Here is a 55052-nt window from a genome sequence, read left to right on the forward strand (position 1 = left end):
AGGATAGGGAAACCTGCCATGTGGAAGCCCCATTTCTGCCTGGCCTCGATGTCTTAAATTTGCATATAAGCTGGTTTTGTATAGTAATTTTTAAAAACTCAGTTAAGGGGGTCATCTTAACATTTTGAGTTGTGTTCCATTCAGGTAAGTATACCAGTAATCATTATGACTACGATCTCACACAAACTAAATAATGCACTTTCAATCCACATTCAATGCATTTTCCAACTAGATTTTGCCAGTTCACACAGTAAAATCCAGTTGGAAAATGCATTGAAAGTGCATTAATTAGTGTGTGTAATTGCAACCTCAGTGATTTGAGAGGTATTTTAAAACAGGGCAGAAGCTGCACATTCTAAAGTGACCTTATGCTGAGTCAGACTATTGATCCATCAGGGTTGATATTGTCTAGTCTAGGGTTCCCTGACCATTTTGAGCTTGAAGGCACCTGAGGAATTTTGACACAGTTGTGGTGGGTGCACCCACAAAATGGCTGCTGTAGAAGGGAAGCCAGCCACAGAAAGATTGCTGCAGCTTGCCTTCAGTCACAGTAAAGATCCTTGTGCTGTGGTGGGCAGCTGCTGCCAAAGCAATGTTTTAAAAAGTTTACACAACCAATCAAATCTCCGGGAGTCAATCAAAAGCCTTACTGGGCAAAGGCCCTACCTTGCCCAACACACTTCCTAAAACACTTGGCGGCTACCAGAAGAGGTGTTGGTGGCACCTTAGCACCCATCAACACATTTTGGGGACCCTGGTCTGCTCTGACTGGTAGAAACACTCTAGGGTCTTAGGGTCTAAGTGGTCTTTACTCTTTAGCACCACTTTCCACCATTATCCTTTTAAGTGTAGATGCCAGGGGTTAAGCTTATGACTTTAAGCATGCAAAGCAGGTGCTCTGTCACTGAGCCTTCACCTACAGAAGTCTATAACTTCTAGTAAGTAAAGCATTTGACCCCTAGTAAGTAAGCATTTGACCCCATGCTTTCCTTCTAGGTGCCTTTTTCTGCAGTTGTTGGATTTATTTCCCAGAGACCAAACAGATGCCTGCTGCTTCTTGTGGCACAAGAACAAGCAGTGCTTTGACTAGCTTTAAAGAGACCACAAAGGTTTTGGAAGATAGATGTATTTAGGTGTTTTAGTGCACCCTGTTATGTTGCCATGCTGTTATTTTCTGTGCTCCATTATTTTTCTAAAACACTGCTTTTTAAAAAAACTATTAAGTTCAGAGCTTCATTAGGAGGTTGTTTTATTCTGCAGCAAATACATGTTCAACATGGCAGGTATTCTTGTGCATGCGTGACACAACACATGAGTACACAAGGAAGATTAGACACAGCAATGCCACTGCTGTGAAGAAGAGAAGAAGTCCAGCAAACAGAGAGGGATTCACGGGCAACCAGACCCGATCACTCTCGGCTGGTATCATGTTGGTGAGGCTAAGCATGTAGCCCAGGGACCAGGCGATGCTGCTGTTCCCCACCTAAAATATAGAGAAGGACATAGCATCAGACTTGATCACTAGGAACATTTATAGTTCTTCCAGCAGATAATAAAACTACCAACTTAAAGTCATGCTTCCACTTGGCTTTTTTTAGCAGGAATGCACAGGAATGCAGTTCCAGCTGGCTTGGCATCAGGGGGTGTGACCTAATATGCAAATGAGTACCTGCTGTTCTTTTTCTACCAACAAAGCCCTGCTTCCACTCCTTAGTAGCCCAGTCTTCTGTATCTTCATAATAGATGGGCAGCCTTGGTACAAGGAGGGTAGCTTAGTTGATAAGCTGTTGGTGGTGAAAAGCGCTGTCAAGTCGCAACCAACATGGCAACCCCATAAAATTTTTGAGATGAACAGAGTTCATTTGCCATTGCCTGCCTCTGCATAGTGAACCTTAACTTCCTTGATGGTCACCCATCCAAGTACTAACCAGGGCTGACCCTGGTTAACTTCCAAGATCTGACAAGATCGGGCTCGCCTGGAACATCCAGGTCAGGGCGGTTAGAAGTTAGTAATTTTTGCCTCTGCAAAAATTGCCTCAGAACACACCTTTTATTTTCCTGGGCTTTGTTCTTTGAAAAGAACCACTCAAAACCTACAGTCACGGTGGAATCAGTGTGGAGCATGATTCCTTTGAGCTCCTTTAAGCCCTTGACAGTGCCAACTCCTACTCCCTGGGTGCACCTGATCTCCCAGTTGTTGTGAGGGCACAAAGAAAAGCTGCTCCATGAAGATATACTGGTTAGGGATTAGTCAGTGGGCTGTTCTGTGGCCCTGCCAGCTGTCTGGATATAGTGACTCCTGATGCCAGTCATAGGAGGTGCACTGTGGATTCCTCCCATCTGGTCTGAAGGTTCTCATTATCTTTGTAGAATAAGAAGGCTGAACTTTAGTGGCTCTCCCAAAATGATGTGAGAAAGGGCACATTGACACTTTCACACCTAAATCAACGTTTCTGTGCTTATTGTTTTTAAATGACTCAAAGAGGGAGGCTGAAAGCGGGGACATTCTGAGAACCAGCTACCTCAGTTGACTGCTTCATAATCAAGGCCAACCTGATGATTTGGTTCCTCAGACTAAAAATCCAAATACCGCCCTCCTTACCCACTCACTGGTTAGTATGTGGCACAATCCTTCAAGACGTTCTCTGGCAGACAACCCGCCCCCCCCCCCTCCGCAAAGGAATGAATAGGAGCTGCAGAACGTTTCCACTGCTCGATGTTGCTGAATGTTTAAGCTACCTCTGTTCATAGTTGGGGCAGCCTGGAAGCTATTTGTTTCTGCGACTGTAAGAAAATTGCTATAGGAGTGGTTTTAAATCTGACCTTATTCAAGACCTTCCAGCATACATTTGTCTGGAGAGGGAGTTTAAAACTTACTTCCTTCTGAAAGTGGATCTGAGGCCAAGTGTCTTCATTAAATTTATACCCATGTACAAGCAAGTAATAGATGTAGTTTGCTGAAAAGCAGTATGACCTCGCATACGTTTCCTCGAACTTAGGCAGCATAAAGGGAAGCTGAAAAATCAAAATGAACATTCACAATGAAGTCTGTCAATATATAACACCAGAGTATATTCCATACATTTAAAAAAATCCTATTAATTTCAGTTAGGAAGCTAAACATCTAACTTTAGCTGATCATGTCTAGGGTTACAAACATTAAGTACATGAACATCAGAGGACTTTGGTTATGATTTTTTTGCACTGAACTGAAATGTTATGAAAAGAGTTAGGAAAAAATGCATGACATTAAATCCATGCATATGAATTTAGATAAATTGGTATAGTTGTGAGTACTTTCTATAGTTGATGTCACATGCAGGATGCTGATACAGACCTGGACCCAGTTCTGTGCGCAGAAAGACCAGAGGCTTGAGTTGAAGTCATCCAGTGAAAATTGTCCAGATAAATTCAGAGCATTGGCTGTATAATAGAATCCTGAAAAGGCCTATGAATAAAGCCAGACGAAAGATGTTTTACAGTTAACGGTTCAAACTGGGGAAAATAAACAGCTGCAAAGATATTAATGTCTGCAAACTCACCACAAACTTCCCTTTCACTTTTGGCTGGTAGACTCCATTAAATGAACAGTCCTCTCTGTCTTTGCAAGCTGTCGAATCAAACAATGCAGACACGGCCTCCATACAGAGAAGTGGATCACCTGTTCCCACAACTGTCACAGGATGGATTGGATTGTAATTTTCTGGTCTTAGAAATTCTGTGCATCGGCTTCCATATAAGTGCTTCATTGTTAAAACGGTTTCATAATTTCGAGGATAACACGGATTCTCGATCCTGGATTTACTGACTGAATTCTGAAGGTTAACAAAAAAAATAATGAAACAAGTTCAGTAGGAATTATTCACCTTCCTACACTAAGCCTAGAAAGGAAAAACTGTTACTGCAACATGCAGATAGATAATTGGATGTTTTGGCATGGCCAAGACAGCTCTAATTTGAACAGGGATCTAAGTATGTTTGTGATAGCAATCATGCCTGCAATAGATAGTCAAATGCAATCTACCTTCAGTTAGATTCCAACAGAACTTGCTTGAGCGTACCTGTAACATTGATGCTAACATTTGTTTCTCTGCTTCATCTCGCCCATAACATTGGTAGCTGTGGGTATATATGCTATAATCATAACCATATAGCTGAAAATTTAGTGTGCTGTTGGAATTCTCAGCTGTTCCTTCAGGGATGAATGATATTTGAGTGGAGGCCCCTCCTAAATCGAGGGCTCCTGTCGTTTCTGCTCCGTCAGGACGGACCCAAGCGCGCCAAATGTTCTTCTAGAAATAAAGAGGGGAGAGTTGACGTATCATACGCTGTGAGGTTGTGCTGTTCTCCCTCCAACTCCCTCTGCTCTGCTCTCTGAACGTCATGAAAGATTAATGCAGGGACACTCTTCCCCAGATTGTCTGTGGGTGTCTTGCAGACTAGAACATTCTTTCCAAGACGAAAGTGCAGTTTAAGAAGTACAGAGACATTACAACAACAGAAAAGGGGGGAATAAATTGACTTCCATAGAATCCGTCAGAGCAGGAGAATCCCCACTGAGCTGTGCAGTGCCTTTGCAATACACCAAACAATGCCCACCACTGCTTTGGAGTAATGCGGGCCTACAGGGCCCAGCAGCAGCATACTGGTTCTTCTGTGGATGACCCGCAGTTAAAACCCTGTATTAAATCATAAAGTCCACTGGGCAATTTTATCCAAACTACCATCTCTCTTCCCAGCCTACCACATGTACAATGAGTAAGAGTCCAGCAGAGTAACAAAATTTGTGGCAGGGTATGAACTTGAAGTGAGCAGTGACTCACGAAAGCTCAAACCCTGCCACAAATTTTGTGAGCCTTTAGGGTGCTACTGGACTCTTGCTCTTTTCTACTGCTACAGACTAACATGACTACCCATCTTGATCAGTCTACAAGTAAAATGAGATACATTTTAGATCCTAAAAAGAGTTACGGGAATTCTTAATAATGGCTACTTTCACACAGGGATTTTTTCCCTGAGCATTCCCATTCGCCTCCACTTTTGGGGGAGGAACTTCCACATGAAATCATTTTCTTTCTGAAGGGGACACAACAGGGCTCCTGGGGTTTTCCCCTTTAAGCCAGAGCAGAGGGAAATCCTCCTTTGCTCCAATTTACAGAGGGAATGCAGGGTGGCTGTGGGCACAGCACACAAGCCAATCCAGGGAGGGAGGTGGAGCTGAGCTCAGCCTTCAAAATGGAGGAGCTAACTTCCATTTTTCTGCCTCCCCTCCCAGCCCCTTACCTAGTCTCCCCCCCCCCCCCACCCCCTGCTGAGCCAGCTCTGCTCTGATGGGATTGAGAAGTGTTGTTGGGCTGGGGGAAGCCAGATTCTTGTCTGAGTGTTTGTGCACTGGCCAACACAGGGTCAGTGGGGTAGCAGTGCAAGGAAAGAACATATGGACAGCATTCCCATTCGCCTCCATTTTGCTCGCTGCTGCTTCCACAGTGGGGGTGGATTTTCTTCTCCCATGTGGAAACAGGTCATAATTACAGTTCAAAACCTGTTTAATCTTTACTCCCAGAGGGAATCTGTTCCAGATTATGCTCCACAGTTTAAGTAATATATTAAGGAAGGGACAGATGGTGGGATTGGTGAAGATTTCACCCTCACAACACCCCTGCACTAGGGGTGAATGCGTGGATTCTGTATTGTTATGCAACCGTTACAGACATGGATTTACAGCTTGTGCTCTTTTGATTTCACTGTGTAAAGGCACTGCACAGAGATCGACAGGTGCCCCCTTGCTCTGCATGGAGATGCAGTGAGGGACTGCAGAACCATGGCTGTCGAGTGACCTCTGGCAACAGAAACAGTGGTTTCCCTAGTGTGTAAGATCCATCTGTCCCCAATCACACCTGTCACACCAAACAAGATGTGCTATAATACAGGAGAAACTCCTTGCTTCTTTGGTCAGCCACATTATATACCCTCTAATGGGGTCCTTGATACCACCACTGCCATCTGCAGTGGAGAATGGCAAGGGACCACAAGAATTAGACCATGGGAATGCACCTATGAAAGCATATTAGTTGTTAATATGACTAGTTTATTCTGGAATGGAGATTACCTATATTTAGAATGTCTGCAAAGTTAAGGGGGTTTACTTATAATCTAACCAGATGAATGAAATGTTATGTATGGATTTCAAATTTTAGAGATCTTAAGCTGTTGGCAATAGGATGGGCCAATTTTATTTCTTAACGATTTTTCTGCATAGTTTTTGCTTTTTACTTGTACTGGTCATTAGCCAAATAAATAAACTGATTGATTGAACCAAATGAATTGCATATGCTCCTCAGGTTTTTTTTAAATGTATGGTATCATTAACACTTTACAGGATTATTTGACATCTGTAATGCATAAGTTCGATTTGCAAGGTCAACCAGAAATCTTGTTAACAAAGGCCTAGTCTACAAAGGCAGCAGAATGAAGGGGTAGGATTTAAAAGTGGCAGAATGGACTGTACCACTTCAGACTGCAGGTGGGAAACTCACATTTTTAGTGGTTCCCCATATAATCTCCCCTGCAAATTAAAACCCCCAGCACATCAGCATTCTAGCCTCCACACGTGCTGTGCTAGTTTGCTATTTCCAGATAAATTATTAATGTATTAGTATTGAAAATGGGAGCTTCCATTTGCAGTTTGTAGCGGTACAGTACATTTTAGAACAGGGGTGTCAAACATGCGGCCCACTGGCCGGATTGAGTCCCCAGAGGGCTCCTATCAGGCCTGCGAGCAACTCACTGTTGTCCACTTCCTTCTCCATCTCTTGCTTCCTTTCTGCATCACGGCTTGCTTTGCCAGGCTCAGTCAAGCTACAGAGCAAAGCCTCTGTTTTTTCCATTTGCTGACCAGTGCATGAAGCAACTTATGTACAAAAGCTTGCAATGCCCAGCCATTTCATATTTTCTTCTGGGTCTCAGGCTCAAAGCATTGACCATGAAATTTCTGTAATGAATGTCAGTAAACCAAAAGTAAGTTTGCAACTTATAGACACACACCTGAACAACACCTGAATAGCATACTCAAGATTGCTACAGCACAGACATTGTCTCCAGATTTTGACGCAATAATTTAGAGCAAGAAGTGTCAGTTACCAGAAGCTGTTAAATAAACAAACTATTGCAGGAGTGCAAATCTTTTAACCATGTTTTAACTTTTTTTTAAAAATCTTTAATTATGTTTGTCTGTGTCATTTATAAAGTTTATATCTCTGCTACCTGGCATTACATTTTATGACACACACGGCCCAGCCCAACATGATCTCATTTATGTCAGATCCGGCCCTAATAATAAATGAGTTTGATACCTCATCCTCCTGCCCCCTTCATACCTGCTGCATGTATAAACCAGGTCTTAGGACCTTTGCAATCCAGAGATTCCGAAAACTACTGTCATTCATTTGGCATTGAAGGACACACTAATAGTACAGCACTAACAAAACTCTAATCATCTCTTACATAATAGGTGCAGTTATACAAGTCTCAGCACATATATCCATTTGAACACTTGTGATTTATCAAACAATAGTAATGTAATAAAACATGCAGATTGTTCCACACACCTCCAAGAAATTGCCCATTAAATAGTTGGCTGTAATCCATCCATATACCCCTTCCTCTTGCCCAGTTATGATTTGAGCACCCCTAAAGTCAAAGGGCTGGGATGCGAAGTAGTTTTGAATGCTCTCAAGGACTTCATTGGCTGCTGTTTCATTTTGCAACCTAAGCAATTCACAGAACACAAAACGCTGAGTGCCTGAAAGGAGAAGCTCACCCTTCATCATTTGCCAAATCTAGCGATTAGAGGGGAAAGTTTGTGACTTCCCCCTCTATTTTGATGTGTAGGGGCAGCCTTTGAATAAGACCGGTTCATACATGCATGCACATTGCTCAGTTACTCAACAGTTATTGGCTTTGTCAAAAGTATCAGTGGTCTCCATTGAAAAATACATGCTGGAGAAAACACTAGGTGATAGGAAAGTAGTTAACCTGTTATGGCTCATATCTAAGTTATCACAAACACCAAGTGATGAATCTGTGTGGGGGGGTGCTTGAACATGCTGCAGGATACAGAGCCAGATGGGATTAATCAATCATCCTGGAGGTCTTACAAGAATATACTTCAACCAACCATGGATGTTCCTTCTCAATTAAAAATATGTTTAGTGACTGGATTACCCATGGACATAATCTAAAAGTCACAGATTTGCTACCATCCCCAGCTTTTCTAAATAACAAATATAGCACATACAGTGCACCCAAATGCTATTTCACTACGGATAGCCAATGATTTGCATGCCAAAAACGCAATGAAAATGGTTAGGGATTGTTTCTCTAGACATTAGCCACAATTTCTATCAATTCAATTCTCAGTTCCAGAGTAGCAATATGGTACGCTTTCTATATATTAGAGCAAGCCAGATGTATACTTAACTTCACAAGCTTTTCTAGTCCATGGAGTAAAATGTAAGCCACCCAAGCCCACCCACTACCAATCCTTGGGGGCCCTATTTGGGTGAAAAGGTGGCATAGAACTGTTTGCAATAAATCCTGTGGCTGGCAATATGTTGCAATATACTGCTTCCACACAGCAGTACTCGAAGGTTCTGTTTGCATTCTGCACCCAAAACCTGTACCTGCACAAATGTTTATACAACCACAGGTGTATGCAGAGCATCAAATGCAGATGCCCCACACGCAACATGGGCCGAGCCCACTCTTCTTGGTTCATGGCATGCAGCAGTGGCAACTTGCAGTCCAAGGGGCCTGGTCTGTGCAGTCCCAATAAATACATATTCCACATTTATTATGAAACTCTCAGGAACACTAAGACCTCAGATCACTTTAAGGCTAATCAATAATCACAAATTGGCCTGAAGTTGTAAGATGATTTTATCAATCACAATCCCAGGGAAGGTCAGGCTTCCTTTTCAACAGACAGGGCTTAGTCAAACATGCCTATTCATATATCTGCACAGACTGATAAGTCTTAAGGCAAGGAAAGAACTTGGTAATGAACTATTACACTGCTCTATTGACACCCTGTTGCATGCAACAGTTATCTTACTCGTAGGTATTGGTGATATGTTTTTACAATACCTCAGTAATCTCATTCCAGCAGTGGCTCCCAGGTAGACAGGTGTATGCCTTTGCAAGTGAAATGGAATTTTTCCCTTGACTTTATCCATACAGTCATCAATAGGCTTAGCAATTTCTTGAGGGTTACTCCCATAGCTGGATATCCCAGGACCTAAGACAGTGTAATTAAAGGAGTTAGCTTTGTTGTGCCAAGTGTGCTTTAAAACTAATCAGAAAGGTATGTTTAATTATTACTTTGTTCCTTTAAGCAAATGTTGTTTAGAAAATAATTCTCTCTCTCTCTCTTGTAAGCAAGTAAAAAAGACTGCTATCACAAGTGCTGCCTTTCATGCAAGCTCTATTTCTGGAGCCCTGCATTATCTATACTTTCAGCTTGCCAATAATGCTGCATTAACGTTCTACAGGCATTGGAGAGAAGGATATCTCCTGGAAAGAGAGCATTTCAGCTATCATCACAACCCATTTATTTACAGGCCGCCTTTCTTGCCAAGACTCAAGGTGGATTATAAACTGTTAAAACAATGCAATTGAACAACAGTACGACATTCAAGACACAATGCAATATGACTGGGATTATAAAACTGAAAAACAGTGCAAACAAAAACAGTCTAGGATATGGCGTACTATAAATAATGCAGAGAATGGATTTTACACAGTAGAAGAATGTAGTAGGAGCAAGACAATGCATACAATGAACGGTGCAAAACACTACAATCTTATTTCCTTTATAAAAACACCCCTTTGAGCCATTCCTTTATATTACAAGCAAGCAAAAATGATACATCTTCACACAACTGTGACAATGCCTAAGGTATACATTGCTAAGTATTAAATGCAGATGGGCCAGTAGTTGAGGTAATAACCTTTAAAAAATTGCAGAGGCCCTTTCAGACAGATTTTTTGTTCCACCTGAGGCTCCCAACTACAGCAGATTATTTTTGAGCTTCCACCCATCTTTGTTGCCCATCTGTTTCCCTTGCACGGTTTCCCTGTGCTTTCCTCATGTGTCCTTAAGTCCACGTTTGCTCTGATGTTTCCTCCTGGTGAGATGCTGAAGTGCATCTGCCTGTAAGCTGGAAGGTATGCTCCCTTCCAAAAGGCACCACCCTCATTTCATTCCCACTGTGTGGGAGATTTAAGGAGCTGGGCTTCATTTTAGTGTCTCAGGATGCAAGTTTGGACCAGACCTTGGCATGCCTTTCAATCTTGCAGTTTCTGTTAAGATTGTAAACCTAATTTAAGGAAACCATGGACAGCCAAGGCAATGAGAGGACTCATGATGAAGTTTACAACACTGGAGAGGTGTTTATTTTATTAATTTATATCCATTTTTTCTCTTGTGGGGTCACATCACATCACAAGTACCAAGGCTTTTTTTGAACAGGAACACACAGGAATGCAGTTCCAGCTGGCTTGGTGTTAGGAGGTGTGGCCTAATATGCAAATTAGTTCCCGCCAGGCTTCATCCACAAAAAATCCTGTGTGAAACAATGGTGATATCGGGTAATATGCAAATGAGTTACTGCTGGGCTTTTTCTACCAAAAAAGCCCTGACAAGTATACATGAAACTGCCTTACACTGAGCCAAACCACTGACATATCAAGCTCAGTATAGGCTAACTCTGAGTAGCAACTGTTCCCCAGGGCCTTTTTTGCATCTTCTCCCACCAGAGATCCTTTTGACCTAGGGAGCCAGGACCTGAACCTGGAACCTTCTGCATGCAAAGCAGATGTTCTGTCACTGAGCCTCAGCCTGTGGCTCCAAATCATTCTTTCCTCCCTCACTTTATCCTCACAACAACCACTTTGCAAGTACAAGGTCACTCTGTGAGTTTCCATGACAGAACATGTATTGTTCCACTCTGACCAATATGGTATCAAGAAGATGATCAGACATACAGTGCCAAATGAGTTTGATAGTGTATGAAGCCGTCTATAAGCAGCACAAATATTTATTAATTTACCCATCCATTTGTCGCTTTAGAAAATAATACCACAACTATTTTAGAAAACAGCACCAAAATTGCTCCAGAGTGATGTGTGTTGGTGGTACTGTAGGTACTAGCCTTTAGGCACCTTCCATAACCAACTTTTCCCCAGTTCCTTGCTGGAAACTTTTAGGACCAGGTTTTCAGAGTTTACCCCAGGACAGAGAAAGGTACATTTGTATTGATTGCAGTAAGGGTGCTTTTCAAACTGCCCTCAATGCACTAAACAGTTAGATGTGTCCTTTATTCAGTTTAGCAATTCATATCCTGAGGTCTCATGAAATGAAATAAAAACCAATGGTCAACCTCAGCATGGGGAAAATTCAAAAGTGTGGTCCTCTGAGTTAAAAATTCCCCACCACATGAGGGAATCGGGGTGAGAACTTCACTTTAGATTATAGTGGTCCATGCGCTCCCTTTCATTAGTCACCAGAAGAGGCCCATCAAACCAATAATTTTCAGACAGGATTCTATTTATGAACTCCAGATCTTACTTTTTAAAAACTGTTCTTATAATTCAACATGCTTAAAAAGAACATCAAATACTCCCACAGAAGCAGCCCTGCCTAATTGTGTGCATGAGAGGAGATGTTCATGGGTTTATACCCATCAATTGAAAATCTCACTTTACTGTCTAGCATCCTTTGATTACAGAGCACACGTCTTCAAAAACAGCCTGGCCTGCCCTCCTCCAAGCAGAGACAGCACAATGCAGCACTTCAGACAAAAGGCCCTCTTTAACTGGATCTAAGGAGATTTTCTTCCCTTGATTTGTACAAAATCATGACAGAGATGGAATGTTTAATCAAGTCACAGCCGGCTCATGACAACCCTGTAGGGTTTTCAAAGCAAGAAACATTGAGAGGTGGTTTGTCATTCTGTGCAGCAACCCTGGACTCCTTGGAGGTCTCCCATCCAAGTACTAACCAGGGCCAACCCAGCTGAGCTTCTGAGATCTGATGAGATCAGGCTAGCCTGTGCCATGCAGGTCAGGGTATAAAACAGGATGACCTGCTTGCTACATTTTAAGCCCACATTTTCTTACCCAAGCCTAGTGTGTGACACCAGTGCCTGGAGACTCTGCTCTTGCATAGCCTTCTACACAGAACCATTGAAAACATCTTTTTTTGATCTGCAATTGCCACCACCCCCGCCCGTTAGTGTTTCACAGCTATGATCCTGCAGATTCACAGAGGAGGAAACCATCAATTTCCCTCATGAGGAGATGCATGCGCTTCCCACACATTTGGAGCTGCCAAACCTGTCCCTCTGTTAAAAACAGAGAAGCTGTCTTGTTGTAAGAAACTGCCAGTCTTTTTTTTTAAATTATTATTATGTGCCAGACATGTGCTGAGAAGGACTCATACCCAAGGAACAGCCAACCCCACTCTCTTCCCCTGGATTGTTTGGTTTATGGTATTTCCTTTGGTATCCTCTTATACTGTCAAAACTCGTGTTTTGCCTTTACCTTTCACGTTGCACTTGAAGGTCTGACTGACCACTCCAGTGTTGTTTTCTTTTTCTGCTGGCCATTCGTATATGTATACTGTTGTCCGAGTCGACCCAGCATCAAGAACAATTCCGTACTAAAAAACAGAGGAGTTACTATTCAATAGATTGTTTTGAATTTATGGGCTTCTTTTTTTTTGAATAGCTAATCTTCATGCCATATTACATAAATGGCTATTGATTTCAAAATCTGCTTGCCAAGCAGCACAGAGGAGAAGGCTGTTGTTTGAGGAAGGGGGGGGAACCCCCACGTTTAAAGCCTCCTCAGGCTTACAGAACACCTTTTCTGGTTCTTTCGATCCTGGCTACAAAAATGAACTTTGATTAAATCAAGAGCATTCTGGGACTCTCCATGTCCTAAGTCTTTGCAAACCTGCAATGTCAGCCTCTCTCTTTCAGATTTGTGACTGGGGGAAAAATGACAATGCAATTTGTCATCAAGTCTATATCTATTTAGGACTGCTTTACATGGCTATTGCCTTAAGCAGAATCAAAAATTATTTTAAAAGACTTTACTCTGTATTATTTCTCTTGTACTTGATCACTGCACCTATGAATTTTGCCACTGAGAGGGTGACATGATCATTTGTATCTGACAGCAGCCATGACACTGAGGCTCACACACTCAGCAATTCCATATTTTTAAGTAAGGAAAGGAAAGGCCCCCTCTGCAAGCACCAGTCGTTTCCGACTATGCGGTGACGTTGCTTTCAAAACGTTTTCACGGCAGACTTTTTACAGGGTGGTTTGCCATTACCTTCCCCAGCCTTTTACACTTTCCCCCCGGCAAGCTGGGTTCTCATTTTACCGACCTTGGAAGGATGGAAGGCTGAGTCATCCTTGGGCCGGCTACCTGAATCCAGCTTCCGCCAGAATCGAACTCAGGTCGTGAGCAGAATTCAGACCATAGTACTGCAGTACTGCTGCTTAACCACTCTGCTGAGTGAAGAGTGTTCATTCTTGCCAAAGTAAATCTCGTCTTACATTCTGTCATCAAGTCAACAGAAACTACTACTGTATCAGTCTAGTAATCTCCCCTCCCATTAACCTGAATCCTGAGGCATCACACAAGAATTTGGTTGCGCAAAGCCATTGTTTTTAAAATTAGAAAGAATAACTTTTGAAAATGTACACCTATTGAAAGCGTGTATGATTAGACAGGCAGCATGGGTCCCTCAGATAAAGAGATAATGTGGGTAAAAGTGAAGACAGTATTTTAGGCCTTCCCACAAATGACTTAAGCAAGCCACCAGGTACCATACTTTTTCTAGGAATCTTCCCTTCCTGTCCCACCATATATAGGATATATGGTCCATGGGCAGAATTATAGGATTCATGCTCCATGGGCAGAATTATACATGTTACCAGCAAACCCATAAGAACATAAAAGCCAAGACCAAAAGATCCATCTAATTTAGCTAATCTAAAATGAGTTGCATTTGGATATGCGTCTGCCACTGTTATGAGTAGTAGTTCCATTCTAAATCTTTTACTGTGCGACTTTTGACCTTCCTTTCAGCTTTTTAAGTTCATTTCAAAGGACTGGGATGAATCATAAAGCCCTGAAGCCTGAAAGCACACACTCCTGCGTCCATCATGGCTTCCCAGGAGAGAAATCAAAACACATCTATCCAGCAGGTCTGAAACCAAGAACAGCAAATCAAGCAAAGCAGAAAGAGGGCTAGTCTAACTGCATACAAGGAGTTTGACTCCTGGATCCCACAGGCAGAAATTTCTCAGTGTCCTTGCTTTGGAAACGTACAACTGAGCGATGATTCAAGAGAATCCCCCCCCCCCCCCCAATAATCAGTTTTACACAGGTGCTGTCTTGTGCTCTTATAAGCCTATTTGATATTATATTAGTTTTATTATAAATTAGCCAAAAAGTATTTTGGTGTAACAAGCAATACATTATCCAGTAACATAAAGAAAAAAGTTAAAGGTAGTCCCCTGTGCAAGCACCAGTCGCATCATGACGTTTTCACAACAGTCTTTTTACGGGGTGGTTTGCCATTGCCTTCCCCAGTCATCTACACTTAAGAACATAAGAGAAGCCATGTTGGATCAGGCCAATGGCCCATCCAGTCCAACACTCTGTGTCACACAGTGGCCAAAAAAAAAAAATACACACACATACACACATATATATATACATACATACATACACACTTACACACTGTGGCTAATAGCCACTGGTGGACCTCTGCTCCATATTTTTATCTAACCCACTCTTGAAGCTGCCTATGCTTGTAGCCGCCACCACCTCCTGTGGCAGTGAATTCCACATGTTAATCACCCTTTGGGTGAAGAAGTACTTCCTTTTATCTGTTTTAACCTGACTGCTCAGCAATTTCATCGAATGCCCACGAGTTCTTGTATTGTGAGAAAGGGAGAAAAGTACTTCTTTCTCTACCTTCTCCATCCCATGCATTATCTTGTAAACCTCTATCATGTCACCCTGCAGTCGACGTTTCTCCAAGCGAAAGAGCTTTCTTCATAGGGAAAGTGTTCCAACCCTTCAATCATTCTAGTTGCCCTTTTCTGGACTTTTTCCAATGCTATAATATCCTTTTTGAGGTGCGGTGACCAGAATTGCACACAGTATTCCAAATGAGACCGCATCATCGATTTATACAGGGGCATTATGATACTGGCTGATTTGTTGTCAGTTTCCTTCCTAATAATTCCCAGCATGGCGTTGGCCTTTTTTATTGCAGTCACACACTGTCTTGACATTTTCAGCGAGTTATCTACCACGACCCCAAGATCTCTTTTGGTCAGCATCTGCCAGTTCACAACCCATCAACTTGTATTTGTAGCTGGGATTCTTGGCCCCAATGTGCATTACTTTGCACTTGGCCACATTGAACCGCATCTGCCACGCTGATGCCCACTCACCCAGCCTCAACAGACCCCTTTGGAGTTCCTCACAATCCTCTCTGGTTCTCACCACCCTGAAGAATTTAGTGTCATCTGCAAGCTTGGCCACTTCACTGCTCACTCCCAACTCCAAATCATTTATGAACAAGTTAAAGAGCATGGGACCCAGTACCGAGCCCTGTGGCACCCCACTGCTTACCGTCCTTCACTGCGAAGACTGCCCATTTATAATCACTCTTTGCTTCCTATTAATTAGTCAGTTTTTGATCCACAAGAGGACCTGTCCTTTTACTCCATGACTCTCGAGCTTTCTAAGGAGCCTTTGATGAGGAACTTTATCAAAAGCTTTCTGGAAGTCAAGGTAAACAACATCTATTGGGTCTCCTTTGTCCACATGTTTGTTCACCCCCTCAAAGAAATGCAACAGGTTAGTGAGGCAAGATCTTCCCTTACAGAACTCATGCTGAGTCTTCCTCAATAACTCGTGTTCATCAATGTGCCTACTCATTCTGTCCTTGATAATGGTTTCTACCAACTTTCCCGGTATTGAAGTCAGACTGACTGGCCTGTAATTTCCCAGATCTCCTCTGGAACCCTTTTTAAAGATGGGGGTGACATTTGCTACCTTCCAGTCCTCAGGAACGGAGGCAGATTTTAATGAAAGATTACATATTTTTGTCAGGAGATCCACAAGTTCAACTTTGAGTTCTTTCAGAACTCTTGGATGTATGCCATCCGGACCTGGTGACTTATTAGTTTTTAATTTGTCTATCAGTTGTAGGACCTCCTCTCTTGTCACCTCAATCTGACTCGGGTCTTTCAACACCCCTTCCAAAATTAGTGGTTCTGGAGCGGGCAAACACTTCTCATCTTCCACAGTGAAGACAGAGGCAAAAAATGCATTTAGCTTCTCAGCCATTTCCCTATCCTCTTTCATTAATCCTTTGACCCCTTGGTCACTTTTCTCCCAGCAAGTTGGGTACTCATTTTACCAATCTCGGAAGGATGGAAGGCTGAGTTAACCTTGAGCTGGCTATCTGAACTCAGCTTCTGCCGGGATCAAACTCAGGTTGTGAGCAGAGAGCTCAGACTGCGGTACTGCAGCTTTATCCCTCTGCGCCATGGGGCTCCCTATAAAGAACAATGCGGCTGAAGATTCCCACACGGCCTGTCCATTAAAATCAGACAGATTTGTTAAACAGATATAACGATGCTTACCCTCAAACCCACTTATTACTTAGTTAATAACAATCCACTGGTGATGCACCAAACTATCCTCCAGTGCAGAATACCCAGTCACACCCCTAAACTTATGACAGACTTTCTGTAACATCTGGCAAGCTTGCAGAACGGCTGTATCTGGAATGAGCATCATAAAAAATGCAATGTGAAATAGTTTGCAAGGAGACAGAGCAATCCTGCAGAAGGGTCAACTACTGGATAGCTTCATTCAGAGCCATTCTTGGCCTGTCTCAGTAGGTGGGCTGCCATGGCGGTGACGGGGGTGGGGGGGGAGACCAAAGAAAGAAACGTGGAATCGGTAAATCCTTCTATAACCATGTTATTAAGCCTGAGTGTGTGTACAAACTTCAGCATGTATGAACCACCAGCACTTTAGAAGAATTGTTACTTGTAAGTTTGGAAGCTTTTGTCTTTCTTGAAATAAATAATAATTTGTTTAAATGGTCCCTTTTCGCTTTAGACACCTTGCCATGTACATAGTCAGATTTACCAAAGGGGAATTACTTCCCTGGATGTTTTGAATATGCTGAAAGTCAAACCTTTACCCTCCACCAAGGCAAAGCTGGTCAGGCCAAAAGCATTGCCATTTGGGAGTGGGGATAGTGAGAGACCACCATTACAGGACGTTTTAAAAAAATAAAAAATGCCCCTATTCTAAAAAGAACCTCTGATAATCTGAATGGAAGCTGTTGTGTCCTAAATTAAAGGAAGTTTTATTTAACAAACAAACAAATAGGTGGAGCAAAACACTCTCTTGCCTGACCACAGCAGTCATTGAGCATATGATAAGAGTGTTCAGTGAGTGGAAAACAAGTCCTTCACAGAGAACCAGCTCACTGTTGGCTCAAGTATGGTAAGCAGGAATATTGCTTCACCAATGCAGACAGGCCGGAAGTTCAGTGGTCACTTTCTGGTAGCATGATAATCAGTAAACTCCTTGAGGCCTTTTTCCAGAGATGTCATCCCACTATTTTGGTTTCCACTACTTAAATCCTGTGGTTTCAACAGAGTTGAGCAGATTTTTATCACCTCAGAGTAAACAACTGAACATGTCCCACAAATAATTCCCCTTCTTGGTTTCTTCTCACTTGGTATTAGCGGGCAGAAGGATAAGACTGTCAACATGTCCTAACCAGTGAAGCAAGCAAGAAGTTACACCCTTCAAGCTTAACTCCTTCAGAAAGACAGACACAGCCAAGAGGTGTCTTTCAGTAGAAGCTGTAAGCCTTTGAGGCCTTTAGGCACTTAACTGTCCGCAGAGATCTTCTCAATAATGATCTCATCCTAATATGTTGCTATGCTGCATTTTATCTATATAGTGTTTTGAACTTCTTTCCCCCAAAAAAGAAAAAAAAACTTATAGTGGAAACTTTTGTTAGTCATTTTGGGGACCACTTGATCAGGTGACTGGATAAACTGATGCTTGATGATTATTATTTACCTATTTACTTCATTGATACTCTACCTTTCTTCTCAATGGGGACCCAGAGCAGCTCACATTGTTCTCCTTTCCTCCATTTTATACTCACAACAAGCTTAGGCTGGGGAGTAGCTTAGGCTGAGCACATGTGATGAAGCCACCAAATTTTAATGGCAAAGTGGATATTTGAACCTGGGTTTCTCAGATCCTAGTCTAACACTCCAACTGCTACACCACACTGACTTTCAGATAGCTGCAGTACATTAAACAAGTGACCCTTTTGTGATCACTACTTTGAACACTCCAGCTTAGATTAAAGGTTCTCTTCTTGCTTAGCATATTACACTTGATATAGGAATTCCCTCTCAGCACACTTGAAGGGAGATATTTACACATTCCCTACTTCCAACATCTGTCTTCCTGCCAACTGAACACAGTCTAAACAGTGGAACATGTGTTATTTTACTGCCTGTTTTTACAAGGACATTTGTTCCACATATCTCAGACCTGTTCTATCCAAGTTCCCAGGAAGAGCTGATAAATTCTATATGCATCTCCTCCTAGGTGACTGACCTAATGAGACCATCTCCAAAGTGGCCAGATTCTGTCCTGAGGCCTTGGGTATATGAAAGCAGATATTCCAAACTTTTGAATAACTTTTTATCTATAATCCGTTGCACCTATAAGGCTATAAATTTTAATCCTTTTTATATATGTACGTAAACTGCGCTGGTAAACTGCTTGGATGATCTTTGATCGTAACAAATGTTGAAATTTAAAAAAATTGATATGAGCATTCCCAACTTTTGAAGGGAACCCCCTCCCTCATCCCTGGGCAGGTATAACCCAGCATCATAACTGACACAACACTCCAGCTACCCAAACAAGGTTGTCAGAGGTTCCCTGGCTGTAGGGGAAATAACCAAGGTAGCCATAAGAATGAGGTCACTTGGAAGGTATCCTTTTCATAGGTCTTCATTCAAAATGTTTTTGTTTCAGAAGGATCAAGGAGGAGAAGAGGGCTGTCTATGGCAATGAAGCTTCACTTCCCCAAATCCTACTCAGCAATCTTGAGCACTTCAGTAGTTCACCAAGCACTGCTCACAAAATTATAAAGCTATCAATAAAAACCCAAAGGACCATGGTTTTCAGGGAGCTAAATTCTATCCCCCACACCAAATGCCTTACAAGTGCAATACAATTTAAGAATACAAGTGTATACGTATGAGGGGGTGTCACAGACATTAGGAGCAGTTTCGAATTCAGCTCTAAAACAGCGTTGGCATCCATGGGTCAGACCCATATACATCTTAACATGTAGTTTGGCCCACTGTTAACAAAGTTGACATTTTCCTAGGGAATTAGCTTTTCTAGGACCAGTGTTGGTGATGCATTTCTAGAACAAGAGAAAGCTCAGAAGTGCATACTCGCCCTTCCTTTCTGAGCTCACATGAAAGGGAAACTTCTTGCACTGGTAATGAAAAACACTCTCTACATGTTCAGAAGCAGTGGGCTGGCTCTTGCAGATTTGTTCCACTAGTGCTTTGTAAGTAATTGCAGTAAACTTTATTACTTACTCCCATCAGAGGAAAATGCCTCCTCTAGCAGAAAGGGTCTGCTGGATCCATCCAGTTACTTAATTTTATACTGCATGTTTTGGAGCTGTACCCTGCCTGGCACTGAAAATAGGTTTGGGGGCTCAACCCTCTCAGATTCCATAGCATGTAATTCAGTGTGCTCTGGAAACTTACCTTCAGACCTGGTGAAAGGACAGCTTTTTGATTCAACTGCACAAGAGTAATGGCAACAATAACAGCTATGCTTAAAAGCAGAAAAATGAAAGTGACGATGGTTGGCATTTTGTACAGGACCCGGAAGCCTAAAGATAAGAAAGCAAACATTTATATTATGTGGGTTAATGGTTTTTGCATTGGTTTTTTTTTTTCATTCAAAAAGTCCTTGTTTTTGGACATGCTTAAGATGAGAAAGAAGAACTTCTTTTTAGGAAACTATCTGCCAATTCACATATTACAAAGCTCAAGTGGTGCAGACATAACCACCATGAGGACTTCGGATCACACTGGCCTCAAGTTTCATGCTAGGAACTCAGTTTCTAGGTATGTGTGTGTGTGTGGGGGGGTGTCAGTATGGATTGGAACTGGGTCTTGCGGGGGAAAAGAAGAGGCTTCAGCTTCCTCCATGGTGCCATTTTCCTCACTCAGAAGGCTGTGAAGCCGCAGTATTTGCCACACTGGGGAAACTTACATATACTGATGACTACCTACAAGTTTCCTCAATACAGGAATAGCAGATCCTAGGACCATTTCAGGTCTAGAACACTGCTTCCCAACTTGAGGGCTGGGACCCCTGAAAGTGGGTTGTGACCCAGCCCTCCTTTTTTTTTTTTTTTTTGACCCATCACCCTTGTTGCCCATACTTATCTATCACTGCCTATTGTATGCCTAATACTTGATATAGCTCTCTGGACCACCTTGGCCCCCACAGCCTAGAGGGAACTATGTTCAAGATCACATCCCGGACCCTGTAAATTAGGGTCGGTAGACCAGCCTTTCATCCACCGCCAATCGCAGCATGTCCTCTAACCATTGCGCTACGGTTCCTGAAAAATCTGTTCTCCACGTCTGCATGATTATCCTCTTTGCCGTCATCAGTGCCCGAAATCCCCAATATCGCTGTGGGCGAGACAACACCCATGTTGACGGGAAGTGGTTTAAAAGAACTTGCATGGCTGTAAATCTGTGCTGACCTCCCAATACGCGGTTTATCCACCTGAGTATATCGCCCCAGAAATCAAGCAGCACCGGACATGCCCAGATCATGTGGCTTAGCCCCGCTTCACTTCCCTGGCATCGCCAACATGCTGGTGAAGTCAAGAGGTTAAATTTATGTAGTCGAACAGGTGTCCAGTAAATACGGAAATGAAGACCCAGCCCTCCTTAACGGCTGCTTCAGCCCCTTTCCATTGTTCTGTTTTGTATTTTGGAAGACCATGATCTGACTCTCGAAACAGTGTCTTCCATGTCATACATTCATTGATTTTTTTCTACATTGCATACCTATATTGATCAAGCAGATCTGTCCTGATGGTTGCTAGAGTGAGTTTCTTTGAATCTTAGCAGGGGGAATTAGAGGAAAAACAAGAGAATGAAGGACAAGAGGATGGTGAAAGACTTTGTATGTCAAAATGCCATTTGCTCCAGATTCATAGTGAGAGCAGCTGCACACTTGGCACAATGTTTGTTGTTGTTTTTTTTCAAAAACATCTGTAGAAAATGAAAAACTGAATGAGATCAGAGCTTGCCTAGGGTGTAAAAAAAATGGCCCAGACTTGGATAGGTCACTATACCAAGTAAATTTGGACTTGTTGAGTCACCATACTGAAAAGCAGCTCTATCTGCTTATGGACGGCCGGCCCGCCTGCGTTCCAGAAAATCTGGACCGGGCGTTACAGGCAGTGGCTAGGTGGCTTAGGCTGAGCGGGCTGAAGCTGAATCCGGCGAAGACAGAGGTCCTTTGCTTGGGTCTCTGCGGCCCGGGAAGGGAAATCCCCCTGCCAGTTTTTGACGGCGCGCCGCTGACAGCGTCGGGCAGGGTCAAGAGCCTGGGGGTGCTATTGGAGCCTTCTCTGACGATGGAGGCTCAGATAGCAGCCACTGCCAAGTCCGCTTTCTTTCACCTTAGGCGGGCGAGGCAGTTGGCCCCCTTCCTGGAACCTAGCAACAGTGATTCATGCTACGGTCACCTCGAGGTTGGACTACTGTAATGCCCTCTACATGGGGCTACCCTTGGGCCGGACCCGGAAGCTGCAGTTGGTGCAGAATGCTGCTGCCTGGCTGTTATTAGGGCTCCCAAGATGGGAGCACATTCGGCCGGGGCTCCGGGATCTGCACTGGCTGCCGGTAATATTCCGAGTCCAGTACAAGGTGTTGGTCATTACCTTTAAAGCCCTATATGGCCTAGGACCTGCCTACCTTAGGGACCGTCTCTCCCCACACGTTCCCCAGAGAGTACTACGCTCCGGTTCACAAAACCTGCTGGTAGTCCCCGGGCCAAAGGAGGCCCGTCTAAAATCCACCAGGGATCGGGCCTTCTCAATAGCGGCACCTTACTGGTGGAACCAGCTGCCGGAGGAGGTGCGGGCCCTGCGGGACCTAGGGCAGTTCCGCAGGGCCTGTAAGACAGCCCTCTTCCGGCAGGCCTACAACACCTAACTGAAGAGGAGAACATCTTGGATGGAACAAAATGCTTTTATAGACCGCTGGTTTTATTTTATCTTGTTTTATCAATTGTGGTTTTAACTGTACTTGTAAATGTTTTAAACTGAATTATGTGAATTATTGTGTTGTGAGCCGCCCTGAGACACTTCGGTGAGAAGGGCGGGATATAAGTCCATTAAATAAATAAAAAGGCTAGGAACCACTGGTCTAGAGAAATGGCATGGAAGGAAGCTCCTTCTACCCCAATGCTGTAGTACTGATCCAACATGAGCCCCTCCCACAGCTAGAAACCAAGTTCCCAGAATGTAACACTAGCTGCACTGCTGTGTGAATTGGTCCTCCTGAGGGAATATGAACTTGTAGAATACTCTATGAAGCCTCTTAGGGGATCTGTGCTTTTTGAAAGTATCTAGAGCAGGGGTGGCCAAACTGTGGCTTGGGAGCTGCATGTGGCTCTTTCACATGTATTATGCTGCTCTTAAAGCCCTCACTGCCCCGTCAGCTGGCTTGAAGAAGGCATTTGTCTCTTTAAATCTCTCCTCCAAGCCAAACCAGCTGGCAGCTTGGAGAATGCATTTAAAGTTAAAGTTGCTTTATTTCCGCCTCCACCTCCCATTTTCCTTCCTTCCTTGTCTTGCAGCTTTCAGACATCTGACATTTATTCTATATGACTCTTACATTAAGCAAGTTTGGCCACCTCTGATCTAGACAGCCAGTGTGAATTCCTTCTAATAATATAGGATTGCCCCCCCCCTTTCCCTCTTAGAGAGCTTCCACTTCTTTCTGCCTGTGACACAGCTATGAAAAGCACAGAAGCCCAGTAAGAGGGGAAAACACAGGGAGCAACCCTAGATCAGTAGGATGAAATCACAAGTGAATACCATACTGGGGAAAGCTTTTCCTATTGAGGTTAATTCATAAGGACCTTTCCATAATAAAGATGGCAGCTTCACATTGGCAGCAAGTTGACTCATGCATTGACATCAGTTTATTAGACACAATGGATGATTCACAGTTGCATGTGTCAAAAGTGACACAAGGTGATACCATATTGCTTAGTAAACTGGGTGATTCATAATTATCGCGAAAGCAGCAGCACCAGGCCAACCACTGACCAAGCAGGGGCTTCGACATCCTCAGAGGACTCTCAAGGTAAGCAGGAAAAATATGACCTTGTGAAGCGACCAAAAGAAAACAACACCCCCACAGCCAAATTGTGATGAGGACTTGGCATGCCTCAAGAGGTAGAAAATGTGGAAAGAAGTTGAGAATAAAAGGGAGTGGACATTGGTTCTTCTACTGAAATATACCCTTTTCAGCTCAGAACCTTTTCTTTGCTCCGTGGAAAAACTGTGTCAACCTATTTTGTTAACAAAAATTAATTATAGCCAATAAATAACAATTGCCAGCTAGTAAATTGTTTATTACAAAGTTTCCCTGCCCATCTTCCAAAGATTCAAGGTTAACATACAAGCTTCTCCAGTCCTGTAAGACAGGTTATGTTAAGAATAATTGGCTCAAGGTTGCTTGGGGGTTTCATGAGGCTTTGGATCTGAGGCCTAGCCTAACACACCAACCCCTACACCACAGCCCACAGCTACTGTAGCATATTGTTCAAAGAAAGTGTTTGCTAGAAACATCTGCCAGCACATCCTTATCGTTTTATATTACAAAAATCAGAAGTCCACAGAGTCCTAAAGCATGAAACTATTCATACAGGAAAACAAACAGCTTTTTGTACCTGAGGAGTAAAGAGCTAGAATACTGATATCAGATAGGCAAGCAGCCTAATTTTGTGCAGTATGCTTATCTGCTTTATAAAATTAGGTGAGTCATGAAAGATAGTCATAGGATGTCATATTAGAATACAAGAGATTCAAGTCCCCTGTTCTGCTCAGTTTGAATTTAGATGCATTACCTCAGTATTGTCCAATGAAAATAACATTCATTAACACTTCCTTACCTTAAGGCCTACATCATAGGTGAACTCACCAAAGTGTGGGAGGTGTTCAGATACTGCAATAATGCTCATTTTAGCTAACTACATAGAGATAAAATATCCCTCATCATATTGATCAATCAATGTAGCATCTGCCAATTGCAGTTGAAACACTATGTATTTTATATGTACTCCAGTTTGCAAACCTTTTGGAAAAAGGTTTGCCCCCATATCAGGCTTGGGGCCTGAGGCATTGGGCAACGTTCTGTTGTCATTTATATCTAACCAGGTTACTGTCTTTTACCCAGAAAATATCCATTAACCTATCTAGTGGTGAGACTGCTGACATTTCACCAATAGAAAGTTTGCCTTCCACAGATCTGGGTGGGATTTGGATCAAATGATCAATTTACAGTACAATCCTGTGCAAAGTTTCTCTAGTCTCAACACATCCACGTATCAGTGGGTTTAGAATGACATCAGTCTGCATAGGATTGTATTGCCAGAATGCTAATTCTATCCATCCTGAGAACTCAGGTTTAGGAACCGCATTTTAAAATGCAACGATAGAGTCAACAGTCTTAAATTACTAAAGAGAAAATAAATAGCAAAAAGACTTTTCAGCAGCTTGCCCTGGCTACCAAAAGCTAGCTCAAACAGGGCAATAGGCCTTGATACATAGTAGGGTTCCCAGCCCTGCCTTGAAAAGTTCCTAGAGATTTAGGGGTGGTATATGGGGAGGACAGGATTTGGGGAGGGAGCTCAGCTGGGAGGTGATGCCATATACCCCACCCTCTAAAGCTGCCATTTCCTGTAGAGGAACTGATCTTTGTTGTCTGGAGGTCAGTTGTGATTTTGGGAGTGCTCCAGGCTCCAACTAAAGGTGGCAATCCTGGATTAAAATGTAGGCTGGTAGAGCCCCCAAAGCAATAGTCACTTCCAGGGTAGTGGGCTGGACAGCTCTGCAGACTGGGGGTGGTGGCGGCTTTTTTTTAAGCCACTAGCCCTCAAATGTATGCTATCAGCAAAAATATTGGGACTGCCTCTCAATATGCCCCTGGAAGAGCATTACACTTAGGGAACAAAAATTTCTTGATGGTCCCCAACCTGAGAGAGATCCAGCTGTCCTCAACCAGGGCCAGGGCCAAGGACAACTCCTGTGATAGCTACGGCTGACCCAAGGCCATTCCAGCAGCTGCAAGTGAAGGAGTGGGGAATCAAACCCGGTTCTCCCAGGTAAGAGTCCACACACTTAACCGCTATACCAAACTGAGCCCTCCTTACAAGGAAGGGAAACCTAATCAATCCAGCTCAATAAATAAATAATAAAATGTTCGTGGATTAGTGATTTTTCTGGGCTTCTTTTGAAAAAGCTGTTTAAGCACGGACTTACATTGGGTCTTCAGGGCACAGGAGTGGCATGTTTCCGGGCAACTGTAGAGAACATGTTTCTGCATGCCTTTATTGGATAGCTGCAGATGGAAAAATGAAAAAGGGTACTCCTGGAAGACTTCGCAAAGGGAACAGGGCCAGACTCGACGGTATGCAGAGCCGAAGTTGCCTGGGCTTCCACTTCATGGGAACCAGCCAACAACAGCATTTCAGAAACGAGAGGCGTGTTGACAAAATCTCAATCTGTAGCTGAATTTCCCTATTGGAACAGCTGCCTTCTGGAGCAAGGAATAAAATAAATACAACCAATTCTCAAGTACAAATTCATTTATGTATGCAGGACCACACAAGACCATTTGTTTCCAAAAGCTTACTAAAGAATTGCTAAAAATGAAGTTGGCTCAGCAGCTACTCATTTTCGATTATCAAAACATGTACAGAGCAAGCCATGTTAATATACATCTCCATTGTACATACATATAAAAATGTATCACACATACATCTTGATTTGTTGCCATGCCAGCCTGTTGAAAGTACTAACCTGTTTGTTCACAGGGTTGGCGGGACAGGGCCGTAAACATCTCCTTGTTCAAACTACACAGTAGGAGAAATACACATTCAGCATCAGACTAGTTGAGGAAAACAATATGACAGTCACAATGAAATGGTTTCAGACCATCAAGTATTCTTTACCCTGTAAAGAAAAAGCTCAGGACAAAAACCTTTTTCCAGAGAAGGGAAGAAGGCTTTTTGAAATTCAAGATTTGGAAAAAGAACACATGAACACACAAAGCTGTCTTTGTGTGTTACTGAGTTAAATGATTGGTCCATCAAGGTCTACTTGGATGGGGAGCAACTCGCTTGGGTCTCAAATAGATCTTTCACATCACATACTATCTTTAACTGAAGATGCCAGGGACTGAACCAGAAAGGCATAGCTGTTGAACTGTCCAGACCACAGGGCAGAGGGATCCAATTCTCAGCCAGCAGAGACACAGGGCACAGCAAGAGGAGAACTTCCTTAAAGATCACAACAAAACAGGAGTCCAGGAGCACCTTAAAGCCTGATTTCCAGACTGCAGTTTTATTTTGCTGTTACAGGTTAACGCAGCTGCCCATCTGGAACAACAGATCAAAGCAACCCCCTCCAACAACAAAGGGCCAATTACATTTTGTACTCAGATATGGATGGATGGGTACAAAATGCATGCTGTGTTCATCAGCTGGGACATTCACATACAATCCAATTTGTGCTCTTTAGGAAGACTCCCATGTGGGGGGCAGGAGGGTCCAATCACCACTTCCTTATATTTAAAGATACAGATTTAGTACAGGCATGCCTTTCAGACTTGGTAAGAGATCCACATGTTCTGTACCTAAGGTACTTCAGAACAAAATGTGAAGTGGGAATTAGCCCTCATTTGCCTGAGGCAGAATAAGGAGGAAAGCAGGGGCAATTGGGCTGCAGCAGGTGAATTCCACAGCTTACTGTGTGGGTAAACAGGACAGAAGAAACAGAGAGATGCTTATGTTGGATGTCTGTGTGTGTGTTCACAGGTCTGGCAATTGTCTATACAGAAACTAATTGCATTGTCCAAGTTTGTGTGTAGCAAAGACAACTGTCAGATCCTGGTGGTGGTGGTGGCAAATGCCATGAAGACACAGATGACTTATGGCACCCCGTGGGGTTTTCAAGGCAAGAGATGGTTTGCAATTGCCTGGTTCCATGTCATGACCCTGGTATTCCTCAAAGATGTCCCATCCAAATACTAGCCAGGGCTGACCCCGCTTAGCTTCTGAGACTGAGCTAGCCAGGGGTCTCTAGGACAGGGCTCTCAGATCCTAATTGGGCATATGATGGGAGCCCACTAGATGAGAGAGAGAGCATGTGAAAGGGAGAAGCATGTCCAGAAATGTCCATGCCTATCTGAAACAGAAAGCTTTGCATATATATATATGTGTGTGTGTGTGTGAATTTACATAGAAAAGCATCTGTGTTGTGTTTGTGTGAGAAAAAGCACATGAGTATGCATCACATTCTACATCAGGGGTGTTCCGAGGGCTGGCCAGAAAGAATGGCTGCAGGGCCTTGAAAAGTTACTGTCACAGTTCAGTTTGCACTTGATTATCCCAGATGGTGTGGCCTAATATGCTAATGAGTGTGTGACCTAATATGCTAATATTAGGGGATGTGGTCATAAGAACATAAGAGAAGCCATGTTAGATCAGGCCAATGGCCCATCCAGTCCAACATTCTGGTCTAATATGCTACTGAGTTCCTGCTGGGCTTTTCCTACAAAAAAGCCCTGGATCCATGCATTTGTCTAGGGCGGTGGGCCGCGTGTGTGTGTGTGCGCGCAACAGATTAGGCTCTTCCCACATGACTTCAAATAGAAAAACAATTATTTGCATTAATTTGGCTGGCCTGAATCATTCTCCCTCGGTGGAGCACTGTTTTTTAAGTTGATAGTTTTTATGGCCCGCGAATGATGTTATAAATATCCATATGGCCCTTGGCAGAAAAAAGGTTCCCCACCCCTGTTCTATATGAACACCCCACGAGAGGAGAGGTCCATGTATTTTGTACCCAGAGATTGTGGCCACAGTTTGAGGCAGACCACAGTTGGCCAATAGACCTTGAACACCTTTTTAGATGGTAAAGGCAGCACCAGCCCTGGATTTTCCTAAACAGGTGGCTCAGCATGAGTGCCTGTACACACACACTCTCTCTCTCTTTGGGAACTTCCATTCAAATGAATTAATATCAGTACTGCTGTACACACTCTCCGACTTCCATTATTTTAAAAGTGTAGCGTGCAGCGGAAAGCATTTGAATGAAGATGTGGTCTGTCTGAATAAAGAACTCCTAAAAACAAAAGCAATAAGTTAAAAAGTTTCGAGGTCAGTCCAAGTCCTGGCTGAGTACGCCCTAAATACCTTCATATTGTTCACAGGTTATCTCTTTTATAAATACGTATTGCCGACACACCGCTTTAGCGGGTGGGTTTTTGTCTCTGCCCATTGCTCTCTGTCTGTCCATCATTTCCGATCATTGCTTCTCTCTCTCTAAATGTCACCCACGCAGGAATTCCTCGAACCCCCCCCCCGCCCCCGTGTGAGTGTAGGCGCCACTACCCCGCGCATGCAGCCCCGGGCCCTGTCCCCCCACCCTCCCCGCCGCAGTCTCTCTGCTCAGTCGCCCCCCAGAGTCCCTCCTTGCCCCTTGAAGACCAACGGCGTAGCGCGACCCCCACCCCTCCATCCTGCAACAATGCACCAGAGACCCCCCCTCCCCCATTAATGGCTCCCGCAGCATTCGGCAAGGAGACCAGCAAGGCTCTTCCACCGCACACCTCTCACGACCCAAAGGCACCGAAGGAAACACGCAACCCGACCGCCCCCCCCCTTCCCCCGTACCTCTTCTCTTCCGCAGCAGCAGCGGGGTCCAGCAGGGATGTGGGGCGGCCGTCCCCTCCGGTCAGGCTTCCCAGGCGAGGAGCGCCTCTAGCTTCTGCTGCGACCCTGCGTCAAGGGGGAAGGGGGCCGCTGCTGCCGCTGCTCCGGCCGGGGCTCCATCCTCGTCGTCAAGGCAGGAATGCCGCGGCGTGCGGGAGGGAGGGGGCGCGCGAGAGAGAGAGGCAGGCAGGCGGCCCCTTGGCGGGAGCAGCACCTTTCCTTTCCCAGGGCTGCCCTCTCGCCGGCTATAAACCCGCCCGGGGCTGCTGCCGCTGGCCCCTCCCTCCCGCCTTCCCCGCCGCGCTGCTGCAGGCCGCCGAGCCGAGGGGGATGGGGCCGGGCAGCCAGAGGGAAAGGAGTCCCGCCCCCCCTCCGCAAGTGCACCGGCCAGCCGCCTCTCCGGAGCCTGCTCCACCAAGGCAAGGTTTGCAGGCCTTAGCAGAGAGAGACGCTGTGGAGGTCAGCTGCGGGGGAAGTGGCCTCTGAGGCGGGAGATTAATTCCCAATCAGGTTCTCCCTTCCCTTGTTTTAGCCTTACAACAGCCCTGTGAGGTAGGTTAAGCTGTGAGAGAATGGATCACTAGGGGTCCCCCAGGTCACAGAAGAGATCTGAATGGATTTCTTCCTGGTTCTTCCTTGGCCCGTACAGGCTGCCTTTGCTTCTGTGGCATAGGTGGTTCTCCTTTCGTTTTATTCTCACAACAGTCCTGAGAGGTAGGTTAGGTTGAGAGAGGTTGACTGGCCCAAGATTACACAGTAAGTGACATTTTCCTGACACTAGCATCCATTTGTCTGAGAACTGATACAGCCTTGAAAAGAGGACCATATGGACTGGACTGGACTCCTGGGGTGGGTAGATCTCCACATGGGAAAGTGACCGCCTCAAAGTTTCCTTGCATGCAGAAAGCCAATTGGAAGGCAAATATGTTTATTATTTAATATACTAAACCAATATTTATTATATAATGCTGGTCCTTGAGGTATTTTTGTATTAAAACCATTGTTAAAAGTTTTAAACCATCATTGAAATCTAGCAGATAAACAAAAAACCATGATTACCCATCTCACCTCAAAGCCGTTAGGAATTAAAAATTAAAAAAAAAGATTTGACCAGCTTTCTAAATGTGAGAGGTGGGTGTAGCAGGCCTGCCTTCTCAGAAAGGAATTCCAGGCGAGGACACTGCTGGGAAAGTAGTGCTCCATTCTGGCATCTAGTGCCACCCAGACAAGGGCTTCAGTGAATCAACATAGGAAAGTGCTGGGGCTATAACGTTCAAAACCAGCAACTTGAATGGTGCCTAGAAACTAACGGATAACCAGTACATTTAAAACTGGAGAGCTCACTCCACTGACTGGTTACATGTTAGCTTACCCCATGCCCAGAATGCCTTGCAGCTAGACTCAAAATCTGTATATGTACAGAATGTCTTTCAGGGCACTTTCAAACAAGCAATCCCAGTACCAGGAATGTGGAGCCAATATAGCCTGACAGTGCAAACTGTAGCAGCTCATTTTAATTGTCTGCTGCTTCACCATTCTGCAATGCCCAGCAATTGCTGTCTCCATTCTTTCCCTGGCTTCTGCCAATTGGCTCTTTATTCATCACACCATTCATCTTGGTCCATCGTCCCTGATAAGTCTGCATGCTTCTTAAAGCTCTGCAGACCATGTCCATTTCCTTGTCTTTCTCCAGGCTGTTTCTCCTTCACAGACCTGGCAAGAATATTTACCATATTGTAAATTTTCTAAGTTAATTCATATCAGTAGTCAGCAACTGGAGGCCTGCATGCCAAATCTTGGCTAGAGACAAGTGCCAGCTGGTCAAATCTTATATCACTCATCCATTCCTTTCTATCTCCTGTCCTTCCTCTTCCAGCCACAGCCTTTTTCAGGAGCCAGAAAGAGGTGATTCTGATGCAGTACATAGGCATGCAGGGTCCTCAGTCTCCTATAATGGTTAGCACAGAAGTCCCCAGCATGATTCCTATGGGCACCAAGATGCCCATCAACACCTTTCTTGTGCCTGCCAGGTGCTATTAGAAAGCAGGCAGGGCTAAGTGGGGCTTTTGACCAGCAGGGCTTCTGATTGGCTGTTAAAAAGGCATCCTGTTAAACAAGAGTTTCCACCTGAATTGCTGAAGAGTTACTATTAGAGCTACGTATATATAACCTTGATCCCTGACAATTTATGGTTGGCTCCACTTCCTGATTTGTTCCTTAACAGGACCAGTTTAGTGTAGTGGTTAAGAGCAGTGGACTCTAAACTGGGTTTAATTCCCTAACTTCAGGGGTGGCCAACAGTAGCTCTCCAGGTGTTTTTTGCCTACAACTCCCATCAGCCCCAGCCAGCATGGCCAATGGCTGAGGCTGAGGGGAGTTGTAGGCAAAAAACACCTGGAGAGCTACCGTTGACCACCCCTGCCCTACTTCTACACATGCAGCCAGCTGGTGACCTTGGGCCAGCCACAGTTCTCTCAGAGCTGTTCTCAAATCAGCTGTCCTTAAAAGAGCTTTCTCAGCCCCAGCTACCTCACAGGGTGTCTGTTGTGAGGAGGAGAAGGGAAAGGAAACTGCAAGATGCTCTGGACTCCCAAGAGAAGGGTGAGATATAAATCCAGTCTCTTTTTCTGCAGCTCCCATTTTGTGACTGGCTGTGCCCACTGAAGCAGCCCCGCCCCCTGTATCAGAATTCCCGATGTGCCTGCAGGTTCCATAAGGTTGGGGACCTCTGGGTTTGTGCATCAGACTAGGATGTAGGACAGGGATCCCCAATCCCCAGGCCGTGGACAGGTTCAGGTCAGTGGCCTGTCAGCAGCCAGAGTTAGCCAGAGACACCACACTGCCCCTTTCGCCCATCCAGGTCCCAGGCGAATGAAAGAGGCAGCAGCGCCTCACTCTGAAGCACTACCTCTTTCATTCACCTGGGTCCCAGGTGGGCGGAAGGGGCAGTGTGGCAGTGACCTTTGCCTATGCCTCATTTAAAGACCCCCATGGGAGGCAGGGATGGAGGCACCCTGGGGCAGCAAAAACCCGAGTACCCCCACCAGTCCATGGAAAAATTGTCTTCCACAAAACTGGTCCCTGGTGCTAAAAAGGTTGGAGGCCACTGATCTAGGAGACCCAGGTTCAAAATCCCCACTGGGCTGTGAAGCACACTGCATGACCTGACTTTGAACAGCTCCCTCTCTCTCACTCTAACCTACCTCACAGAGTTGTTGTAAGGATAAAATGGAGGGGGGGGAGCACCAGCCTGAGCTCTTTTTGAAGAAAGGCAGGCTAAAAAGGTATCTAATAAATGAAGTTTGCATCATTCCTGGATTGTCCAACAATAATAGAGTGTGTTCACAGGCCATTCACGTTCTCCTGCCTTCCACTGTATTGATGAAGAGGGGCAGAAAAAAGAGGAATGCCTCCGTGTGTACTGTGAACACAGGTGCATGGGAGAGCAGGAAGTGAAGGAGCACTTGAGGAGGAAACACAGATAGAAAGACTCTGCCTATTGCTGGCCAATTCGTGGTGCAAAACTAGGCAGACTTTCCTCAGTTAATTTAGATTGCAGTAACTCCATAGGATTGTACTGAAAATTGCCATTGCCTGTTAGGGAATAATTTATCTGTGTGTTCAAAGCAAAACCTCTGTTTGGATCAGGCAGGCACAGGCTGATGGGAAGCAAACCCTCAGCAGTTCTTACCCAAGTCAGAGCCAATTCCTTAAATGAATAATCTCTCAGTCACCAACAGTCTTGCATGTTATTCCTTCTCCAACTCGTTCCACCCCTTTCTACCAGTCATTTCAGAACACCCACCTTTCTTCAGTTGACTTCAGATGCTTGTTGTCAATCATCTTGACTGCAGTCACCTTTTTTTACCTCACAGTAGAAGGAAGTATATTTTTAAAGAGAAACAATTGCCCCCATACTTTGGATTTTAATGCCTAAAGGGGGAAAAAAACAATGCCTGGGTTTAATAACTTTTATTTCACACAGGCTTTTTCACCAAAATACAGCATCAGCATCTTGAAATATGCATAGAGATTACTGGAACACATGTTTGAAGGAAAGATCATACATTCTGAGGGGGGAAAAGTACCATTCACTTGGTGATGAATGCGATATGACTTGCCTTTTAGGGCACATCATGTGCAAGAAGAAAGAGGAATAAAGATCATCAGAGTCCAAGCTCTAGATCTGCCACGGTTGATAACTCAGCACCTTACAGTTTGTATATTGCAGACAAGGCTTTTTACGCTTGAGTTATTTCAGATAGCCCCAATTCAGCTCTAAAGAAAGCTGATCTGTAAATGGTATATATTATTTAAATAGGTTTACTTACATTGAATCATTTATTCTTGCTTAAGAGGACAAGGACCTAGGAAATGAAGCCTCAGACCCTAACTAGTAGAAGCCTTTCTACATGCAGCTTCTGAAATTCACTAGGTATTGACTTCATAGTTTGCAGCCATAAAGACTATTAACCTGTGAGGCTACTGGGAAATGAACCTTAAGTTTCACAGAATGTTTGGTTACATCTATAGATCGCAGATCCTCAGGCTTGTGGAACTTCTGGGTACTTTTTACAGAACAGGTAATATCACAGCAAAATGGCTGCCCTGATGGTTGGGTCCTATCACAAAATATTGGGAGGTTCCATAAAAGTTTAAGTGGTTTCAAGCCAAACCTCCTCCTATGATGGCAGCAGCTGATTCTAAATGAATGTTACCTCCAGACACAAAGGCAATGTCTCCTGGGCTCTTCTGAAGCACCACCTACTCTGATTAAATGCAAAAAAGCTAAGATGTGCTCTTTGCCTTGGAGAAATGGTCCTTTGGAGAAGAAGCAAGTGGATGCCAGGAAATACATTGGTGAGCACCATGATGCAGATAGGCACCTCACTGGGAATTACTGCTGTACAAAGTACCAAGGTGGGTTTTTAAAAAATACTTGACTAGAATATTGCAATAATGTCCTCAGTCATATCAGGATTCATGTTATTTCACTCCCAGTTCTATAGCACTAGAGGACGTGTGTACACTGTACTGTGCCCCAAGTAAGCCCCCCTTTTTGAAATTGTCATGGAGGCCCAGCTCTGCCAGGGACCAAAGTACATGGAGATGAGAGACTGTTGTTACCCTCCCCGCAGTTGTCCAGAGTCAATGGGTCAGTGAGGCTGACTACTAAAGGTATTACTGGACCTGAAGGTGCCTGGAAGTAACTAACAATTTCAAAATTATTTGAGTACTCTGAAATGAGATAATGGACCAATGCAGTTAAAAGCAGGGAATATGAATGTGTGAAGCTGCATTCGCATCTAAGTATTTGTCTACTCTGATTGGCATCAGCTCTCTCCAGGGTCTTCAGCTCAGAAGGGCTTTCCCCAAACCTGCTGCTTGACATCCTTTACATAGAAATCCTAGGGAACTGGAACCTGAGACCTGCTGCATGCAAACCCTGCTCTGCCACAGTTCCCTCACAATAGAAACCCACACAAATAGACCAAGCCACTGCTTTGCTCGGACAGTTTCCCAGCTGGAATGCATCCACACAGCCACTTTGGTGGCCCCAGTTGAGTAGAAAGGTGGGATGCAACAGTTGTAAATAAATAAATAAATATTGCCAGGGTTCAGGAGCTCCTCTGCCATCATATCCATCAAGCATGAGACAGCAAATGGTGTCCACCATTAAATGGCATACCTTTTGTCAGGATACAGTCCATCCCCTTGCGAAGGCAGCGGCATAACTCATGTCGATCTAAGCAAGCAGGAGAATCCAATGGCGCAGTCAAACTTCCATTGCTTTTTTGACCAGGCAGAAATTCAGCTGAGATGTTTTAAAAAAAACTGACGTCAAAAGCGAGATTCTTTGGGAGGGAATTTCTGGGATAATAACACCCCTCCTTCTTGTGCTCTATCATGATAATTGACAAAATCACCACAATTCAATTTTTGGCAGGTTTTGTAAGCAGATGGCCCTCCCATTCCTAAAACACATTTCCTGCCTTTCCAGTTAATTACATGGCTTTCTATCAAACTCTGACATTCTTTCATTGACAATTTCAGTGCTTCTGCTATTATTGGTCTTGTTGATGATAGAATAAATAGGCCACTATTGAAATATGCACAATGCCTCTGATTTGTTTGGCTGCTTTTCCAGAAATAACAAGACAAGTTCACATTTGCTTGCTCTCCCCCACCCTTAATATCCCCAATGCTGAGATTGCCAGAGGCTTAAGATAGCCTGGTAATAAGTGGAACATGCAAATGGGAGGGAGCAGAAAGGCCGAGGGTGATGTTGATGCCTCAGGTTTAATGACTGCAAGATTGCAAATCAGATTCCACACAGACTCTGAAGAAAAATTACTGGCATTGTGTATTTCTTTAGATATTGGTACTCTACTTTTCATCCTCGTGGGCTCCAAAGTGGTTTTTCCTCCCATCAAGCACCTTGTCAGCTAGGTGGGTGGAGAGAGTGGCCGGACCAATTTTGCTCAGGGAACATCTTTGATAATGTGGTTGGGATTTAAACCTGGGTCTCCGAGAGCTAGTCTAGCACTCATCATAGTAATGTTATTTTGTCTGAAAGAGCTCTTGTGCCTTTAATCTATTTTGGACCTGCAAAAATCAGCAGGGGAAACTGTTCTGGGGACATATCTTCATGCTGAGAAGAACTACTGAATTGGAAGTTGTTAACGCTATATAAGCTCCACTAACAACCCAACCCTCTCTATCTGGGGCAAGTGATGCTTTATATTCTTTGGTGCTTGGGAGGGACAACAGTGTGAGGGCTTCTAGTGTCCTGGCCCCACTGATGGACCTCCTGATGGCACCTGGGTTTTTTGGCCATTGTGTGACACAGAGTGTTGGACTGGATGAGCCATTGACCTGATCCAACATGGCTTCTCTTATGTTCTTAACCCCCAATGTCCCTTACCAATCCAGAAGGTACCAGTCTCCAGAAGGTATCCTTCATGCATCTACCATTTCTTTATTGCTTTTCTCAGAGCCACTGACTCTCCCCACCCGAGACTTACATTTCTCATCTTTTTCACACTTGATTTTCTCTCCACTTATCAGCCCACCTCATTCTGATTTCAGCCAGTGATAAAAATGAAGAGAGGACTGGTGGAAGAAACTGGCAGGAAGCTAGTCCCAACGTCGATGTGGGGCAAGGCAGAGAAACTTGTGAATGATAAAACCCAGGTGCAGCTGAAGAAGCTGGGGCAGGAGTCTATCCTTATTTGTTAAGGAGGTCTGAGCCCAAAGTATGTTTTGTAAACTTCAGCTCAAAATAAATATGAATCCAGTGTTGAATCAGAATGAAGCTCTGCTTGAGAATGGAAATACGTCCTCTGCTGTCTGTCAGATGGCACATTCCCACAGTCATGAATCTGTAGTTGTCCCTTGTGGCCCATATGTTAGAACATTATTTGAATTATTATGTGTTCTTGTAAAATAGTCTAGTCTTGCTTAGGGCAACTGTGTGTGTGTATATGACTTATTTCCTTAAATATGAACCCACACCCTTTATAATTCCCAGGATGCTTCACAGTAGTAATTTGTTTGCCCTCCCTTCCCAGCATGCTTTATAGTTGCCTCAAATTTAGATGTCCTTTCCTAGGACAGCCTTTGAAAACAACTTGTAGGATTCTCAGATGATACAAAAGGAGGAGGGCCCATCTACTGAGCAGGTCCAGTGGCTAATATTTCTGGATGGGCTAACGGGCCTTAAACAGCTTTAATATGAAGAGCAACTAATACATTGTGCACAGCAGTCTCAAAGCCTTATTCTTGTCATTGTAGAGCAAATGCACAAATTACCAGTTCTTTAAGACTATTAATATAAGGTAATGTTGCCAACCTCCAGGTGGTGGCTGGACATCTGCTGGGATTACACTTGATCTCTTACCAATCCAGAAGGTAAAAGAGATCAGCTCACCTGGAGAAAATGGCCACTTTGGAAGGTGGATTGTACAGCATTAAACTGCGCTGAAGTGCTTCCCCACACCAAGTCAGGCTCCACCCCCAAAATCTCCAGGTATTTCTCAACTTGGAGCTGGCAACTGTAACATAAGGGGAGGTCTCTCAATTATAACTTCTGTCATGATAGAATCTCTGACCTGGATGGTCCATGCTAACTCAATCCTGGCAGATCTTGGGAACTAAGCAGCCAGGGTCAATCCCAATTAGTATCTGGATGGAAGACCACCAAAAAAGTCCAGGGCCCACGATGCAGAGGAAAGCAATGGCAAACCACCTCTGCTTGTCTCTTGTCTTGAAAACCTCATGAGGGGTCTCCATAAGATGCCAGAACTTGCTTTTTAAAGCTGTTCCTGGCCTGAGACCCCCACTACACTCATAAAGGGCTGCCTCTCTCTCGAGGAACCCACACCACAACTTTGCTTAGGTCAACAGCTCCTCTTATTGGTATTTTCACTGCAAGTATTTGGTATTTTCACTGCAAGTGGCACGTTCAACAGTGCTTGACAGCATTTTCCACTGTTGTCCCTGCCCTTTGAAAAGGGCTCCCTGGTCTGGTGTGAAGGGCCTCATCTCTTTTCAGCCTTATGGAAATGTTCTATTTCACCAGCCCTTCGGCTGAGACCTGAGAATACATATTTTAAAGAAGGGCTTTATTTTAGATCAGCAAGTTGATCGATGCCTCTGCGGGCTGTTTGTAATTTGCTGTACAAATGTGGTTTTGTTCTGTTCCACCCTGAACTTTTAAATTTTTAAATCAATAAACTCTTGTGGGAGCACAAACTGTGGTTTTATAGTTCTGCTAGAGAAGCTTCCAACCTGCAGCCATTGATACAAGAATATGTGCCTGTGAGGTGCACCAATTTTTCTGAATCTCTAGAGCCCCCAAACCACCACAGGATCATATATACCACATAATGATTTCTCCTCACTGCTGGCTATTCCTTACAGTTGTGAACCATGCTGGCTGCCTGGTTCTTTCTTTATTAATAAATTCAGTTAGCATATTTATATATGTCACCTCTCCAGAGACTTGCTGGAGGTGGCTTATAACCAAAACAATAAAATTAAGCCATGAAAATGGTGGTGGAAAGTGCTGTCAAGTCACAGCTGACTTATGGTGACCCTGTAAGGTTTTCGAGGCAAGAGACAGTCAGAAGTGGTTTGCCATTGCCTGCCTCTGCATCATGACCCCGCTATTCCTTGGAGGTCTCCTATCCAAATACCAACCAGGGCTGACCCTACTTAGCTTCCAAGATCTGATGAGACTGGGCTACTCTTGAAAATACAACCGTTAAACATGAAGCCATTAAACAATCCACTAAAAAAGCCAATGCCATTAAAACGAGCCACTAAGAAAACAAGCCGAGGCCAATTAAAAAGAGCCAGAGTATGATCACAACATCTAATGTAGATAAGATGATACTCGGGTTAGAAGCAGCTCAATAAAATGTTTAGAAAATTAAACCTCTCCGTTATTCCAAAAAAGGTATACATGCCTGAGGGGTGAGGTTGTGTGGAAGAAGGAGCCAAGCTCAGTCTAAGAATGCTTTGATCGGCTTCTAAGGCAGGGCCTGAAATACAGGGAAAGGACAGAAGTCCCTTTGCCACAGAGCTTGGACTACTGGCTTTCCCGACCTAGATGTTGCATTCTTAGGTTTTCTTCCCACATCACCAAGACAGCTCTTGTACATCTGAACCATGTTGGGATCAAGTGATGTGATGGTTTCTTCTCATACGAGTCTTACGGGGCAGTTAAACTTTAGAGTTCATACCCTTCGTCACCACATGGTGCAACACTGATCCTATGATATATCTCCACTGATGGAAGGGATTTCTGTCAGTGAGGCAGGAATTCCTCGCCCCCCTGGAAGTGCAGAATTATCCCTGGCCAGGGCTACAGGAACCCCTCACAGAAACAGCATGGCGGAGGGGGGGTGTTTTAGAACTCTCCAGTGGTATCAGCCAATATTGCCTCCTGCTTCCATTAGCAGAAATTTTCAGTAGAATCCAGCTATATATCTACAAGTAGAGGGCTGGATCCAGCCAGCTTTTTCTCACTTAGCTCAGTCCCCCTTCTAGTTAGAGCTTCTGTTAAATACTGGGTTCAATACACAAGGAGATGTTTGATCAGCATCCTTTATTAGTGATTACAGCATAGTAAGAATGAGACTAGAGCTGAGAACTGTGCCAACCGGGCCAACTATATACAGTTCCAGTTCCCGTGCTAATGCACCATAGGAGGGTTTGAACCAGCAGGGGGACTAGTAATTGGTCCAAGGAAGCGAGAACTAGGATCCTGCTTCCCATTGTCTTTGTGCCCCAAGCTCGGTCCTCAAGGTTCCAATGAGCCCGGCAGGAACTAGCATAGTACTACAACACAACTCCACTTCCCAGACATGACAGCTTCACTTTCACATTGTTTTGCCCATGCAACTATCACAATCCCCAGAAGAGCCTTTTTGGTGGTCAAACAAACCCTTTCTTCCTCTTTTCAGCAGGAAAAAGATGGTTAGATCCTATCAACATGCAGGTGCCAATACACAGGTGGCAGAATCATTTTGTACTTTCATGCCATTGAGTGTGTATACAACTTGTATTCCCAATATGTGAATGTGGTAAAAGCCAAGAGCTAGATAGCAAACGGACACTTTAGTCATGGCAGCCAAGGCATGACAAACAGTTTGGAAACATCTGTCCTCTCACATAGCTAATTGCTTCTTGTGACATGCATGAAAGGAATTACGGCATCGTTCAAGCCGATTGCTGAGGCAACATTGGTGTTTATGCCAGGTCCACAGCACAGCGATATGTCAGCATGAAATCTGATGATATTCACAAAATCTCAGCATCGTTAAAACAATATATGTCAAAAACACAAATAAAAATAGCCTTTTGTGGCAAACCAGAACAGTGCAAAAAAGAAGCCCCAACTCCTTTTTTATATAACATACAAGTAAACCAAAAATGGTCTTTTTCGGGGGGGGGGGGGTGTTAAATGATAAAAATAGAACATGAATGCCATTAATGGGGAACAGTCCTTATGAATCTAACCCCAGAAAAACATACGATGAAAAAGTCACTCTAAAAAAACTAAAGCATTAACACACTATAAAATACTAAGCATGCCTTCATAGACAACCATGACATACCATGTTCAAAGTGTCATATGGAAATGAATCAACAATAACACAATCTAACATCAAACCAGACAAAAGTCTGAGCAAAACTGCTTCTAATGGAAGAGGAGTTATTCCAGCTGAGCTCCTTGCTCTAATCCTGTCCCTGGGTTCCTCAGGGACAGGATTGGAGCAAGATCTCCTGGAATTACAACTGTTCTCCAGACTACAGACACCAGTTCCCCTGGAAAAATGGATGCCTTGGAAGGTGGTCTATACCTTGCAGAGGTCCGTCCCCTCTTGTAACCCACTAGGGTTGCCAATTTCCAGGTGGCACCTGAAGATCTCCAGATCACCAAGATCAGTTCCCCTGGAGAAAATGTCTGCTTTGGAGGGTAGATTCTGTGGCATTATACCCTGCTGAGGTCCCTCCCCTTCCCAGGCTCCACCTCCACCTCCCAAATCTCTAGGTATTTTCCAACTCAGAACTGGCAACCCTACCCCACCCTCCATTCCCAAATCCCCAGGAATTTCCCAGCCTGGAACTGGCAGCCCTAAATACACCATTGTGGAAAAGATGTCCTTCGTATAATTTATCTGGATGTCACCTCTGTGGAGTAGATGCATTATAGGTGTCAGCCTCCACCAGAAGAGTCCTGTGGTGCAGTGGCTAGAGTGTCAGGCTAGGATCCAGGAGACCTGGGTTTAAATCCCCACTCTGCCATGAAAGGTGGCTGGGTGACTTTGGGCTAATCATACACACTCTCAGTCTCACAGGGTTGTTGTGAGAACAAAAAACACAACAAACTGGATCCTGATTTACTCATGCACTAGAACACGGTAGTGGAATGCTAAAGTGACATATGAACTTATTCTGTTCCTTTTTAGAGTGCTTGTGAAGATTCACACCGAGAGCCAGTCTGGTGTGGGGTGAAGTGTGCAGTCTCTTATCTTGGAGAACCGAGTTTGATTCCCCACTCCTCCACATGTACCTGCTGATATGACCTTGGGTCATCCACAAGTTCTCTAAGAACTGTTCTGCTCAAGAGCCATTCTGGGGGAGCTCTCTCAGCCTCGCCTACCTCACAAGGCGTCTGTTGTGGGGAGGGGAGGGGAAGGAGATTGTAAGCTGCTCTGAGACTTCTTTGGGTAGTGAAGGCCTTTTAGAGTGCTTGTGAAGATTCACATTTTCAGTGCTCCCCTTATATTAGAAATATCCTGCTATGTTCACGTTTCTAATTTGCAGGGAAAGAGTTGGGCTACAACCGATTTTCTGTTTGTGCCGGTTTGAATGCTCAAAGCTGGATTAATAATTAGGCCAAGTAGGCACTGGCCTATGGGCCCCCACACCTGCAAATTAGAAACGTGAACATAGCAGGATATTTCTAATATAAGGGGGGAATACTGGGGTGGGGGGGGGAAGCTAGCCCGGGGCCCTGCTTGCAACCTTCCCCCCTTGCTTGCAACCCTCCCAGCCTGCATGCACAGCCAGCTCTCTGCCCGACTTGCCTGGTGTGGCTGCTGCTGGCATTGCCACCAAGTTTGCCTCTCTATGCCTCTCCCCTGCAGCTTTGTCAAAGGGACTTTTGAGAAGGTGTCTGCAGGCTGCGGCAGAGGCAACAGGTGGTGGGGTGGCCGCTCCAACTCTGAGATAATTTGTGAGGAGGCCCCCAAGATTTTGACTGCCTAGGGGCCTCCACAGGGTTTAATCCGGCCCTGTGAATGCTCCATTTATATATACAAGAGCATTTAAATAGATTCTCCCCCTTGGGGTCTAAAAGGTTCTCTGACCATTTTACCACCTCATTCCCACCTCATTCTCTGTGTAGACCTAACCTACTGATTTGCATGTTAAGCAGTCCTCCATACAGCCACCACCTGTCAGGTTGATCAAATGTTCTCTGAGACTTCTGTGCTCAAGACTTAATTTCTAGGAGTGTGCAGGCCTAATTTGGTCTGAAAACATGGTGTGCTACGAGAAGGGCCTTCCCACCCAGCCCTTGTGCCAGTTACCTTATCTGGATTTGCTCCACACTGTACTGATAGCTACAGCTAATTTCTCACTGGGGCAAATAACTGCTCCCTAGAGACATTTCAATTCAGGAAAACAGAGTGGGAGAGGGAGGTTTAAAGCCCCTTTACAATCTCAATTGGGCCTGTGAATTCCTGGAAATTCAATTCTGGCCACAGAATTGCTTGACTGCAGCTGTTGCTCCAACATACAAGGGGTTTGTATCGTGTGAATCAGTCTTCAGTCTCCCTGAATTTTAGATAGGATGCTCCAGGATCTATGCTCAGCAGGTCTGGAGATTCTCTCTTTCTCTCTCTTTTTTGGTTCGGTCACACAGTTGAGTCTGACTCTTTGCAACCCCATGGACCAAGTCATGCCAGGCCCTCCTACCATCCTCCGAAGTCTGCTCAAATTCATATTAGTTACATCAGTAATGCTGTCCAGCCATCTTATCTTTTGCCATCCCCTTTTTCTTTTGCCTTCTGTCTTTCTCAGTATCAGGATCTTCTCCAGTGAGTGCTCCCTTCTCATTTGGTGGCCAAAGTATTTGAGCTTCAGCTTCAGCATCTGTCCTTCCAGGGAGCAATCAGGGTTGATTTCCCTTAGGCCTGACTGATTTGATCTTCTTGCAGTCCAAGGGACTCTCAGGAGTCCTCTCCAGCACCACAGCTCGAAAGCATCTAATCTTCTGTGCTCGGCCTTCCTTATGGTCCAACACTGACAGCCATACATTACCACTGGGAATATCATCGCTTTGACTATACAGACTTTTGTTGGCAGGGTGATGTCTCTATTTTGAGAGCCAGTTTGGTGTAGTGGTTAAGTGCACAGACTCTTATCTGAGAGAACCGGGTTTGATTCCCCACTCCTCCACTTGCAGCTGCTGGAATGACCTTGGGTCAACCTTGCAGAGGTTGTCCTTGAAAGGGCAGCTTCTGTGAGAGCTGTCTCAGCCTCACTCACCTCACAGGGTGTCTGTTGTGGGGGAGGAAGACAAAGGAAATTGTGAGCCGCTCTGAGACTCTGATTCGGAGTGGAGGGTGGGATATAAATCCAATATCTTCTTCTTCTTTTTATTATACCACCTAGGTTTGCCATAGCTGACTTCCCAAGGAGCAAACGTCTTTTAATTTCATGGCTACAGTCACCATCCGCAGTGATCTACTGAAGAGCTATGCCATTTCCATGTTGCTATGTGCAGGAACACTTTCTAGTAAATTGTACCAAGGGTATATAAAATATAAACATTCTTGGTTTGGGGAACAGAATGGCAAGACTTTGTTTAGCCCGATAATAATAATAATAATAATTAAAGGCTATGGCTTATCTCAGGCTGACACAATAAATATTTTGGAGAGAAAGAGAAAAATTAAGTGGAAGGACTGCCTCCCTTGTGGAAAAAAGGACCTATTTGAATTCTAAACACTGAAGAAGTTGTTCTTGCATGTGTGGGAATGTGACCCTGTTGACGTTGCCAAGAATGCTAGCCTGTGATGATTTAAGGGAACATTTAGCCTCTTAATATTACGGAGATTTAAGAGTCAGAGGGATCATTTGTAATTAGCTTTTGGATCCAATCACTTCTGTTAATAAAATGAATAGCCCTCCCCCTTCCACTGTTGTGCCTTTATACTTGGCAGTGTCCCAGCCTGTCCACAATAATGATAGTGTTTATCCTCTCCACATCCCTGAGTGGTGGGAATTTCCTGGCAACAATTATTGAGATGGTGGGTTGGTTCTCTTTGGAGGAGAGGGCCCAGGAAACGATTGTAATCTTCACAAGGAAGACTAGGGGTCCTTCCCCTATGTGGTCTAGAAAAAGATTAAATTAGCATACTAGTTATAGTAAGGTACAGTAATTTTTTGTGTAGCCTTTTTTAAATAGGGGGATTGCCTTACATTCACAGTTATCTTCCTTTACTTTATTTACAAATATAAACCAAAGCACAGGTGGGTGTGTAGACACCCTCCTAAGGGCAGCAGTCATGAAGCTTGTTAGATATTCTCAGCTTAGCTTTTCTCCTGCAGCAGGGACATCACAGATCTGTCTTGAGCAAAGCCAGCACAGTGCTTTCAGTCCCCACTCAGTTATGAAGCACATGTGTGTAGCATAGCCAGGAGATCCTACAATTGTTTGGCTGCCAGAAGTCCTAGCTCTTTAACATTATCCAGGGTGCACCCCAAGGAGAGGAGCTAGGATTGCAAACATAGATGCAATCAGTTCCACCTGATATCCACAACCTGATAAGCACCAATGAGAGGCCCTCAGGATTTGACTTGCCACGTGAAAGATGGAAGATGGCTAATAGAATACGAACAGGCTTTGGCAGCTGTGCAGACCTGTTGTTGAAATGGAGCAAAATAATGGGACCGGCCAAACTATTTTCCATCACTCACAGGAACATAAGCGCCATGCTTTCCAGGGAGATGTGGAGGAGCTCTTTGAATTTTTCCCAGCTGCAACTGAGTGGATTGAAAATCTAGATATTAGTATTTAAGGGGATTGCCCAATCAATCTGCTTACCCATTGTATCAAAATAGCTATGTATTTTATATTATTATAGAAGAGCTTCCTGTGTGTAACTCTCCATACAATAAATAAATAATATGAAGCATAGTGATGATTGTGGGTTACTCCTCCTTTTTTAGTTTAAGCAGCCTATCTTGCTGTGAGGCTAAAAATGGAGAAGGCAAGGGCCATGTATGCTACCTTGAGGACGAGTGGGGAGTAAATGGGGGGCGTTTGTTGTATTTATCCTGATATTGTTTTGGAGGAGTCCCATTGTTGTTCCCAGGGCTTTATTTGTAGCAGGAACTCCTTTGCATATTAGGCCACACCCCACTTATGTAGCCAATCCTCCAAGAGCTTACAAGGCTCTTAGTACAGGGCCTATTGAAAGCTCCAGGAGGATTGGCTACATCAGGGGTATGTGATCTAATATGCAAAGGAGTTTCTGCTACAAAAAAGCCCTGTAAAATATTTGAGCTTCCACTGCAAAAGAGCAATGAAGGTATAGTGATGGTGGGGGAGGAGAATAACATTCACCTCCCTTCTGTGCAGTTGAGTACTGTGCATAGACCCTGGAAGGATACACATTTTTCTTTATGTAACAACAGCAATTGCCAATGACGGCGTTCTCTAGAGTAATTCAATCAGGAGGAGGCCATGGCAGAAGAAGGGACAGTCTTGTGTTCTATATTCGTTTCTTTTACATTTTGTTCCGCACATCACAGGTTTTTTGTTTTCCTTTCCTGATCATATCTATGCAGTGACCTCTGCTCACAGAATACCATATTTAGGAAGGAAATTGTGTTAAGAAAGCTTTCGCACAGGCTTCCAGGGGCCTCTGCTAGACTCTTGCGAGTATGATGCTTAAAAGCAGCTGACACATGAACAAATCAAAGAAGATGGGAAAAGCACACAGGCAAGGGGAAAGACAGTGCTAATCTTTCCATCATCTTCCCCCCTTCCCATATGCTTTTCTCCCCAGCAGTGCTATACCAGGTTTTGGAGTGCCCTGGGCAGACAGTTCCTTCTGTCCCCCACCAGGTCCCTCTCATGCCTCTCTTTCCTTCCACCCACCTACAAGTTCTCCACATACCTTTGCACCCTCCCTCCACCAATCCTCCCACTGCCTGCACCGGCAGGCATTTGTGCCACATTCATTTCCTTGGTGGTGCAGCTGTTGTGGCCTGCAGGAGAGCCACTACTGTGTACCACCTGCATACATTTTTCCATCCCTGCTGCAAAGCTAGAAGCCTGGGTGATGAAGCACTTTAGGGAAGAAGGCCGCATGAGGAGGTCACAGAGGAGGCTCATGTGTGGGAAGGTTGCTGGGCTGGGAAGTAACTGGAGATTTTGGGGCCGGAGCCTGAGGAGGGTGGGGCTTGGGGAGGGGAGGGACCTCATTGGTATATAAGGCCAATATAGTCCACCTTCTAAAGCGGCCATTTTCTCCAAGAGAATTGATCTCTGTTGCCTGGAGTTCAGTTGTAATCCCAGGAGATTTCCAACCACCACCTGGAGGCTGGCAACCCCAATGCATGGGAGGGTCAGCAATAGTGGGCTCCTCTGGAATCCCTGGGCCCTGGCAGCTGCCCCACCTCCAGGCATGCTGACTCTGACCTGCTGCTTAGCTAAATCCCAATACCAGAAGTGATCTTATCTGTATTTGGAGAGGTGGGAAAGACTGTTGGAAAGAGAACTTTGCACTCTTCATCCAAACACCTTTTTGGTGTTATAACAGAACTCTATTCCCCTCTTTCCGTATGTATGGGGGCAGATCCAGATTTAAATATGTTACCCTGAGATCAGTAAATCACTGAATGTGACTGAGGGTAGGGCAGACCTGTTGGACATGTGAGCAACATCATGCAATAATTTAACATGTACTGATAGGCTTCATGCATCCTGCAGATAAGTTTCCACAACAGTTTACACACAGCAGCTCTCCAGAACTGTTCCAGGTTGTGAAGCCACAGTGGAGGGTGGGGGAGGTTCTTTGCTACACATGCTGCAGTCCCAGTCTGAATTGGGTTTCTGTGCACCTAGGGCTGGAGTTCCAAGTGCAAAATTCTCAGTCCTCATCTGTCAGTTAGACCCAAGAAAAGTATAACATGTACAGTGCAATCCTTAACAAATCTACCCAGATTCCTACTGAGAAATATTTAATGGGGCTTACTATGAGCAAGGCTTTAAAAAAAAAAAAAGGCAGGGATGCACAGGAATGCAGTTCTGGCTGGCTTGGCATCAGAGGGTGTAGCCTAATATGCAAATGAGTTCCTGCTGAGCTTTTTCTACAAGAAAAGCCTTGACTACTAGGACAAAAGTTCTTTCAGGATTATGTTGGTTAGTTACACCCTCAGTGTTCAGTGGGAGGGATACTAAGAAGGAAATTGTAGCAGGAACTCCTTTGCATATTAGGCCACACACCCTGATGTCGCTAATCCTCCAAGAGCTTACAGTAGGCCCTGTAATAAGAACCCTGTAAACTCTTGGAGGGCTGGCGACATCAGGGCTATGTGGCCTAATATGCAAAGAAGTTCCTGCTGCAAAAAAAGCCCTGCCTCAAAGTAAAATATGCTCTGGAACTGGAGATCTGGGAGACAAATCAGAGTCATTTTTATCAAATAAGTGAGGGTATCTGACTGCCACCATTGGGACTGCTTCAACCAAAAGTCTTGGGCCTGAATATTAAGGGGAAAGAACCAGGTATGTTATCCTCTGGGAATTGTCAATGGACCAGGGTGGTACACCTGATGTTCTAGCCAGCTCAGCGGCAGAATTAAGATGTGTTAGCAGTAAATGAGAATGGTGCTAGAGTTCTTTGGAATGGGGAATTGGTCTGCCTAGGATCACAACACAGGAGAGTTAAAGCAGTGAAGTGCTTCCAATAAAATATTGGCTCTGCTGCAGTTAATGGAATTTCCCCACTGCCTTCAATCTGGACTACCACTCTACCTCACTGTTGGAAGAACACATCTCCATTTTTGTTCATCACTGTGATAAAAATAGCCTGTATGCATTGTCAAATTTCCTTCTCTACCAACTAAGGTTCAATCATAATAGCATTGGAGCCCCAGGCACCTCAGGAAAAGCTAGAAAGAATCAATGCAGACACAATTTCAGCATTCTCTGTGGGCTGAATTTCTACCTGATTAGTTTAAGCCCTGCAATAGACCTTATGTCCTATCTGAAAGTATTACAAATAGAGTCAATGAAGGGTTCCAACTAAAATGCTTCCTCAATGAGAAGAAACTGATACCAAGAAAGGCTCTAATGACACTTCTGAAATGTAGTTATCCGTGCTGCCCAGATTCTTAAAATATCACAGAATGAGGAAGGCATTTTGCTAGACAGACCCCCCCCTTTAAAAGAAGTCAGAATATGGCAGTAATTCCTTGAGGAAAATGACATATGTTTTATGGGGACACAGAATAATCTAATTTCCTATATTATTATTCCATTTCTGTAGCCTTGCTTGTTGCATGCTTTATGCTGTCATATTTAGGGTAGCCAGCTGGCAACTGATACCTGGTTGGAATGTGGGAGGTGGGAACATGGGGGGTATCACAGCATTGCTATGACATCCATGGTGAACCCAGAAATGATGCCATCACATTGCAGTGAAGGATTCACCCGAAACTCTATGGCTTTACCCCCAGAGATTGGGTGAATCCTAGAGTGTCACATTAACATGATAACTTCTGGGTTCATTCTGGAAGTGATGTCACACTGTCCACATAATGATTTTCCTACCGTTTCTCCCCCTGTCATCTTACTGAGCGGTGGCAGCTGCCCATGGGAGGTCTGGGCATCCTTATACTGTGTGTATCATGCTATTTTAGTGCATTGTTCTCTAATCTTTTTTCATGTTTTAGTCCTTGCTAGGCGTATTTTTTTTAGTGTTCTCACTGCACTGTGTTCTAATTCTGGAATCTGCCATGAGACTCAGTGAGAAAGAGGGGTGGTCTTGGTCATTGGGAAACAAGGGCAGAGATGCCTCAGATGCCATGCTGGGAGGGCAATCACCCACAGACCCATCTGTGGGAGGGGACCTGGGGGTGGCATTGATTCTGGGACACTACCCTGGACTTTTGCATAAGGCCCCAGAATCACTAAGACAGCCACAAAGAGAGAGGAAGAGAAACTTAACCAACCAAGCAAAAACCTCCAAAGAAAATTTAGAATACCAAGGGGCCAAAGATTAAAAACATCAATAGTTAGAGTCAAAAGTACACATGTTTATTACAAAAACATATTAAAACCTTGTAGGGGCCCAAATGAAACCTCATAAAATCATCGAAGTGACAAATGCGCATGAGATACATATATGACCTGACAAATTATACATACTGATACATACTGATGTTACACTGGCCCTGATAAGGGGATTTTACTCTTAGGACCTAAAATCATATTTGCAATATTATTATTTGCTGTATATGTAATTGCTGCTGACATGAGGCCAGATACATCTGAGGCCTTCCAAAAATTGTGTCATTCATTTCCATGTTAGAACATTTCATTTGGGGGTCCTATATTAATTGTTTATTGTTTTATAAGCGTAACTGGGGCTTTGTTGTATTGACCTTTGAAGAAGGCCTCCTCAGACCAAAATGCATCAGGGTCATATACGTATCTTAATACCTGAGTTTAGAAATGAACAAAACAGTAGTTCATCAGCATGTCTATGACAGATGATGGGGGTCCCTGTTTTACTCCTTACAAAAATATTAATAATAATAAAATTAGGAAGCCTTGCTTCTGATACAGTAATCTTCTTCCGCCACCACCAACACAAACACCTCTGCTGGGAGATGAAGATAACCTAGGGCAGGTACTTTTTTCAAATACAGATATTAACATTCAAGAGAACTGGTTTTTAAATAGAGCAATGAGGATGTCATTGGACTGGTTCAAAAGCCTCACAGAAATTGAAGACTCTGAATTGGTGACTCCTCAGAGTGTCAGCTCAGACAATTTCATGCTGTCAGCATAATCACATCATGTAATAGTTTCTTGAAACAATTAGTTCTGTAGGAAGGAAAGACCAGTAATCCAATAACAGTATTATTACTTTTATTAAAGACAGGGCAGGGGGAGATAAACTATATATGGATTAAAGGGGCAGATGATCAAATCCTGCTCATTTACAGAGACTTTCATACTGCCCCTTCAAATCCACACAGATGATTCAGTTCTACTGGGACCTGGAAGCCTTTTCCCGCCATCTACTTTTACCACACTCAAGAATAGAACAAGAAAGAACAGGCAGCATCTTCACAGCATACCATCACACAATCAACTGGAGAATGGCTATCATCCTTCCAGCCCACCAATGAACAAGACACTTACCACCAGGGCTTTTTTTTGTAGCAGGAACTTCTTTGCATATTAGGCCACACACCCCTGATGTAGCCGATCCTCTAAGATCCTGTAATAAGAGCCCTGTAAGCTCTTGGATGATTGGGTACATCGGAGGGGTGTCCTAATATGCAAAGGAGACCCTGCTACAGAAAAAGCCCTGCTCCCCACCACATACCATCAAAACAATACTACAAAAAAGGAACTCCACAAGTACCTCTTCTGCTGGTCGCAATGTCACACTGGATCACTACATAGAATGCTTTTGCCATAGAGTCCAAACCAATATGACCAACAAACAACATCATGTACAATTGAATCTCAGCTATGCTGAAAGGAAGGCCATAGACAGTCTCAGGAACAATCCAGATATTATAATTAAAGAGGCAGACAAAGGTGAGGCCATTGTCATCATGAATAGATTGGACTACATTCAGGAGGCTCAAAGACAACTATCAAATACTGCTTTTTACAAACAACTGGACTCAGACCCCAAACAGAAATTTAAAAAAGAACTAAACAAGATTATAAAGGAATTGTTCCTGCACATTCAGGAACAAAATCCTTTCAGACTCACCACAGGAACCTCAACCAGGTACCTTTTATCTTCCACCCAAAATATACAAACCTGGTGACCCAGGATGCCCCATTGTCTTAGGCATAGGCACTATCACAATGGGAGTATCTGGATATATGGACTGTTCTAAAACCCTATGCCAGTGGCGGCGAACCTATGGCACGGGTTCTAGAGGCGGCACTCGGAGCCCTCTCTGTGGGCACGTGCACTTCCTCATCCCCCCCACCCCGCGCACAAGGCTCTGGAGTCATATCTCATTGAAGCTCTTCCTCTCCCCAAACTCAGGCTCCTTCCCCCAAATCTCCAGGTATTTCCTGACCCAAACCTAGCAACCCTAACTGGGCCTCCTTCAGAGAAACAACAGGGTACTCCAATCGTTTTGAGCTCATGGGTACCTTTGGAATTCTGACTTTGGGGGGAGGGGTGCAACCACAATGCAGCCCCCAAGCACAACACACAAAGGAAAATTCCTTGCAGGTGTTCCTGCAGTTTTAGGGAGGGGGTTAGATGGGACCCACTAGGTCAGGGGTGGCCAAACTTGCTTGCTCTATATGGCCGAGGACCTGCCTACCTTAGGGACCGCCTCTCCCCATATGTTCCCCAGAGAGCACTGAGATCTAGCTCTCAAAACCTTTTAAAAATCCCTGGGCCAAGAGAGGCTAGACTGAAGACAACCAGGGAGTGAGCCTTTTCAGCAATGGCCCCTCGATGGTGGAATCAACTTCCAGAGATGGTACGAGCCCTGCGGGACCTGAATCAATTCCGCAGGGCTTGCAAAACCATTCTCTTTCAGCTTGCTTTTAAGACAGAACCTGGCTAAACTGACTTGTAACCACCTAGCCATCTTATGTACGATTGTGATCTATAGCACCTCAACTAATTTTAATTCCATAATAGCTATTTATTTATTTTAACCAACTTATGTAACTGAATTGTATTTTAAATTTGCTTGTCTAGATTGTATTTTATTCAAATCATGGTATTCCATGTCTGTGAGCCGCCCTGAGCCCGCCTTTGGCGGGGGAGGGCGGGATATAAAAATAAATTTACTTACTTACTTAACATAAGAACCACATAGAATAAATGTCATATGTGTGAGAGCCACTAGACATGAACATCAGATGTCTGAGAGAAGGAAGGAAGGAAGGAAGGAAGGAAGGAAGGAAGGAAGGAAGGAAGGAAGGAAGGAAGGAAGGAAGGAAGGAAGGAAGGAAGGAAGGAAGGAAGGAAGGAAGGAAGGAAGGAAAATAAGTGGGGGGAGAGAGAGAGGTGGAAAGAAACAGAAAGCAACTTGAACTTTAAATGCATTCTCCAAGCCACTGGCTGGCTTGACTTGAAGTGGTTTAAAGAGACAAATGCCTTCTCTGATGAGGATTTCAAGAGCCACACGATGGGTGTGAAAGAGCCACATGTGACTCCTAAGCCACAGTTTGGCTACCCCTGCACCAGAGAGATGGGTATAAGGCAGCTTCACATTTTCATGTGGCCAAGACCTGATTGCGTGTCATATTTAAAAACTATTGTGGCACAGTCCAAGCCGAAGGGAAGAAGAGAGCATGAGTGTGTGAAGATGGAGAGGGGGGAGATCAGGACCTTGAATCAAGCACATTTTTTGAAGGCATGTGGGTTTATTACAGGAAATGTTGAATCCCACTAATCTGGCAGAAACAGCGGCCAGGATCGCCTCTGGTTTAGGAGTGGAAAGGGAGGAACTGCAGGCTTCCTTGCTTTCAAATACGATGCTTCTAATAGCAGTATCTGAGCAGAGCTCTTTCAAGCTACAGGAACCATAAGGCAAATTCTAGATAAGCTGTTTTTGAACTCTTGCACTGCTGTTCTGGTTTCTCAGAGCATCCCTGACAAGTATTTGTTCATCCGCTACTTAAAGACTGCCATTGAGGGGGTTGATTGGACTATTGAACAACTCTTACTGTTAAAAAGTTTTTCCTATGCCAGTCCTCTCCTCTGCTGCCAGCAGGAACAGCTCCCTGCCCCTCTAAGTGGTAGCCCTTCTAATACTTCAAAAGAGCAATCACGTCTCCCCCCTCAACCTCCTCTTCTCCAGACTGAATATCCCCAAGTCCCTTAACCTTTCCTCATTGGACTTGCTCTCCATGGTTACTTGGAAGTAATCTACAGTGAGCACTGTGGCACCTACGCTCTACACATGCACAGGATTGCAGTTTTAGTTTAAAGAAATAAGAAGATATTGGATTTATATCCCGCCCTCCACTCCAAAGAGTCTCAGAGCGGCTCACAATCTCCTTTATCTTCCTCCCCCACAACAGGCACCCTGTGAGGTAGGTGGGGCTGAGAGAAGCTCTTCCAGAAGTTGCCCTATCAAGGACAGCTCTGTGATAGCTATGGCTGACCCAAGGCCATTCCAGCAGCTGAAAGTGGAGGAGTGGGGAATCAAACCCAGTTCTCACAGATAAGAGTCCACACACTTAACCTCTACACCAAACTCTCTCCTTTCTCACATCAGACTTTCTAGTTAATACAATTCAGACTATCCCTGAAGTTTCCAAGGGTAGCCATGCTGGTCCATAGTAGAACAACTAGATTCGAGCCCAGGAGCACCTTAGAGATCAACAAGATTTGGGGGAGGGGGCACAAGCTTTCCAGCATTAGAGCTCCCTCGATTAGATAAAAGGACCTTTGACTCTCAAAAATCTTGTTCTCTAAGGTGCTGCTGGACTCAGATTTAGCCATATAAATCAGTGGACTCCTTTCATCAACTTAATTTATTAACTAATATTATGTATCCCCTGCCTTCCTCCCCCAAAAGGACGCTGAAGTGGTTTGACACACTCTCCCCTTCTCTTTTATCCTCACAACAAACCTATGAGGTGGGTTAACTCAGTGTATATTACTGGTCCAAGGTTTCCCAGCAAGCTGCCAGGGCAGAGTGGGCATATGAATCAGGACCTCCCAGATCTGATTTGGACACCCTTACCAGCAGCTCCTACTAAACACACTATATTTTAATGTATTCTTTCTCCCTAATGGTAAACTAGAATGATGTTTAGAATATATGTTACATGTTCAAAAGTAAATTAGTTGGACAGAAACACCTCTGGGAAAGGCATGTTCTCAGTTTAACCCAGACTTACAAGCAACAGAGCAATGAACAGCCTCCATTTATTGCCTTATGACACTCTCACCATCATTCTCCCATTCTGACATGTTACTATTTTGTTGGTTTCCTAAGCAAATGCTATCCAGACCAAATGTTTTTTCTGTTTGTTAATTTCACTATGAGTTGTTTTTTCTAAACTAAAACCTCAGTATTCAGGTTAAATTGCCTTGTTGGCACTTTGCAATAAATAAGTGGGTTTTGGATTGCAGTTTGGGCACTTGGTCTCTAAAAGGTTCGCCATCACTGCCCTATGCCATCAACACTCATAGTTATGTGCACAACACCACAGACTTTCTGAGGAAAATACAATCTTTGAAAAATGTTCCAAAGAATACTATTTTAGCCACAATGGATGTGGAATCTCTGTATACCAACATCCCACACAAAGATGGATTACAAGCCATAAGGAATATGATTTCTGACAATACCGCAGCTGACTTTGCCACCAAACTCTGTCATTTTGTTCTCACCCATAACAACTTTAAATTTGGTGACAACTTGATCCTATAGGTCAGTGGTATGACTTTCTCCCCATGGGTACCTGCATGGCCCCACAGTATACTAACATCTTTATGGCTGACTTGGAGCAACTCTTCTTAAATTTCCACCTACTCCCACCACTCTTATTCCTATGATACATTAATGACATTTTTATTGTCTGGACACATGGTAAAGAAGCCCTGGACATATTCCACCAGGCACTCAATGACTTTCACCCCACTTTCAACCTGACAATGAATCAATCTATGCAAGAAATAAATTTCTGAACACTAGTGTAAAAATACACAATGGACGCATAAACATCAGTTATACCTGGAAACTTACTGACTGAGAAACATACCTACGTGCCTCCAGCCACCATCCTAAACATATTAAATGATCCATTGTATTAAACTAGGCTCTACACTACAGCCGCACCTGCTCCACTCCTACAGACAGAGATTCTCACCTGAGAATCTACAACAAACCTTTTTGGAACTAATGTATCCACCTGATGAAGTCAAGAAACAGATTAACAAGGCTAGAATAGAACCTAAAGAAAAACTATTGCAAGACAAGCCCAATAGAGACAATAACAGAACACCATTGGAACAGATTTGAGTCCAGTGACACCTTTAAGATCAAGAAGAAGAATATATTGGATTTATATCCCGCCCTCC

At 44.1% G+C, this 55052-nt stretch overlaps 1 protein-coding gene across 3 annotated transcripts; it reads right to left on the minus strand.

Moving 5' to 3' along the window:
* Window positions 1–1219: 1219 nt before the first annotated feature.
* On the minus strand, window positions 1220–34956 carry ENTPD3 (ectonucleoside triphosphate diphosphohydrolase 3). Of its 3 annotated transcripts, XM_060248853.1 has the most exons (12): window positions 33014–33066; window positions 29170–29274; window positions 26294–26346; window positions 19935–20062; window positions 12601–12718; window positions 9145–9295; window positions 7608–7767; window positions 4062–4292; window positions 3543–3815; window positions 3338–3448; window positions 2878–3015; window positions 1220–1483 (listed from the first exon to the last, which is right to left on the minus strand). In XM_060248853.1, the coding sequence occupies exons 1-12, from the start codon at window positions 33049–33051 to the stop codon at window positions 1250–1252; spliced, it is 1740 nt and encodes a 579-aa protein (XP_060104836.1). In that variant the 5' UTR covers window positions 33052–33066; the 3' UTR covers window positions 1220–1249. The 3 variants fall into 3 exon arrangements, with proteins under 3 accessions (XP_060104836.1, XP_060104838.1, XP_060104839.1); XM_060248855.1 differs by lacking the exons at window positions 29170–29274; window positions 33014–33066 and adding an exon at window positions 34898–34956; XM_060248856.1 differs by lacking the exon at window positions 29170–29274.
* Window positions 34957–55052: the final 20096 nt, after the last annotated feature.

The sequence above is a fragment of the Heteronotia binoei genome, chromosome 10, assembly GCF_032191835.1.
Source record: "Heteronotia binoei isolate CCM8104 ecotype False Entrance Well chromosome 10, APGP_CSIRO_Hbin_v1, whole genome shotgun sequence".
Classification (NCBI taxonomy): Eukaryota; Metazoa; Chordata; class Lepidosauria; order Squamata; family Gekkonidae; genus Heteronotia; species Heteronotia binoei.

Coding starts and splice junctions, on each gene's coding strand:
- ENTPD3 (XM_060248853.1), bottom strand. CDS start 33,051: ATGATTGACAACAAGCATCTGAAGTCAACTGAAGAAAG. Junction 26,347..29,169: donor GCTGCTGCGGAAGAGAAGAG/GTACGGGGGAAG, acceptor CCTACTGTGTAG/TTTGAACAAGGAGATGTTTA. Junction 7,768..9,144: donor GCTGGAATGAGATTACTGAG/GTATTGTAAAAA, acceptor TGAATTGCTTAG/GTTGCAAAATGAAACAGCAG.